The sequence below is a fragment of the Hypomesus nipponensis genome, chromosome 27, assembly GCF_054491055.1.
Source record: "Hypomesus nipponensis isolate SF chromosome 27, ASM5449105v1, whole genome shotgun sequence".
Classification (NCBI taxonomy): Eukaryota; Metazoa; Chordata; class Actinopteri; order Osmeriformes; family Osmeridae; genus Hypomesus; species Hypomesus nipponensis.
The window spans coordinates 2,010,844-2,082,932 of NC_140387.1; the positions used below are offsets into that span (position 1 = coordinate 2,010,844).

Below are 72,089 nucleotides of genomic sequence, written 5' to 3' on the forward strand. Positions count from 1 at the left end.
CTCTCTCTCCTTCCATCCCCATCTCCCTCCCTCCCTCCCTCCCTCCCTCCCTCCCTCCCTCCCTCCCTCCCTCCCTCCCTCCCTCCCTCCCTCCCTCCCTCCCTCCCTCCCTCCCTCCCTCCCTCCCTCCCTCATCTTTTCCTCCCTCCCCCCCTCCCTCCCAGTATCTGGGGAGAGACTCGTTCCATGGAGCAGGACATAAATCCACAGTGCAGCCCCAGGCAAGGTCTTTATAAGAAGCTCATTCCTCATCACTTTACATAAACTCAGCAGCCCACAGTCTACCATACCTATATAATTACACTGAGCTTCAGCGAATATGGGTGTGGAGAAGCTACTTGTATGGGTGAGTACTGAAAAGGTATGTTGTGATGCGAACGTATGATTTTTCTTCAGAGTAAGAGCCACTGCTGGTGCTAAGTGCACCAGGATGTGGAGTCATAATACCATATTTCTCAGGACACCATGTCTCTCCACTCCAGTCGAAGGGCTTCCATCTTGAAGAGAGAGAACGAGAGGAGGGAGTAAAGAGGGCAAGAGAGACAGAGAGAGAGAAAGTTAACAAGAGGGAGATAAGGAGGGAGAGAGAGAGACAGTGAGGTAAGATTGAAAAAACATTTCTCGCTGGGATTTTCTGATGACTCTGCACTCACCCTCTGAGCGTAATTACTTCATTAATTATCCCGCCATGGAAAATTGGCGATATTTAACAAGCAGTCATTAGTTAATCTTCAGTTACAATGCACAGACACGAAGGTCAATACCATAAGTCATTTTAAATGAAATACACATTCAAGATACAATAGCCCGCAGAGGTAGTTGTAGACTGAATGAGACTCTGCGACCAGGAGCCATTTGTCACTTTCAAAATCGCCAAAGACAGACAGCACTGTACACGTCCAAGCAAACCGCACGGATAAGCTGCCCTGGATTCCACTGCCTCTCTATCATGCATCTCATCTGACCTTCATCGCTAAAGCCTGCGCTAAAAATAAAGTCAGAAAACAGAACGAAGTCTATCACCTTTCTAATCGAAGGTGCAAAAGTGTCACATTCTAGAGTGTAAGGCTGTGTGTGGGAGAGTATTTGCGAGGGCAACTGTGTGTGTGTTACTGTGTGTGTCTGTGTTTGTTCATGTGAATGTGCTTGAGTGAGTGTGTGTGCGTGTGAGTGTGTGTGTGCATGTATGTGAGTGACTGTGTGTGTGTTTGTGTGATTGTGTGTGTGTTACTGTGTGTGTCTGTGTTTGTTCATGTGAATGTGCTTGAGTGAGTGTGTGTGCGTGTGAGTGTGTGTGTGCATGTATGTGTGTGACTGTGTGTGTGTTTGTGTGACTGTGTGTGTGTTACTGTGTGTGTCTGTGTTTGTTCATGTGAATGTGCTTGAGTGAGTGTGTGTGCGTGTGAGTGTGTGTGTGCATGTATGTGTGTGACTGTGTGTGTGTTTGTGTGACTGTGTGTGTATCTGTGTGTGTGTGTGTGTGTTTTCCTTGCAGGGTCCAGGTAGCTTTGCCGGTGATTAATGTTCCATGTCTCCTCTCTGTGAGGGGTAGATAATACAGGAGGCTAAGGCCTTTGTGTTCCCTTTCTGTGTTAATGCCTGCGCCTATCAGGAGATTTAGGCAGCCCACGCTTCACAAAGTCATACCCGGGATAGCCTGACACCAAATGAGAAATATTTAGAATGAAAGGCACGCCGGTGATTTAGGTGCTGACTGTTATGACACCTGGTGATCAGTCCTCTCTCGCTCCTCAAGTCCAACCAAGTATCCTTTGACAGACATGTATGTGGTACGATGTTGCTTTGAGATGTCTGAACGAGAAACCATCACTCTAAACCATGGTTAAGAGTGTTTTCATAGGAAGTCAATGAGTTGTCTGAGGGAGGGTGGCTGATATTCAGAACCAGAGCTTGCCTAACCTCACCCCTAACTCTAACTCATGAGAACCGAAGGCCTAACCGTAACCGCGGACCTGTTATCACAATTAGAGAAACGGCGTCGTGTTGGAAACACATGTTGCATTGCTTCGCTTTCAGGCCTACAATCCACTTCATTGAGATGGGGAATTGTTCTATTTCCAAAGAGAAGCCAAAGATTGCACTCGATAGACAGAATGACAACGGTGTGACAGGTAGAAGCAGGTTTGCTATCCTGGGGGCTTGTCAAGGTGCCCGTGACAGTGTCTCCGTCTGGACTCCCAGGGAGAGAGAGGTCCTGGTGTCACCCTCTAATCAGCTTCCTGGACTTAAGAGACAGAAGTGGCCTGTCTTCATGGGATTGTTTTAATTCGTTATATTGTCGAGGAACCAAAGTGTTCAGTTCCCAAGAATCTGATGAGCAGGAACTGAAAGATACTGTAAAAGATTAATAATAGCAGAGCTTTGACGGTAGTTAGCTGTCACCCGGGACATCTCGGTGTACAGGAAATCTCCAAGTCAGGCTGAGCAATGTGTTGCCGTGGGAGCAGGAAGAAAATTGAAGTACACAAAGCAACACTTCACGATTGTTTTCACATGGAGAACTTTGAGGGGAGGAAGAGAGAGAGAAAGATGGAAGGAACAGCAGCGATAGATAATCATCCGCCGCCATGCTTCTCAGACGTGAATAACCCTGTGTCACGCACAGATGATTTAATCAAGATGACGAGGACTTGATTAGGTGTTCTCCAGGGATGAGGCTTAAGTTTGCAGCTTTACTCAGTTCACCAAACAACATCTGGCTCTGTGTTCTGCTTCTCCTGTTTTGACGGTCTCATAGACACACAACAGAGCTCTATCCATTTACCTACGTCGATTTGCTGCCACGCTTTTGCACGTTGCTTTGGACGAAGGAGCCGGCTAAATGGTTGGACGCAATGTAAATACGAAGGGTTTCCAGCACTGTTGCATCGGCTGAGGATTCCTCAACACTGGCTTCTCGCGTCACGCACTGAGGACCTTTGCCCAGCATGCAGGGCCAGAGAGAGGGTATAGATAGCCTCTCAGAGGAAATGGTGTGAGATCCTGACCCTGGGGTCCTCAATAAGCAGACAGACGGAGCACAGTTACAGAAGATTCTTCCAGAGATCCCCATAGAGCTGCAAGGATATCATAAAGAAATATAATCTGCGACCAAGGCCTCGAACACTTAAACCGAGGGATTTGACATTACCATGACAACCAACCCTTGCAGAGGCTGTTGAGAGCGGGCTTGATTGACAGCTACCTAAGCAACCTGGAGTGGAGGCAGGAGGACAAATACTGTTATAAATCCACAGAGGAGATCGGGAACCAGAAAGGGCATCGCTATTATGGTGGCAAAAGTTGCTGTCTGGTAAAAGGTCCTCAAGGCAGCCTCCATGGTAACTCAGAAAAGACCGGAAGGATTTTATAAAAACTCAAAAACTGAAAGTTAACAGTGACATCTCAACTTTCTGTCATTTTTTTTGTTTTGTTTTACTACTTTAGCTCCATGCACGGTGTCACTCCAGAAATCAAACAGTGGGGTAAATTGAGGCCTGACATTTAAAATTCCACTGGTTGGCACATTGGATTCGGAGCGGGTCAATAGCAGGAGAGGTTGGGGTCGATCTTCCAAACAGCCCTGTGCCGACTGGTACTCGGCTGGGTCAATGTGCTTTTAGACCTTCCAATCAGCCCCTTCCGACTCTGGTCTGATGCCTGGTGAAGCAGCATCTTGGCTCGTTGCCATCCCTTATCTGATATAAGCCTTTTTCGCTGGCCTGTTATCAGCACAGAACACTGACCACAAACCACCAAACCGCCTGTCACATCGACCGTCCGGTCTGCATCCGTCCATAACCCACCTCTGGAACGGCAGTCAGCAGAGACGGTCTCCTGCTCTCGACTGGAAGCTTCAAAGACCCAGCTAAACGGATCATTCTGGAACAGCGCTGGGAGGAGAGGGCTAAGAGGATGCTGTGTCAGGAGCGGGTGTACAGGGGGGGATTGTGTTCTTGTACGATTGTCTTGGTAAACAGCTGCTTCTCAGACTTCAAAGGGCCGCTTGGCAGCTCTGTGGTAAAACATGGAGTGAAGAAGGTTCGGCACAGGCCCTGTTTCTGTCCTGGTCTCCCCCTGCTGAGGGGAGGAGAGAGCACGCCAGCCCACCGGAGATTTATGGGGCGACATTCACCACTCTTTAAGGGGATGCACAGGGGGAGTGTGGTTAATGATTTATCCCTCGCTGCCACAGTGGAAATCAAAATGGATTTCTGAATCGGTCAGACTCTTAAATCCAGAGCTGGAGGACTATGATCTATGATGCTGACGTCAGGAGCTGGACGCCGTGCTGTGCGTGTTAGCGAGCGTGAGTGATGCGGCGCCCCGGCCTTGCGGCCTCCTCGTCGAGGCTGCGCACGGCGGTGTCAGGCTGCTTCCTGGTCTTGTGGATGACGTTTGACGCAGCATATCTGTCTACGAAGATGAATCGCTGTCTGGCCGTCCCTCGCAGAGAGGATTACAGAGAGCCGGATGACCGCGGCGGACTGTGTGAGCCAACATGGACCCAGGCACAGTGACTTGTTCGATTGTCTTTGGAGGAATATTCTGGGGTTTCAGAACTGGGAGAAGTTCTGACGATAGCTAGATGTCCTAAGTGGAACTGGACTGTATCTGTAATACTGTGACATCCTTTTTCTTTAGGGGAAGGTTTCACAAAAGAAACAGTGTGTAAGATTGAAAGATTGAAGAGAACAATCTCCGGGTTCGTGAACTGTAATAATTCGCCCCCCTTGTCTCTCTCAGAAAGAGCCAAGTCAACTTGTGGTTGAGAAAATGAAAAGCCAGTGAGATGAAGTACTCTGAGGCAAGTCATTCTCAGAGAGCAACAGTTCTGACGGAGATGACGATTCTCGGATGAAATGAGACATTCAATCCCTTTGTGAAGTTAAAGTGAATCACAGGAATACATGAGCTCACGGGCATAGGAGGACTGTGTATATCCATTAATGTCCATAAAGTATCAGACAACCCTGGTGGATCCATATTCAAAACAACATCTTTCATCAACCTCCTGGGAAAACCTTGGATGAAAATGTAGATCTGTCTGTTTGATGGTTGCGGCCCAAAATATGCAAAATGGGGAAGAAATTTGAATATTTTAAAAGTGGCTAATCAACTTTTTAAACTATGCGTGCTAGCCAATGAATAAGTGAGACAAAGAGAGAACTTGAAATGGAGAGGGAATATTTCAGGGGAGAGAGAGAGAGAGAGAGAGAGAGAGATAATTCAGATCTTCAAAAAGATTTAGTAACACTTTCACAGATTGAGAGGATCCATTTCTAATTCCCTCGAATGCTTAAATCACAGCTGTTGCAAAGTCATTCAAAGAACCACTTGTAAAAAACATTTAACTTGTTTTGCCACAAACTGAGTGTCGCAGAGGATTGCAACTGTTTCTCCAGTGGATTCAGGAACACGGTCCGCGCACTCATGTAGCGCTCTCTCGCAGAATGACAAAACAAGCTGATTAACGTTTTAATGCCAACATGTTACGTCCCGCTAACAACAGACTCCGGAAACAAGTGTATTTCCAAACACAGGGTGTCAGGTGGCAGAGCGGTTAGGGAATAGGGCTAGTAATCAGAAGGTTGCCGGTTCAATTCCCGGCTGTTCAAATGACGTTGTGTCCTTGGGCAAGGCACTTCAGCCTACTTGCCTCGGGGGGAATGTCCCTGTACTTACGGTAAGTCGCTCTGGATAAGAGCGTCTGCTAAATGACTTAATGTAAATGTAACTCAACAACCCGTCTCCATCCTGCCTCTCCCTCTCCTCCTCTTACATCCAGAGCACGCACCCTCACACACCGCACAGCCCACTTCCAACGCCTGCTCATTTATTACTGCCATTGATTCACAGAGCCTTGGAAACAATACCATCCATTACTTCAGAAAGCCACCTGCTCCCTGTGCCTTCCCTGGCTCGGCCCTGACCAAGCAGCCATCTTGGATTCAACAAGCCCTGACGCAGCACTAAGTCGAAACGTCACATGGTTCGCCATGTTGGGTTTGGAGCAGTGAAAGAGATTCTTAGGCGTGTCTCCATGGTGACAGACGCTTGGCTGACCAATGTTGTCACATGTCGGCGGATGTACGGGTGTAATGATGCATTCAAACCAATGGTTGGTCCGACCACAGCAGAAATCACATAGGCTTGGTTTGTCTTGTGTGTGTTTATCTCTGTGTGTGTGGGTGTATGTATGAGTCTGTATGCATGTGCTCTTGTGTATTTTTGTGTGTGTGTGTGTGTGTGTTTTGTGTGTATTCGTGGCAGCGGGCGGGCGAGTGTGAGTGTGTGTGAACAAATAAAAGGGTGAAACCAACATCTATTTTTCAGCTATTAGCAGCTGTTATCTGTCTGCAGAGAGCTTTAGATGGATGAGGAGAGAGTCAGGCTGTGTTGAGTCGACCTGCAGCAGAACACACATCGCAGAGACGGGTCAACGAGGGGGGGGGATGGAAGACACGCTCTCTCATCCATCGGCTTCCATTCTGCAAACACTCCAAGCACCGCAAAGTAGATGGAAACAAACATGGCGAGGACGTGGATTGCGGACGGAGCGTGAACTTTCATCCTGTTGCCTTGGCTCTCCCTGGGATCCTTTCGTCTTTGGCGTGTTGATGACACGATCCCCTGGCTGGCGTGTTGATGACACGATCCCCTGGCTGGCGTGTTGATGACACGATCCCCTGGCTGGCGTGTTGACAGAGGGACGTGGGGGGGTGGGGGGGTGGAGGGGGGCAGGTACAGGGGGGGGAGTGGAGGGGCAGGTACAGGGGGGGGAGTGGAGGGGGGCAGGTACAGGGGGGGGAGTGGAGGGGCAGGTACAGGGGGGGGAGTGGAGGGGGGCAGGTACAGGGGGGGGTGGAGGGGGGCAGGTACAGGGGGGGGAGTGGAGGGGCAGGTACAGGGGGGGGGTGGAGGGGCAGGTACAGGGGGGGGGTGGAGGGGGGCAGGTACAGGGGGGGGAGTGGAGGGGGGCAGGTACAGGGGGGGGAGTGGAGGGGGGCAGGTACAGGGGGGGGGGTGGAGGGGGGCAGGTACAGGGGGGGGGTGGAGGGGGGCAGGTACAGGGGGGGGGTGGAGGGGGGCAGGTACAGGGGGGGGAGTGGAGGGGGGCAGGTACAGGGGGGGGGTGGAGGGGGGCAGGTACAGGGGGGGGAGTGGAGGGGGCAGGTACAGGGGGGGGTGGAGGGGGGCGGGTACAGGGGGGGGGTGGAGGGGGGCAGGTACAGGGGGGGGAGTGGAGGGGGGCAGGTACAGGGGGGGGGTGGAGGGGGGCAGGTACAGGGGGGGGAGTGGAGGGGGCAGGTACAGGGGGGGGAGTGGAGGGGGGCAGGTACAGGGTGGGGAGTGGAGGGGGGCAGGTACAGGGGGGGGGTGGAGGGGGGCAGGTACAGGGGGGGGGTGGAGGGGGGCAGGTACAGGGGGGGGGTGGAGGGGGGCAGGTACAGGGGGGGGAGTGGAGGGGGGCAGGTACAGGGGGGGGGTGGAGGGGGGCAGGTACAGGGGGGGGAGTGGAGGGGGCAGGTACAGGGGGGGGGAGTGGAGGGGGGCAGGTACAGGGTGGGGAGTGGAGGGGGGCAGGTACAGGGGGGGGAGTGGAGGGGGGCAGGTACAGGGGGGGAGTGGAGGGGGGCAGGTACAGGGGGGGGTGGAGGGGGGCAGGTACAGGGTGGGGGCAGGTACAGGGGGGGTGGAGGGGGGCAGGTACAGGGTGGGGAGTGGAGGGGGGCAGGTACAGGGTGGGGAGTGGAGGGGGGCAGGTACAGGGTGGGGGGTGGAGGGGGTTGTACAGGGTGGGAAGCGCCTTCAGGGGCGATTCTTCCCAGAGCTCTCAGGTTGTCTGATCTCAGCTGGCGATGCCTTCTGAACAAGCGTCTCTCTGCAGGGGGTCTTCTGCCACCACGGGGGTGAGAGATAAGAGCCCCGACACCTTCGCCCGGCTCTGGAGGTTATGCAGATGAGACAGGAGAGCACTCCCCAGAGCACCACCTAACCCGCCTCCCCCCCCCGCAGTCTGTCTGACTGCAGACGAAGGCGTGGGGCTCTTCAGGTGAGGGGGATGGAGATGCGAGTGTTGCTGGTGGCGCTGATGAATCGTTGCGTTGCGAGAACTCACAAAGGAAGCAGTTTGGTTCAAACAGAGCCAGTCCCTCACGGAGACAGCTGTGGACCCTGTTGCCCACCTTAGATCGCTGCAGACAGATTAATCATCTGTTTTATTATATTTGAGTTCAAACAGCCATCCTATCATGGTTTATCATTCTGCACCTGTGTGCTGTGTTGTGTAATGCTTCATAATTGAAGAATAACATGGACATGAATCCAGTTGCTTCTGGTTGAATACCTTTATTTCCCACGGCTCATAGCCTTATTATAATAAAGGACAAACCATGATGTATTTTGAAGGCATCAGTGTTCCTCCTAAACCCAGCCGCACATGTTTACCTCAGTGTCGACCACAGTCCTTTCAATCTAACACATGTTGTGGGATTACTTTTTCTAACATCACACAACAATAGCTGACATTGCTGACAATTAAAGTGCCATGCTGTTGACAAGGAAGATCTCTTCTTTTACATTTAGACATTTAGCAGACGCTCTTATCCAGAGCGACTTACAGTAAGTACAGGGGACATTCCCCCTTACCCAAGGACACAACGTCATTTGGCACAGCCGGGAATTGAACTGGCAACCTTGAGATTACTAGCCCGATTCCCTTGCTGCTCTGCCACCTGACTCCTTCTGGTGTGAAAAATATCAACCAAGTGAAAGGACAGGAAATATCCGAGCCATGTTTTGATAGGGGGGCCAGACGACCAAAAGAAGAGGCTCCCTTTAATGTTGTACCTCGAGAAGGTAGTGAATGGTGATAGCTAGCGGGCATATGGCCTTAATTGGGTTGATGGGAGATGTGAAAACACAGGGCTGAGAGCCAGGTGCTTTATCTAGCGGCACACCTCCCAGGGCCAGTCTTTAGGATAGGCCTGGCTTCGGCTCGTCAGGCCCTCTGCGCGAGCCACGGCTTTAATCACCAACTTTACTGTCCTCCATTGAGTCCTCTTCCTCGAAAGCTCCTCTGAGATTGAGCCTTCAAATGTTTTCCTGGTACCAAAAGTGAATTTATATGTATGGATGTCTTCATTGGAGTGTGATTTTGACTGTTGACTGATTTATTTTGTTTTGGAAGGGAAACATATTCTATTTGACAGGTTACAATAACAAATGCAAATCTATCCATTACCACGCAGTGTGGAAGTTGGCGGAGATGCAGAGTAGAAATGAAGAAAGGTTACAGCTCAGCTGTGACTGTCCCAGACAAACAGGGAAATATCCACGTCTTTCAGGGACTTCATTTTGAGGAAATCCAAATGGATGGGCCCAAAGGTTGGAAACACACAAGAACACCAATGTTGGATTATCTTCCGCGAGCACAATGGTGTGAATGCAGAAACGCCAGGCTGCGGTGGCTGTCTTGGTGGTGTGAACACCCATTAGGAATACATTTACAGAGCGGCCTGTTCATCGTCTCCCCTTTACCGGCTCCTAAACGACCAACTCACGGCAGCTTGCCTCGACAGAAGGGCATCATCATCTGTATCACTAGGTGTTTATTGGGCTAAAGTAGAGGAGGATCCAACTGAATACAAACTACGAGGGGGTTTACCCTTGTTCTCTTAGATCGGTAACAGAGTCCAACAATAGCAACATCCCTTGACAGTGGTGGATCAAGAAAATGTAATCAAAAGTGGAAGTGACCATGAGATATGTACAGTGACATTAAGCAGACTTACAGTAAGTACAGAGATATTCTCCCCGAGGCAAGTAGGGTGAAATGCCCTGCCCAAGGACACAATGTCATCTGACACGGCCGGCAATCAAACCAAAAACCTTCTGATTAATAGTCAGACTACCTAACCGCTCCATCTGATCCCATGTACAATGTACAATGTACATGAATGTACATGAGGTAAAAAATACAATATTTCACTTTCTCTCATCCTAGTTCATTTCTCCTGCAGAAAAACAAAACAAACTTGTTTAGCACACTGTTTTATCCAAGGCAATGTACAGAAGGGCAGTGGGTAAGATTTGAACTTATAACCTCTTGATCAGCTGTCAAACTCCCTAACCACTGAGCTAAAAAAACCGAGTCCACTCCAGTATCATTGCGAGTCCTTGTCCGTGTTCATTTGTTTGTTGTTAATGCTGGTCTTCTGCTTGGGCCTGTGTTTCTCCAACAGCTGTTGCCCAGCCAGTCCCCGGCCAGCTCTCAAGCCTCCATCTGATGTCACTTTGTCTAGTGTCAGCAGACTAGGGCGTTTTTTGTTTTCCCATCAACACCCTCACCCTGGGCAGACTGCCGTCTGGCGCAGACCACAGCCCGGAGCCTGCTTCCTTAACGACACACAAACGAGGGTCATAGGCGAAGCATTAGATTTCATCTGTGTATCTGGTGAAGAAGGATAGAATGTTTCTTCCGTGTTATCAAGCGACAAGATGTCGCTGTGTCCTGGATTTATGAAATGAGAGTGATTTTGTTATTGTTCGTCCAACATTTCACCAAGTATTGAATATTCCCGAGCCTGAGTTCCTTATCCTCAAAGGGAAATCTAGCCGGTAGCGCCGAGCCCTGAGTCTGTCCCTGGATAAACAGCTCCCCAGATAGATGCCTGCAGGCCGCGATAATGCCACCGCCGATTAGAATCCTTGACACAAATCCCGGGCCCTGTTTGAAGCTGCAGGTCCTCTCCTCGCTCTCTCGTTTTCTCTGGGTTGCAGGTGTCTGCTGATGACACAGCCCCAGGAACAGGAACACAGATCAAATGGATTCTCATGAACTATTACTGCCAGTTTGATTGAACTGTCAGGTCAGCAGCCATCACTTTTTGTTTCGGACAAACATGACAACATTGCCTTTATCCTCGCCGTCGTGGCCACATTCACAGGGACACCAGCTCTTTTTGTCGTGGCCTTGGATGCTGTTACTCCTGTGCTGCATGTTTATGTGTAGTTTACAGTATTAAGGGAGAAATAAACGGTGATGTTTGGCGAGGTATCGCTCCGCGAAGGCCTTATACTCACACTTGAATGGGATGGGTCGCAGCTCACTTTCAAAGCTTGTAAATTCATTTCCGAGCTAAACAAAGTTTATTTTATTTGTGTTTGTTTTTTCTCAGTCACAGGGGGATATATCAGTGTAGCTTTGGCTGTTACAGAACATTAAGCAGCCAGTTCTCCATCTCTCACCGGAAGGCTTATACCTCAAGTTTTCTTCTCACATCAGGACACACAAAGGGATTCCCTGCCCCTCCCTCCCTCCCTCCCTCCCTCCCTCCCTCCCTCCCTCCCTCCCTCCCTCCCTCCCTCCCTCCCTCCCTCCCTCCCTCCCTCCCTCCCTCCCTCCCTCCCTCCCTCCCTCCTTCACCCCCCCCCACCCCCCTCCCTCCTTCACCCCCACCCCCACCCCCCTCCATCCATAAACATCAGAGAGTGCGTAGCCCCCTAGGAGAAGAGAAGCACTGATTTGCATGACCTCCCTCACACCCCCTGCTGAGAGTACAGCTCCGGCGTGGGCCGTAAAACGTTCCGCGGGCTGAACCATTAGTGATTTATTAAACATTAAATAAACCGTCTAACGAGCAGGGCTACGTCCGTGCAGCGGCACGCGGGGAGAGCAGTGTGTGCTGGGATGGGTTCACCTCGGAGATTCCCTCACACTCCATGGATGGCACGTAACCCTCCACTGGATTGCAGAAGGTGTAATGATGTGCTGTCTGTCCATTAGCCTGCCCGCTAGGGTGAATCTACCCGGAGGCAGGAGCCACAGGGAGAGGACTTCTGTTTCTATCTATGGAAAAGGCTGACTTATTTCGTGAGCCCAGGTTCTCAGTCTAAACCTTAGCAGCTTTCGCGTGCCATCGGAGCCTGCCTAATACGACCCTTGTCCAATAGGAACCAGGTCTTGACGGTCACAAAGCGGTAAGCACCATTCTCTGGGTTATTTATGTGACAGCCTTTAATGCCACACACACACACACACACACACACACACACACACACACACACACACACACACACACACACACACACACACACACACACACGTGCTGCATGGACATAGCTGGAAAGAGATAGCACATATAAATGGCTTCCTAAGGGAAGTAATTAAATCCTGTGAGGATTTGGTACCTAATCTCTCTCACACACCTACTGTATCTTCAGACATAGAGAAGCTGACACTTATGTTTAGGGTCTATTTCATTTTTTAATTAAGCCCTTGTCCTTTCCTTTTCCTGATGAGAGTCGCTACGGTGGACACCAATAATATGTAACAGACACGGACACGCCCAGTCTGAGGTATACACAGCCGATGTTCTCCCACATCAGGGATCGAACTCTGCTCCTCCGATTTGTCAAGCGCCACCACCACTAGTTACGCCAACGAAAACCTAGCTCGCTGTAAATGGCGATACCCCATTTTCCAGGTTTCTGTGGAACCTTCAAAATAAAACATGGTTGACAGAATCAGTGTTCTTTGTGCGCCAATCCTGGGAATCAGATGAAGCACTCCAATGTGTTCATGCTTCAGTTTTTGTGTTTCAGTAATACTGATGAGGGATTTAGCTATTATATATGATAGTTCTAAGTACCACCTTTCATTAGAGATAACAATTATGAAAAGGAATACCTTTTTATTCTAAGAATTTGACCTTGGTTACAAACGGTAATTCTGGAGTCTCCAAAAGGCCCTTTTAAAAAACGCCTGGATGTACTCTTATAAAAACATGTGTCAAATATGAATCTATTGTGGTATTATGTTTGACTTTTGACTCGAATTAGGTAAGGCGTCAAGCTGTGGTCCAATTCTGTCTTCCAGCTAATACCTACCACCTCTAGGCCTCTTCAGGCCTCTGTTTTCAACACAAAATCTAGGCGGAAATAGACATTTTCACTTTCCTTGTGTTCAAGCATGTGACAACAAGGAACATAACTTCAGAGTGTCAGCTTTCAAAAGAGACCATTTACATCCATGTACTCCAAATGGTTCAAGAACAGCTTTCAGTTTACTTTGGGTATGCTGTTTAGGCATTTTAGGCACATTTAACAGGATTCCTAAAAGGTTTAAATATAGTAATAAATCAAGACTATATTCATTGCTGAATGCAATTACATTCATCCATAAACGAGTCAAAACTGTGTGTAACTGACTAACTGTCTAATGTGTACTCGCTAAATTAATTTACTGATGCGCAAGATTCAGAGGAAAAAACTCACATCTGTTTGAAGGCTGGAGTAGCCATGAGACAAATCCGAACTGTTTGTCATTCTGGTATTCTTCAGCCTCCTCAGTTGAACTATGCGAGAATAATTGCAGGGTTGACTGTTCCTTTGGCTATGTATAATGAGCTGGAGAATATCAGAACAATGCACCAGGCAGGAGAATTGTGGGTTGGCTTTCCTTGTTCAAGGGGAGTTTTATCGGTCTTGTGCAGCTATATGTGTTGTAATTGCCTGTCCGACACACATGAAATAAAACAGCAACAAAAATCACAAAATGATATTCTCTTTTGTCACTATGACCCGAATAATCAAGACCCACAATACGTGCTGCAGTGACAAATGATTAAATAACAAGTAACGACTAAAAAACTATTCCCCGTTCGATAAGTGTCAGGCATTTTTGTGTGTGATAAAAACGCGAACGAGCGGAGGCTCGGCCCAATGGAATTACAGCCGGCGGTGTTTGAGTAAGTCATCTGTGAATGATAGCGGTCATGTCACGAGCCATGAGCCATGAAACCTTGTGTTGCCCTTGATGATGACTGCTGTGTTATAACCCTGACCCCATCATTAGCTCCAAAGCTGGTCTCTGGTCCCTGGGGACACACCGTAGGTAATTACAGAACATCATATTATTAATTACTTCCCGCAAGAGCAGGACAGGGTCGCTTCACAGATGAGTCGAAGCGAAGAGGCCTATTTGGGAAATCTGTGGTTTCATTCCTCACTGGGTAGAATAGCTGAACCGACCGAACCACTTAAGGTAATTCCTTAAAATCACTTTCAAATGTATTTATTCTGGAAAGTAAATAGATTTTTCCACGAGTTTAGTGGAGTTCAGATGCACAGCACACACACACACAAACACAGTGCAGAATCAGTGTCCGTATCGTACAGTGCGTGCCTTCTGCAGCTGAATATGAAGCAAACATCCTCATTGAAGGCGCCTGTGCCGAATCTCTGCATATCATTAACCCCACGGCACCATTCTGTCTCCACCCTTCAATCTGTCTATAAAAATACGGGCATGTTTTTCATCAAAGGGCACAAATGCACCAACTGTGTCATCGTCTGTTTTGTTTTTTCCTTTTTTCCCCCCTTTTTTGGGTAAATGACATTTAGCAAAGTGAAAAGGGGATCATTATCAGGACAACAAGCTCTGCAGGGTGGCAGAACAGCCGCAGGAGCTGTGTTCATGCATCACTTTGTCCCTTTAATCAAAGTTGTTTTATCAGTGAGGGTAGAGATAGAAACAACCATGTTCGTGTGACGGGATTGTCTGCTTGGTGTTGCGTAATTTGTACGTTGAAAAATATCTAGACTTTACCTTAATGAGATTTCCCTTTCATTGTCAGCATCAGTGCCTTGCCTGAGACAAGGGGTAAGTCTGCAGCCGGGAGATAGAGCCAAGCGCCATCGTCTACTATGGGGGCTCGCTCATGCAGGGCGACACAAAGAACGACAGGAAAGTGGAAAAGAAACTGCAATAAATGATTGGAATAATTTGTTGTACGGCAAGGAACCGTGCGAGACTGACCACGACGTGCAGTTAAACATTATGCTGATAGGGAATCTCATGTGATGAATACCCCGAATACAGAAACGTTATTCAAAGTTTGTTTTGCGGTATTGACATTCCTTTTTTTAGTTCTTCTGACCCTTCCAGGCCGTTATAGATTCAACAGTGACCGATGTATTCTTCTTTTGTGTGGCCGAAGACGGTGAGAAGCAGTCTCTGTGAGAGCCAATTAAAGCTTATTTACTTTCCTCCTCCGCCTTATAAACATCACCGGCTCCTTTTAATGACCAGTGTGTGATTAAAATAAGCCTTCGGGGCGACCGCACGTGAAGCAGAAACACTACTTCTGCAGGAGTGCTTCGTCACATCACTAAAACAACGTAATACTCGTGATACAAAGCCAATCTAACAGATATTAAATCATAACAATAATTGGGTTTGTTTTGCGTAACAATGTAAAATAAATTATGTTCAAGTAGGCTACTTGTGCTAAAACAAGCTTAGAACTATCGTCTAATGCTGCATGTTTGTTAGATGTTTTATTTAGTTCACTGTAACCATGCATAACACACATTGTAGTCATACAGGCATATGATGTTTTACAAATACATATTTAATCTTAATGGAAACTAAATCGTAATAGAAGATTGGAGGCTGTTTTAGTAATATTTCATTATTATTATTTCATCAAAGCCAATCAAACAGATATTAAATCATAACAATAATTGGGTTTGTTTTGCGTAACAATGTAAAATAAATTATGTTCAAGTAGGTTACTTGTGCTAAAACAAGCTTAGAACTATCGTCTAATGCTGCATGTTTGTTAGATGTTTATTTAGTTCACTGTAACCATGCATGACACACATTGTAGTCATACAGGCATATATGACGTTTTACAAATACATATTTAATCTTAATGGAAACTAAATCGTAATAGAAGATTGGAGGCTGTTTTAGTCATATTTCATTATAAGACTGTGAATGCGAAAACGTCAACAAGCATGAATCTATATTGGTGCGGGTCTGGGCTGGAATGCAGCCTTCCTGCTCTAATTCAGAGTTCCCAAGAACTGTCATGGATGCAGTCAGCGATTTCGATATGAAACCTGTAGGTCAGAGTGAGTGAAATGAGAGAGAGAGTGAGGGAAATACTGAAAGAGAAGGGGAGAGAGAGAGGGAGGGAAATACTGAAAGAGAAGGGGAGAGAGAGAGGGAGAGAGCAAGTGAGAGAGACAGTGAAGGAAATACTGAAAGAGAAGGGGAGAGAGAGAGGGAGAGAGCAAGTGAGAGAGACAGTTAATGCGGGATCATGAGAGAGTGAGCAAGTGAAAGAGATATAGATAAGGAAAGCAAGAGAGAGAAAGGGAGAAATAGACAGAGAGAACAGGGGGGAGAGAGGGGGAGGGAAAGAGAAAGTTCTCAGAAGAAGTGGCATACACAGAAGAGATAAGCACACAGGAGAATATGGATCCTTTATCAAGTCCTGCTTCAACTCCTTAACTCTTTAGTTATCTGTCTTTTCTTCACTCGTTTGGATCTGAAGTTTAATTATTAATGACATTTTGGTAAACACCTTTGTGCATCTGACTTGAAAGACTAAAGGAACATTGGCAGGTTTTGTTCTTTAATTGGTTCTTTTTAACCTTTTCATCGAGAAGATCTTCGTTTGGTGATAAAATGCTGCCACATTTAAAAGCCTAAATCTGAGTCTGTCACAGGTGTCTCCCCTGAACGCATCAGCTGTATACATCACACAAAGATTAGCAAAGAGGCATCATCACAAATATGTATGAATGCTCTGCTTGTTATTTTATCCAGAAAATTCCTACACTTGCCATATGTTTATTGTCATTTTCATCTAAAAATAAAGTGTCTTTATTTTCTGATGTGGTTTTCTGGTCGAAGCATGAAAATTGTAATCTGGGCAGAGTGCGAGGGTTTAAAGTGTAGTTGAGACACTAGGGTTGGTTAACCCTACCCCACCCTATCGCGAATGGATGATTGACAACATCCAGACGCTGTCCATAGTGCCTACACCACTGTTGGGAAAATGAAATAGTTGAACTGATCTAATACCCACAAAAGCACACGCGCATACTTACACACATAGGTTCACATGATGTATATGGCCATAGCTAGGCACGTGTGCATCACACGTTTTTGAACGAAAGACATGGCACGATGTATACAGTAACGTTCTTTTTATGGGTAAACCAAATCTCGTTTGACAAGGCATGGTCGATTGAGTAGACTTCACCCACCCACACATGCACGCACGTGCTAATATTCAACGTTTTGTGAACAAGCGACAATGTTCAGTGTCCAGGTGTCAGTACTGAGGGGACTCGTGTGGATGTCAACATTAGCAGACATGGGGAACTGACACTAACGTGGATTTGTTTGCTTCCAAATTGGTAAATAAAGTTCTTGCAATAAAATCGATTGTTCCAGGTTTTTGGGATTGGGTAAGGGCAACAACACAGTGGAAAATCACACCAAGTGAAAAGTCACGCAGCATATTCACCAGGAATCATATTAGGGTTGCCGGCTGGAAAGACAGTCATTAGGTATGCACTCCTACACCCCACTCAACTCAACCGGCCGCGACAAACTTCCTGCAGCGACACAGTTGCTGTAGCGACACACTTCCTGCAGTGACACACTTCTTGCAGTGACACACTTCCTGCCATGACACACTTCCTGCAGCGACACACTTCCTGCAGCGACACACTTCCTGCAGCGACACACTTCCTGCAGCGACACACTTCCTGCAGCGACACACTTCCTGCAGTGACACACTTCCTGCAGCGACACACTTCCTGCAGCGACACACTTCCTGCAGCGACACACTTCCTGCAGCGACACACTTCCTGCAGCGACACACTTCCTGCCGTGACACCCTTCCTCATCAGCTAGAGTATGTTCTCCTCGAAGATGACAGATGAAGCCTTGAGGTGAGACTCTGGAATTTACTAACACAGTTGGGGTTTCCCGAGTCCTTATTGTACAGGATATAAACGTAATGAGATTGAGTTAAAAAAACGAAACAACAAAAAACACCAACGGCAACAGAGAGAAACAGAGAACGAAGAGGCAGACAACTAACAAGAAAGAAACCAAGAAATTGGAGGGGTTGCTATTAATCAACAGCAATTTCTCCAGTAATTTCAGGGTTTGCATAAATGGTTTGCGTCAGATATTGCAATCAGGAAACAAAAGGTTGTACACATGCTGAGGCCAATAATACATTCAGTACTTAATTTAACCTTTTCGAATATTCCCCCCCATCCCCCCTAGAAGATGACTGTGGGTACAGCTCCCCATGAATGAATAAAAAGCAGTGCAACAGCATCTAGTGGGACTAAAAGATTTAAAACCCCTTCACTTGCAATCATACATTTCTGGTGGAAATGACAAGCGAACTGCAGTTTACATGAAATACATGTCATGCCACGCGTCATTAATATCAAGAAAATGGTACGACCCTGCCCTGCGATCGTAATCGGCCCGTAAAGCTCTCGTCATACCTCACGCAACGTTTAGGAACAAAAACTGCTGCGTTCACAGACCCACACAAGTCGCAGGACCGGATGATTACTAATCAGGCTCATCCAGGACGACACCCAGGTGGTTTAAGAGGGGCTACTCAGCAATCCCACCCAGTCACAGCGACATGTCCTCCATGTCCTCCTGTCTCTGGCTGTGCTTCCAGGGTTCACCCAGGTACCGGGCGGACCTGCCCTGAGGTGAGGGCAGGGCAGGGGGGCACAGGCTCCCCAGGCTGGGCCCTGCTTCGTCGGCAGGAAGGACAATGAGCCAGAGTTGCTTATGGGGCATAAAATAATCATTGGATGCGAACGGGAAATAGATTCTTATATTTAAATGCAAATTGGGAAATTCTCACTCCAGTGCATGAAGTTGGGATATGTCTGTGTGTGTGTGTTTCTCTTAAGAGTCGGTGTGTGTTTGTATTTGAGTGAATGCGTTTTCCACATCCCTGCGGGCGATACATATGTGTGTTTTTGTGTTGAGTCTCCTTGGGCTGGCTGGAGACTGCTGATAAGGACTGCTGCGTGCTGTGCAGCTCATGGTTCAGGGTTGGTGAGCTGCAGTGGAGCTACAGCTCCTATCTGTTATCTGGAGGGTCCTGGTGGTCTCCTCAGGACCACGTCTCCAGGACCCAGTAACGAGGGCGACTAATTACCAATCGAGCACAAGAGGAAAAAATTGTCATACCCTGTTATAACATCACTCCTCCTCCTCCCTATCCTCCTCTTCTTCTTCCTCCTCTTCCTCTTCCTCCTCCTCTTCCTCCTCTTCTTCCTCCTCTTCCTCCTCCTCCTCCTCTTCCTCCTCCTCCTCCTCCTCTTCCTCCTCCTCCTCCTCTTCCTCCTCCTCCTCCTCTTCCTCCTCCTCTTCCTCCTCCTCCTCCTCCTCCTCCTCCTTCTCCTCCTACTTTTCTCTCTCTCCCTCCTGGCACAGGCCTGACACGGGTTTGCATCTTGCATCTCCATGGCGACGGCACTCACCGTCGGAACAGAACGCTCGCATGCGTCCATGAAGTAAACACAATTAGACTTGAGACAGGAGCTGAGAGGATGTATAAACAGCTGTAACGTTTTATTGGTATTATGGGCTGGGCTAGGATGCGGGCAGACATATTGCTTTACGCTCCCTTCTGGGAGAGGGTTCCTGCAGAAGGACATCAACACTTCAGTTTTCTAATGGGATTCTGGGAACTGGGCCCTGGGGAGATTCTGAAAGGAAAGTGACCGTCTTTCTTTCTCTCTCTCTCTCTCTCTCTCTCTCTCTCTCTCTCTCTCTCTCTCTCATTTTGACAACATCTGTTTAGAAGCTATCCAGGAACATTTCCCCAGAATAAAGGCCCTGAATAATTGAAAGGGAGGCCTCATCCGTCTTGACCTCGGACTCACATCTCTCTGTCCTCTAACCTCTCGACGAACGTCGAGGCTGGTCTGAAAAACAAACATCATGAGGAAGACAGAACACTTTGTCAGATCAGCTAATTGAGTCATTGGCCCAAACCAGGGGCCATTTATTACCCCCCACCCCTCCATCTCCCCCCCCCCCCCCCACAGGCCAGTCCTCCTGTCCTGCCCCCAGCCTCGTCTCTCTGTGCTGCTGTGACACAGGGCTGCCCCCCCCCCACATCTTCCATTTATCACTGCAGGATGATCTCTTGGTTTAAGTGGAGGTGATGAAGATGACTACAGGACCACTGTGGACACAGCAGGACCCTCCAGGCTAAGGCGTCCCGATCAATCACAGGCCTATCTGGGACAAACGGCACAGCGCGTATCTGGAGGGGAGACCATAATCGCGTAGACGGAGACACAAAACAAACGCATTAGACGAACACAGACTCCCGCTTCCTCGGAAGACACAGGGAAAGGTGTGGATCATGTTGCATGAAACGCAACAACACCGTAACAGCCTTGAGCTTCACAAGCACATCATCAGATAAAACATCCGTACGCGATATGTTCAAATGTCGGCACGTAAACTTGCAGGCGAGTGGGTTTACCAGCTCCCTGAAGAGAGGTTCAATCCAAACTGGAAAACGGGGAACAAACTTCAATATTACCCTTGAGACGGTTGACGGCGACAAGCCGGTAATTCCAAATGTAACCACGCTACCAAAGAGACAGGATCAGGAGTGAAGGACAAGGAACTCCTCCCAAACCACTCACGGACTACTGATAAGGTTGTAAATATTGCACGGGTTCAGTTGGAATTTTGTGTAACTGTCCTTTTTTTTTTTTACCAAATAATTGAAGGTACGGCGTACAATGGGGGAAAAAAGTGATTCAGCATAACATATTCATTATGCACACTGTTTATTGAAGAAAACAAACAGCCACTTAAATTCAGTGAGATGCATGGGTGGAAACCAAAGGCCTGTTGAGATCAGCTCCTGTTGAAGGGAAACGTTTTTTGGGGTAATTCAACACACAAACAATAATACAGACTTTTTTCACTAAGAAAAACCCTGAAAGATTCATGAAGTTTCCTCACAGTCCCACAACTCTTCAAACCATCAACTCATCTCTTAACTGCACAGGAACATCGCTCAAGCACTTAAGGAGCCCTTTCTGAAAATGAAAATATTAACTTTGCTTCATTCCAGTCTGCCATAGACGCGTCTCCAGAGAGGGCGTCCATGTTTTCTTATCGCATTAACCGTCATTTAGCAGAGAGCTGTGGGACTCGGACAACAACAGCAGCAGGGAGGGTCTGAGGAGAGAAGAAAGGTCCCTCTCACTGGGAGTCCCTGGGGACCTGCGCTCTAATGAAACGCTGTCAGGGTCCAGTGAACAGAGCTGTCAGAGGAGAGGAGAAGGAGAGATTGGAGGAGAGAGGAAGGGAGGGGAGAGGCGAAGGAGAGATCGGAGGAGAAAAAAGAGGAAGGGAGGGGAGAGAGGAGGAGGGCAGTGGGCAGGAGAGGAGAACATAAGTGTCCTCATACAAATTCAAAAGGTTTGCATATTTCAACAGAGACCATTTACTTTTTCTGGGACGCACATTCTGTATTACTTTTTAACTTTTATGTTTTTGTTGCCTGGCCCCAACAATACACAATTTATAAAGCATACAGCACGCAATCCAAAATTATATTAAATACGTCAACTGTATGCAATCTCCAAAGTAAACGGTAAACCTTTATTGTTCATAGTTGTGTTTCAATTATTGGGCTTGTAGCATTCATTCATATGGACGTCTGTTGACTTTGTGGTTTACTGTTGCTGTTGGTTCCTGTTTATAGACTAACTTGTCTTTCTTTCTCTCTGCAAACATGAGGAATAAATAAATAAAGTTTAGGCTGGCTAAAGTAAGTTTAAAAAAAGGAAAAATAAGCAGGAAAACAAAAAACAAAAAAAAGGAAATACAGGCTAATTCAAGCAAACCATTGGCTAGCGCTTGGTAACCACCCACCCTCTCCAGCCAGTTTCAGTCTCAATCAAATCACATCCGGTCATTTGCATTGTCCAGTATTGCCGAATGAGACGACATTAGCACCTCTTTGCCCTGAGACAATAAAACAGTTTGTTACACAGTTCCATTGAGGTACAGCTGCAAAACTTGATAAACTCCAACACAGATCAGAAAGCAAGCAAACATATTGTCAGCGTGGAGCATAAACCAAATGATTCTATGATGTATTACAAAATCACAATTTAAAGTAATTTTACGGACCCCCCCGTGCACATAAATGCCTAGGAGAATTTTGCTTTGTTGTGCGGCATCCCGTCATGATTCCACTTATGTTGAACCGTTTTCCTTTTCACATCACACCCCTGTAATGGTCCCAATTACAAGCCTTCAGGGGGAAATTACCAAGTCCTCCCATGTCCCGTGTCTCCTGGGTGTCTGCCGTGCAAGCGAGAGCTAGTGTTCTTCAGCGCTCTGATCTGCGGATTGAACTCTTTCCACACGGCTGGTCCTCTGATAGCCCCGTAGTGAGAGGTTTATGGAGTCATTAGTAAGGTTTCCATATGTCTCTGCCACTTGTAATTACCACCGAGTCCGTGTTCTCGTCCACTGCGGAAGTGGGTGGAGGAGACCGAGTGAGACGTAGGCTACGTTCGTGTCCATTTATTAAAACACGCTGAGACACTCCCGCCTGCTATCCAACTCACCGTGAGAGGGGGACGCTCGCTAGACTGCCGTTCAGGCGGAGGTCTGAGTTTGTGGTCTAATTGGTCTAACTGGCGCTAATACAGGAGGATACCGGCTAATCATTAGCATGTGGAGCTGAAGGTCTCCTCCTGATTTGAGCCGTGCGTTGTGTCTTAATGAACTGCACAACGACAAGTGTTTCAGTGTGTCTTTAGTAGTTTATCTGAAGCCGTCCCAGACATTTTGTGACGGCGCATAACATGGAAAGTGTTGCTTAGGAACAGAGGTACGTTTTTACATTGACAACGCATCTATTGTCCAACGGCTTCAAGGCTGTCTCTATGGTTGTGATTAGTCTGTTTTCTTGTCAGTCCTGTGGGCAAGCATTAAATACTGCAAATAAGATTGCAATTCAACAACCAGCTTACACAGCAACTCGCATGGGCCTTTGGCCATTGTTTTAATGTATGTACAGCTTATCTGTGCAGCTAAATGGAGTGAGAACACAGCACACCATTCTCAAAAACATTTTCAGCCAATTCTCAAGGCCATTTTCATCCAATTAGCCAAAAGCAGTTCTCAATGTGCAGCCCCGACAAGAAATAAACAATATGTAAATAAAATATCCCGCCAAAAAAAAAGAGAATGATGATCATTATTTACACCCTCGGTAATATGCTAAAATTGTCAGTATAGCATTTTCATTCTCATTAACAGGCGCTGTATACACAAGTATCCACGCTGATTGTTGTTTTTTTCATTTATTTTCCAGACAGTACGGAACATCAGGTGGTGGGATATTTTTCGCACCTTGCTTGTTTTTCCCGTCTGTCCTCAGTCTTTGTGAAGGTGTTGTTCAGATTCAGGCCCTGGCACATCAGAGAATAGCACACTATGAGGAGACTGCAGTGCAATCAGTCCCATGTTGGGTCTGACAAAACCCTGCATAGGAGCCAGACATGAAAGGTACTTCGTCCTCCTGCGGAGTGGCAATGGTAACAGAAGACTCTCCCTCGGAAAAACCAGCAACAATAGTGACAAAATATTAGTTTATTTATTTATCCTTTGACCTGTGTGCTGGATCTGGTGTGTGGGGAGTCAGGTAGCCTTCAACATGAACCAGGTGAGGTGTGAACAAACGTAAATACCGGATATGCATATTTCAAGCTCCAGTTCTTAATGCCAACCAACAGCAGTTGCAGCGCACCAGTGAAGGATGGAGTTGAAGAAGTGTGACCAGGCAGTCAAAGCAATGGATTCCACGTGTGTATGAGAGAGGGAGAGAGAGTGTGAGTGTTTGCTTGTGGTGTGTGGGTTGCTGTACGTATATGTGTGTGTCTGTGCGCGCCACGCGTGTTTGTGTGCAAGCCAGTGTGCCAGCCAAAGTCATTGGAATGCACGTTGCGAGATGTGGTAAATGCTAGAGCTGATGATCCTGGAAAGCTGCCCTTTACTGAGACGCAAACCCCGTTCCTCCACTCCCCGACGCTGTCATTCCCCTGGAGGTCTCCCCTGAGTGACAGGCCCGCTCTGGGGACGGGCGTCGGAGACACGCGTCCCCAGACAACACAGCCATGGGTGTCCACCTCCTGGTCTCTCCAGTCGTAGAGGAGGTGTCACAGGAACGCCGGCTGTCGTCTTTACATCGTATTTAACCACTTATTCTGAGTGTGCCGGGCTAGCAGACTGCAGCCTACCCAGATGGCGGGCCTGAAACACAACGCCTATCCCGGGGTGTCAATTCAGCACCAGAGGTGTTTACATTGGTCCATCTTGTGAGAGTGTAATGAACACAATGAAAAATACCGGTGTCAAATTTACACTTCAATTATTGGCCGAGCACTCAGTCTACGCGTGTGTGTGTCACTGACGGGGGGGAGGGGGGGGGGGGGAACCACAAAGCAAAAGCTCTGTATTTATTGCAAACGTCTTACGTACGGAGAACAAAGATGGATCTTGAACTGCAGGCGTCTCCCAGATCCCTTCCAAAACCCTTCCCGGGGCCACGGACACACCTGTCAGGGTGATTGATTGTCTCTCTTGATGTCTCCACATCACGTCTGTCTTCTGCGTCCCAGAGCGGTGGCTTAACCAAAGCTGTGCGAAACCTCAGAGAGATCAGTCACATGACCAGGAAGTCATCGAAAAGCCACAGAACTGTTCCCTCCGATTAGACTATTGTTCCTGGAGAGAAAAGTCTGTCTGATGTCGTCAGGCCTCCTGAGTTTGCCTCCCCGTTTCGTTTCAAAGGTTCTGTTTGTCCTCAGAGGATCCCTGTCCGTTTGCCTGAGACGGGCGCTCTTCAAACAAGACCCGAACAAGGTTGGATATCCAGGGCTTGCTTTATATCCGCTTCGTTTCGGAGCGTCGGTTTTCAACAAGCCCTGTATCGCCATTCAAAGCCCACTGGAACTCAGAAGGTCCAGGGACAGGATTCCTCCGCAAGCCCAGGTGTGATGGGGGAGTCCTGGGCAGCCGATCGTCTCTCACGCAGGAAGTCACCCCAGATCCGTCGGACACACACACTTTCCCCAGACACCACAGGAAGTGTCAACATGACATATAACCTCATGAGAACAGTGACAGACATCCACACAATCCCTTAGCAGGCTGTCCCCCATACGCAGACATAACAACGTGTCATTTATGTGCTGCATGTGCCGTGTCTCCGACCTGGACATTGTGACACGTGTTGTCGGAAATGTCGAAATCTAATTTCGGGTCTGGAGTGAGGCGTTTATGCAGAGGATTGTAATCAAAGCTGTCAAGGAGAGTGCCTGTTGTGTGCCACATCCCTGTCAAAAGTCCTCAGAAACTGTCGGAAGTTGAATAATAATAATTATAGTTAATATGATGATTTGGACAGATGGTGAAAAATATATTTGACAAGGGTAGCAAACACAATGCAAACTTGATATTGATTTCATTGCCGCCTGCAGTGTTCACTGGAACACTTCCTAGAACCTTCCAACCTCAAAGTAGGTGCAGTTGTATAACGATCAGATAGCTTCACTGGAATTTAGCGTGACACAGCATAATGTAACGTGACTCATCATGACCTCACAACCTGCAAAGAATGGTGAACCTTTCTGTGTTCTATGATTCTGCAGGAAATCTTGCTATTTTGTCGTAGATCTGAGGAATTGTATTTCCCAATATGTATTACTGATGCAGTGGCAAGCACACACACAAGGAAAGTTTATCAAGAACAATATCTAGGTTAGGTGCAGGAAGTAAACCTGAGTGGTTATGGTTCAGGATAGGGGTTAGAAAACAGAAAAACAGAGTAGCAAAAAAAATCCAGGTCACTGACTCCAAAGCACAGACAACACACAGCTGTCCCATCATCATTGTGTAGCTCCTGAGTGATCCAAGAGCACACATAAACACATTCACAATAACGTCTTCTCATGTCTTTCTCCAGCTGCTGGTACTCACCGTTGTAAGATTATTTACCGTTTGTTGCTGCAAAACTGCCATTCACCATTCACCAAGGTACACAGGCAAACGTTCCATTCTTCAACAAGCAGGTTGCACCGTCAGATTGGATGATTCTAACCCTCATTAAGAGAGTTGCACGAGTGTGTAAATCATGGCAGAGAGCCTTGTGTAACATGGATCTCAGTGTACCAGGAGGAGCAGACGGCCTGGGCACCCAGCTGCTCTACCCAGCTACCTTCTCTGCACTTTACGGTCCCTGAGGAAGAGGAGGACACCACTGTAAAACAACTTCATGTCTCTGTCAATACTGCATGGTGCGCCATCCATTTATGCCCTCCTGCATCCTTTCAACAGTGTGTGGTGGGCAAGTGTGTGCGTCTGAGAGAGATGGAGTGAGGGAGAGGGAGAGAGGCAAAGAAAGAGAGAGAGAGAGAGAGAGAGAGAGAGAAAGCTAGAGAGAGAGAGAGAAAGAGAGAGAGAGGGAAAGAGAGAGAGAAAAAGAGAGAGAAAAACAGAGGGAGTTAGAGAGAGAGAAAGGGAGCGTATTTAGTCAATCTCCCAGATCAGTGAAGTTCTCCCTTACAAGTCATAACTCGGCCATTCTTTGATTAAGAACATTCGGTACTAGTGCAGCTACCCAGAATGCACTGCTGTGGCCACAGAGAGAAGATATACAAACCTGCAAACCCCTTTCTGCTCTGAACTGTGTCTTCCTGGTGTTCACAGCATCCATCATTCTGAATGCCGGGTCGAGGCTGGGTCACGGCTCTCTCTCCCCACCTGCGTAAGGTCCTTTATTGCTCCGTCAATGCAGAACCGAAACTGAAGAAGATCACCCATCTGGTTAAGATCTGGACCTGGAAACATGAGGTCACATATTTTGATAACTGTCATCAGGTTAAAAAATATTTTCAAAAGGATTAAATGTCAGTCTCTTCTCTACCAAATATGGGCAGATGACTAGTTCTACATGTTCTGTTCTATGATGTGTGTACATGTGTGATGTACAGTAATTACCTGACGTGAGACTGCATGCTTCTAGGGCGTGTTGAGGTCCGGGGTTTCTGGAGAGCGGAGGCGTGTGGATGTCCGCTGGGCCGCGATGGCTGCCAGATCAAAGAGAAGCTCAGGCAGTTTCTGTGTCTCTGGCCTCTGCTCTCCTTTCATCTCTCCTCCACTTCTCCCTCAAAGTGCCTGGGCTCAACCACACCCTTCTTCCCCAGGTTCCCTCACTTTCCCATCTCCTCTCTCTCTCAGGTCGAGGCTACTCATTGATCCTGAATGTCACCGTCATGAACTCATTGTCAGAACGTGTGCTACAAGGTAAAATGATTGTGCGTGTGAGCACGAGCAAATACTATACTCATACATACATACATACACATTAACACACAGATACTGTACACATATATGCACGTACACAAAACAAACACTGTACACCTACATACCCATACATTGTACAAACAATGTGTACAAACATTGTAGACGTTGCGCAGACAAGTCCACAAACAAGCCACGGCCTTCAGTCGCTGATTTCTCATGTGAGTAAACATCATCCACTCCACCCTGATCATGATGCAGAAGGCCTCACGGAGAGACACAATGGCATGCGACTGCAAAGTCACGATGAGAAGAAAAATGGGGTCAAAGATAAGGAGATGATTTGGGGGGATGGAGGAGGAGGAAATATGTGGCTCAGAGTAGAAAGAGGCACTCCGGGGCCAATGGCACAAAACACCGTCGGTTTTCCCCTTCAGTATGACACTTGAGGTTTCATTTAGCCTTCGCTAAGGGATTTACTTAAGGAGAAAGCCTTGAATACTGAAAGTAACATTTAAGGAAACCTTTAGGGGAGAAGTCTTAAGGGTATTTCGTGCAACCGATTTTAGTTTAAGGAAACCTTAACTCGGACTAAGGAAGATCTTAACTAGAGATGTCTCTGGCTCTTCTGGAAGTGGACTCACACAGAACCTTACAGAATGAGAACCTTACAGAATGAGAACCTTACAGAATGAGAACCTTGAGGTTCTGACACTGAGCTCTGGTGGAAATGAGTTCGGCTTGCCCTTGGTCCAAATGGACGATGACTAAGTGATTAATCCCTGTCTGAATCTCCGTGCTTCATCAGCCTTGTTCACAGCTGAGATAAATCAGGCGGGCCAGTCTTTAACGAGGGGACTGATGCTAAAGTCCTCCCCCCCCCCACCTCATTAACCTGTCTGTGAGAACAGGACACACGATAGGAGACCATTGACTGTTGTCTTAATCTCTCCAGAATGTTTGCTGTCTGACTGAATGGGAAAGCTGTACCTTTTGTTCCGATGACATGTTTCAAACCAAAATTTCTGTCAGTAGCAGCACAATACCATACTTTTCAAATTCCAATCCTGCAGACACCATGATAAGCATTACTGCAAATGTATTAGAGGTACACTTAACACACACACACACAAACAAACACACAAACGCCGTAGCTCAATTGTAGCGTGAGTGGCTGTCGATAGCATGAAATTGGACACCCTAGTCTTCGTTGGAAGCCGTGGGGGGGGGGGGGGGGGGGGGGGACTATTGACTTACATCCCTGCCACAATCTCTCAACCACTCTGACCCGTTATTTATTGTTGCCCGTCTTGTGGACGATTTCTTTTTCAATTTTATAGATTACAGAGCCAGTGTGGATCTATGGAATGTTATTGGAAACTTTAATCTTACATGTTATGAGAGACCTTCTCGACTGAGGCCTCTGTCTGGTCTGGCTCATGCAGGAAGGAGGGGGATACAACAGGCAGATAAGGGGTTGCTTGGTGGGCGTGGCTGTGCAGAAGCCATCTATCGAGATGAAATACATTTTACTCCTCAAACAGTAGAACAATTGTCCAAAAATATGACCCAAATCACACAGTTCAACAGACTTTAGATGAAAATGGTTTGGAAAATGGAAGATTTTATAACATTCGGATTGGGAACGTGTCCTAATGAAATATTTGTTCAATCAGTCATTTTATACCAGGTAACTTGCTGATGTTATGGGTTTCTAAAAATGATCTTAGGGAAACAACTGCACACACACACACACACACACACACACACTATTAAACAAACACTAAAATCTTTGTTTTAAATCTTAATTTAGCTGCAGTTCCCCTTGAAGGGAATCTGAATCATTAACCAATTCAGAGTAATTACACAACATGTGGCCCCTCATATTCTCTTCAATTAGACGGTAGACACGCAGCAATTGTATGAGTGCTATTTACCGGATTTAAATATATGATTACTGTGTGAATCTGACCATGTCATCGCAAATAGCTCATTTACAGCAACACTCTGAAATATGAACCTATGTCTCGATTAAAAATATTCTAGGACAACCCCCTGGGGGGCTCTAAAACCTTGCTCACGGCGAACGAAAACTGTTTCTAAACGCAGCACTGAAAAGAAATATCAAACCTAGGTGTCTGAATTGCCTGCTGTCACCTATTCATTTATTGTGTAAGCAAGCCTTTAAAATATAACCCCCAAAGCTGACAGATATGACCCAATTACTAGACCTGGTTCCCTTTGAGGCATCTGAAATCCTCTAGAACAAGTGACTCATGAAACAAACCTTGAGATGTGTGTGGATGTGTCAGGATTGTAAATAAGTAAGTAGCAGAGAGAACGTCTACAAGCCTGTGGTTCTTGCCTGCCAAACAGCTTGCGCTGAACTCAGCCGTGTAAACGCAACTCCCTTCATATCCCATTCATTGAACATTCCTTCTTCCAGTTCTGCGCGTCAAGAGGTCAACTCCTCAGCTAAAAGTATTCAGCTGTAAAAAAAAAAAATACCGTCTAGACTTCTCAAGGATGTGGCCCGTTGTTGGGCATTCACCTAAAAGGATATCCAATTGAAAAAAAAGTTATTGTTAAAAGGCGGTGTGCTTGAATACTTCACGATGAAGTATTAGCATCACATTAGAATTCCTGCGTTCTCGGTTTTCTCCCGTAATTCACCATGCGGTCTGATGTTTTCCTATATAAACGACACAAGCTCCTTCCACCATCTAAACTTTCTGCTTAGAACTGCATTTCAGTGCTGGCATTCACGTCTCCCTAAACCAAGACCAGGCAACATTTGTAACCTGTTTTCCTTGCTAAATTAGTTGGTCCCTTGCAGTACATCATACAAACTTTGTCAGAGTTCTTGATGATGCCTGAGCAAATAGGTTCGCTCCCTTGTACGGTATATAATAGTGAATGTTAAAGTTTATTTAATCTGAAAAAAAATCCAATATCCCAGACCCCTGTGTTATGTGCCTTTGTAGCGTCTGTGGCGTATATAGTCTGAACTGGCCCACTTCCAGAGTATGCTATTTCATATCCATTAATCTGTCTTTAACCTAATCCGGGCCCTTAGGAAAGAGAAAGGCTTTGAAATGGCTCACCTAACCTCCATAAGCGGATTTATACACGGTATTAACACGAAAATAAGTTGGGAAGAAAGCACTGAGCCAATGCACAAGGCAGAACAAGGGGCCTCACTTGAACGGGCTAATATTCAATCATTTCCTGTCACTTTGATAAGTTTAGAAAAACAGTCCAGTAATGGCTTTTTCAACGTGTTCTTTTCACACAGTTTGGACAAGCAATCTCAAGAATTAATAGCATTATAGACCCAGCTGTTCTGTCTGTATGCTGTGTTTAGACCTTTCCATTAGAATCACCAACGGTTTTATTTAGTAGGACTAATAATTGCCTCTCTCTCTCTCTCTCTCTCTCTCTCCCTCTCTCTCCCTCTCTCTCTCTCTCTCTCTCTCTCTCTCTCTCTCTCATGTTGTGTGCTTTCAGAAAAATTGAGACATCAAATCCATGGCAGATTTGCTGGACGTGGGCCTTAGGGTGGAAATTCACTCCTGATCTCCATGGGAACTGCCAGGAAGTGACATTAGCTGGGGGTTGACCCTTCGTAATGAAAAAAAAAAGATTGGAAAAAAGAGGAAAAGAAAATCCAATTAATACTCGCTCACAGGTCTGTAGTCTGATATGGAAGAAGGGCATGAAGAACTGTTGAGAGAAATTAAATGGATTAATTTTTCTTCTGTACAAAACAGTTCACGCAATAGCTGGGATAGTTAACATTACAAATGCCACAAGTCTGACTGCATGTAGCAATGTCCAAAGTTACAATATATATACATACATATATATAAACTGTATGTATACATATACATATATATATATAAACTGTATGTATACATATACATACATATATACATGTATATATACATGTATACATGTATACATACATATATGTATGTATTTAAAACATTTAAAACAAAGATATACATATATATATATATGTTAATGTATATATATGTATATATGTATATATGTATATATGTATATATATGTATATATATATATATATATATATATATATATATATATATATATATATATATATATATATATATATATATATATATATATGTCAGCTTGGGCAGTGACTAAGACTGATATGTTATTCAAAAGTCTGCTGCCAGTAGTACATTATTAAAACCCTCAAAGATACAATAATCTACAGATAACAATTTAGCAATTTATTCCCTGATTAGAAGGTACATATTTGACATGTCAACATCAATTTACCTGGTAAACTTCCATGATCTCAACTGAACAATAATTGATCCTGTACAACATGATTATGATCAAAGGCATATAGCATACAGTGCCTGTGGGGATGAATAGGAGGACAGCAGTCTAATGAAAAACATGATCAACGGTCTTATGTCATTTCATGATATAAACTGTCTTTTTGAGTAATCTCACTAATTTCAGTCAAATTGTCATCAGGCGATTGTGTTCGTGAAATATTGAGTGTGCCAGTGGACCTTTAAAGTAGTCATAGCAACATGGCTGTAGGACAGTGTCAGTGACAAAAGTAGTTGTCACATCAGATCGAGCATTCAGCAGTCATTAATGGTCTTCATCTCCATAAAAGTATTTGGCTATCTTTGCAGAAATTTAGCTGTCTTAACAGGACTAGTGCAAGATCGCTTTTTCATTAGTGGGTAATCTCGCAATATTTTTACACTATACTTTTGAACCGCAAAATCAGTGATTGAAGTGATCCCAGTTTAATAGCCTTCATCTAATCTGCGATATGAGAATTTAGGACAGAAAGCTGAATAAAGTTCACTCGCAAAAAAAAAAAAAAAAACTTTCTTACTTAGTGATTATTTCTTTTTCCAATTAAGGTTGAAGAACTGGAGGTTGGAGTGGCTGGGTCCCTGGGGTCTTGCTGCAGGTCTGATTCAGGAGGATAAGCCTGTCAGTAATCACATTTACATTTTAGTCCTTTAGCAGACGCTCTTATCCAAAGCTACTTACAGTGAGTACATGGACATTCCCCCCGAGGCAAGTAGGGTGAAGTGCCTTTCCCAAGGCACGGAATCAAACCGGCAACCTTCTGATTACTAGCCCGACTCCCTCAGCGCTCAGCCATCTGACTACCATAATCACCCCTCAACATATGATCTGTCAGGCCCATCATCTTTTTCAAAAGGCTGTGATCCAATCAGACAACCGGCTCTGATATTGATAAACGAGTTAGCTACCCTGCCAGCGTCAGAAGAACAGAACGATGAGAGCACTGAAATCTGTTTCTCAAATGTGTGATTTTTGAGTGATGCTTTTCCACTTTTTTAGAAGCCTAGACTATTTAAAAATGATAATCATGTTATTGGTATCTCTGTTTATATTAGCTTTTGGTCACGGTTGCCATAAAGAACTCTCAGATTACTGTTGTTATGGAGACAGTTGAGGTAGGTTCTGTAACGTTTCTGCACCATGATCCCACAAGCTTTTGATGAAATTGTGGATTATTCAGTATACCAGTGCATATATATTATTTATATATATTTATATATCATATTTTGATTCTGAGCAACAGAAAGAGACAGGACTGTCAGATGTACTTGATTCTGTGAGTTACAGTACAATCACTCATGTGAGTCGAGTTGTGTTTTCAGAGAAAGATGTGAAAACGAGATTTGAGGTATGACATTTGCACTAACAGCATGTTTGTATAAACTAAAATGTTATCTGTCAAAACATATTACTATATACTGAAAACAAATCGAGTATTTGGGAATGCTAGAATATCTCATGAGATTAATTTACCCAATAGCAGCCATCACAAAACTATTAAGGAGTCACATTTCTGGTAGTTTGCCAGTCACCCACACAGATTCCAATGTGCAGTGGAAAAACAAATATGAGACAATAACGACAAATCAATTGTTGAAAATATGAGAAAAGAATATGAAAGCATGAGAAGTGAGGCTTTTTTCTTTGGACGAACTGCTGAAGAATTTATATTTTTGTCATGTTTATACAGCTGTAAACATTGTTTATTATTCCTGTCATATTCTTCTGAAGTTTTTCTATTACATTTTACACAAAACATAAAATTAGAAGATGCTTTTAAAATTTTACATTTGATACATTTAGCAGTTTTCTTTATCTTATGTGTACATTTCTGACAGTATTTCAGAACCAAGGAACCAGTCTGTACAAGTAAGTTTCTAGCAAAACATTTGATGAAACAAAATTAACAAAACAAAGAGTGGTGACTAGGTCTGACAGTCTTACAGTGCATGTCCTCACCAGAAGAGATAGGGTTAGCTAGCTATCTAACTTTCCACTCAGACACGCATCACACATGGACACAAATAAATACATCTCACATCTGATTTCAAAATGATGAACGTGTTGTTGCTGAAAGTGACTCTCGAGGGAGGCTGAATCCAAGAGTTTACTTTTTAACAAAAATTTTACATCAAGACTCGCCTGAATGGTTGATTTTAACTGTGACTTGCCCACAGCACTGTTTTAATTATGGATGCGCCTACAGATGAAAATTTACCATGGATAAACTAAGTTTTTCCTCCACCTTCATCAGGCATGGCTGTGTATATGCCACAGGGGATCAGTAACACTGGCAGGGCCAGACTAACTTGCTTCAGATAGGCCATTATCTGGGAGTCACTGAATAGGAGACAGACTTGGAGATTAAGCCAGGGATACGAGGAAGAGATTCCCCTGTCGCACCGAAGACTTCCAAGTACATCAGGCATCTTCAGCAGCAGCGTCCGAAGTGAATCACCTGTGGGAATATCTGGGAGTTTTCTCCATGTCTTCATTGAAGCTTTCAAGTTGGTGTCGGTCTATGGGCACACGAGAAAGTCCTCTGAGACATTGCTTGTGAAAAGGGCTACACAAAAGCACATTTGCTTTGATTTGGTTCGAACCAACCTGGAGCATAAGAGGGAAACTTAAACACCCACAGGATATGTAATAGGGGTCCGTGTTACCATATTTCTTCTGTTGAGAAGTACATTTAGGAGTAACAGTTATCATATCCACCAGCCTAATTGAAAAGATTATGGGGCAATTAGCTTCTCTGTTCAGTTAAATGAGTTGTAGAACCACCAGACTAGGACCCTATGGGCGCGTGCATTGTGCCACCACTGAGGAGAAAACCACAATAAAATATAAGGGAAATTCCTGGAACAGTAAAATTGTAATGATCCATTTTTAAGCCCCATAACATGAAGTGTCTGGTTGATTTGTTATCCCGCTCAACAGCAGCGAGCACGCTCCAGGATCTCTCCTGTGTTCGTCGTTGGGATACGAAGGTCCAGCAGAAAGGTTAAGTGAGGTTTTGCTGTAACCAAAAGAGAGAAAATTGGTCAGAGCACTTTAAGAAGCACATAGATGAGCGATAACAGACCTTTTTCATTTTGAGTCCTAAACCGCCATATGCTGACGGTGGGAACATACTCCCAACAACGTCTAACAAATTGTCCGACATTTTGACGTTCACAATAAGAAGAGTAAGCAGATCATAAACATACTGAGCAGGAGTTTATCATTCAAGCATGATATCAGCTGTGCTTGTGACAAACCCTTAATGGTCGTGTAATAACCTTGGCATTGGTTAATGCTGCTTGCCTACTGGGATGATTCCTAAGCTAAACCCCAACATTAAGTCGTGACCATGAATGGTGCTTCATGTTAAAATTGGTTGTCTGATCGAATATTGTTAGACGACACAACACAGCTGGTATTCTCAAGAAGACCGTCAAATACCCCGATGTCAAAATAAACAAAGGAGTAGGCGGCGGTTGTTGAGAGCGACTGGGGCTGTAAAGGTGATTTGAAGAGGCACTGTGGTTTTTCAATGTTCTGTTATACTATAAGACCTTCCATTGGGACCAGCACAAGTTATTTCCCAGCCATTTCTCCAGGCCTGATATCTCATCAGAGGTTGAGGATTAAACAGAGGTCTGGACTTGATTCCTCGGGCTTCGAGAGTGGGTCTACCAGGTCACACACCCCACATATTTATCTTTCAATTTCAGGCTGTGCTTTACGCTTTATTGCACTTTCTGTGTCCCTGTGAGAGAGGCACCAGCTTCATCAGGTCTCATCCCCTCTAGACAACTGGAAGGAATGGGTTCTGTCATGGAGGATGGCTCTTCTGAGAACCCTAAGAATGTACAGTACAGAACTGTCCACCCCTTCACAAACACATGGTGTTACGTAACAAGCTGCTGCAGTATCAAAAACAGTTAAAGTCAACTGTGCATGTTTAGTGGTACAGATGGTCAATGGTATTTCGGTATAAGGTGTGAATAAAAGTTATTCTTTTTATTGAAAATAATTCCTTCATTATGTATGATGTAGATCTACTCGCGGTGTGGGTGGTTCTAAATATTTCATGGGTAGGCAGAAGCTGGAGAACGAAGATTAGTAAAGTAAAACAATTGATTAAAAGTGATTTGATTAAGCACATTCTCCACTTTGTACCTTACTTTAATATACAAACAAATATTAAAATAAACAGATAAAGTTGAGTAGAACAGATAGAATAGAGATACATGATAGAGTGAGGTGACTAAATCAGTCTTATTCAATAAATGTGAAAATGATGTGGTTTTATATCCAGCCTGTAGTTTTGTAACCAGTGCAGTTGAGGATAGATTCATACAGTACACAACTTAAATACTGATTTGACAATAATATAAAGTTTAATATTTAAACAGCTTGCTCAGAACCAGATATGAATACAAATAATATTGTTTCGTTTTAGGTGCCTTTTAAGGCACTCAAGGAAGCCTCACAGTGTAAAAACACATGGAAAAAAAACACTAACAAAGACTAACAACACAAACATACAATACAATCAAACATACAGACCAAGGAATTAGATCAGTAAAAGCTATACTAAATGTTTTAAGAGCTACGTTTTAGTCATAGTTTTAAACTGGGATATACTGTATATTCCAACTGATGGAGATCTCACAAGAATCAACCTTGATCAATTCAGAATGTGTGGGCTTGAGCTGCCTAGCATGTACTCATTTCTATCATACACAACATACAGACTGAGATTTAGACGTGTAAGGTTGAGACTACGTTCATGTTAAAAGTGTGATATATTTTCGGGTCAGATGAAGGACTATTGTGTGGCATAGACCTGGAACCAATGCTTCTGAGAGGAAGATCATTGAGCATGTTTGAGAACAGAACAGCCTGAGCAAGCCTCACTTTACGTGCAGTAGAAATTATATGCGGCTTCTTTATTGAATGGTATCGAACTCTCAGAGGCCCCATTTGTTGGTGAAATCACAATGAAAACCTTGTCAAGTGCTAAATGTATATTTTTTGCGCGAGGTATTACTGTTAGAAATCATTGTTTATTTCTTTGTCTTTCTTTGTCTTTCTGTCTCTGTGTCTCACTCTGTATCTCACTCATGCTCTCTCTTTCTCTGCCTTTCTCACCCCCCCCCCCCTCTCTCTCTCTCTCTCTCTCTGTGTTATCAAATCAGCCTCCTCATTCAGCAATAACCATTCCAGGCACACCATCACAATGTAAATTATTCAGCTCAGTCTGCTGGATGCTGCGAGCAAATCATAAATTGAGGTGGTCCGGGGTGGTTTCCTACGGTGACCACGGTTAAACGGAGCCAAACATCAAAGTGGAGAACAACGTTTAGCTCGTCCAAAATAAGCATATTTTAAAAAGTAACATCACAAAACCAAACATTTACCCATCTGCATCGTTTCTCCCGTTCGTTTCTCAAACTTCTTGAGGAGTACTTCTTTCCCTAACTATTCGTTTGTCAAGATTACCTTTGGGTATCCAAGATCACCTTGAGGAGTTGTTGCACGTCAGGATAAAGTTCACGAGATGAAGGCTTGATGCCGAATCAGCAGGTGAGCACGTCTACCTGTCGTCAGAGCACGTCTACCTGTCGTCAGAGCACGTCTACCTGTCGTCAGAGCACGTCTACCTGTCGTCAGAGCACGTCTACCTGTCGTCAGAGCACGTCTACCTGTCGTCAGAGCACGTCTACCTGTCGTCAGAGCACGTCTACCTGCCGTCAGAGCACGTCTACCTGTCGTCAGAGCACGTCTACCTGTCGTCAGAGCACGTCTACCTGTCGTCAGAGCACGTCTACCTGTCGTCAGAGCACGTCTACCTGCCGTCCCAGCGTCTCTGTTCACACGTCCTGACTAAGGGCAAGAGCCGTGACCTTCAGGTACCGAAATACTGACACGTGTACTGTATAGGGCATCAACACACACACACACAGACACACACACAGACACAGAGACACACACACACACACAGACACACACACACACGCACACACAGACACACACACACACAGACACACACACACGGACACACACACACACACAGACACACACACACACACAGACACACACACACAGACACACACAGACACACAGACACACACACAGACACACACACAGACACACACACACACACACACAGACACACACACACAGACACACAGACACACAGACACACACAGACACACACACACACACGGACACACACACACACACAGACACAGACACACACACACAGACACACACACACACACACAGACACACACACACACACACAGACACACACACACACACACACAGACACACACACAGACACACACACAGACACACACACAGACACACACACACACAGACACACACAGACACACACACACACAGACACACACACAGACACACACACACAGACACACACAGACACACACACACACAGACACACACACACACACACACAGACACACACACAGACACACACACACACACACACACACACACACACACACAGACACACAGACACATAAAATACGTCGAAGAGTCAGGTAGAGAGGAATGTTCTTTCTGTAAATCATTTAAGATATTCTCCTCTCCTGCGTGCCATAGAGTACCTTGTGAATCCGGTGCATGCGCTATGATCAAAGAGAGGATGTGGGCTTATTTCCCCCCAAAGTCCTCCTGGTTTCATGTGTTGGATTAGTCACTGTGAGGACAAATGCTGTCACTTCATGCCATCCCTCACTACAGCGAGTGGCTTTTTCCCCTCATGTGGATTTGACCTAAACTGTCGTAAAAAAAAAGTAAAATTCCCTGAAGTTCCACCTCTTCACTGTAACCACAGAAACCAACTTCTTGGCTTTTTTTTTTAACCAATTTATCGTTTTGCCTCACGGCTCTCTGCAGTTTCTTCACCAACCGAGGCTTTCCTGCCCTCCTGTCACGTTGCCCCTTGATCTCACCCTCCTATCTGAAATAAACATCAGTGGGGACATCTTCAGCAATAATGCGACCAATTTGTGTCCTTTGTTTTGTGGCCTGGTTTGAACTTCCTGACTTTCGAAAAACATAACCGGAAACTTTTAACCGTTTGTGTCATCTGATCCCTCTTCTTGCTTGGAAAAATAAACAATGTCCCGTCTTTCTCTGTCCCTTGCCAGCGTCGGAATCTATTTCTCTCCTTCTTTCTTTCAGGGCTTTCCATGAAGGGGGGGGGGGGTGCTTGTGTTTAATGGCAGAAAGAAGTGGGTGGCGGCTCATGTACAGTAACACTGGACATCTCATCCCTTTGTGTGTGTTCATTATTCTCTGGAAAACACAAGAGAGACATCCCCCTGCTGGCGTGGTAAGGGTCCTGTTACATGCCGCTGCGTTTCAGAGGCATCCTCTCGGACACATATCTCTTTTGATACCGTTGGTTCAGACGACAGAGCCCCCCTCTCTTTAAATCCCAGGAACCTTTCTCTGGGGAAAAAAGTCTCGAACACAATTCCCCCCGTTTTCGAACCTTTCTTCCGTAGGAGTGTGAGGCCTTTCTTGGCCCCTTGTCAGAGGGAAAAGTCTCGGTGCACTTCTGTATCTTCTTTGTTTTCGAGTACAGTTCGATAATGCATTAAGCCTGCAATGGCATGAAGACAGAGTTCCGATGGGGAACCCCTCAGCTGTTGAGGAGAGGGGAGTTATCACCCTGAGACAGTGGCTCCTGAAGGCTAGACTTCTAGCAGCGCAACTGAAGATTTCATCCTGTCTTATCACATCAAGGATTCAGACAGGATTATCAGGGATAACACCCATAATAAAGACGCCATTTTCCTTTTTTCAAGAGCTCCTCTTCCGATCTTGATCGAAGCAATGGTTGTGTGTTCAAGCCCTTACCCCACACAAGGTTAATATCTAACCCTTTTTCTAAACTACCTTTCCAAAACCAATTTTAAAACGAAACCTGAACCTAAATCCGATGAATGTGACATGTTCTTGTTCACTCTTACTTCAATAATAACTATAACAGATTTTTGTAACTATATAACATATAGTATATATGTTTGTATACTATATAATATATGAATATATCATAACTATAGTGTATAACTCACTCATTGGTAGAGTGAGGCAGAGTGGTGGAGCGTCAAAACGATTGACTGTGTCTTAAAGATACCTGTCTGTTTACAACCCGCGTCCCTAACATGACATCTTCATCACGAACAGTAAATGGTGTACAAGGAACTGTTTGTTCTCTCACATCTCATCAAGTGACTACAGCTCTCCATGACGGAACCCATTCCTTCCAGTTGTCTAGAGGGGATGAGACCTGATGAAGCTGGTGCCTCTCTCACAGGGACACAGAAAGTGCAATAAAGCGTAAAGCACAGCCTGAAATTGAAAGATAAATATGTGGGGTGTGTGACCTGGTAGACCCACTCTCCAAGCCCGAGGAATCAAGTCCAGACCTCTGTTTAATCCTCAACCTCTGATGACATATCAGGCCTGAAGAAATGGCTGGGAAATAACTTGTGCCATGCAAGCAACCCTTGAAGATTCACTAATCTTAGTTTGAGAGTGGACACACATTAGGCTCTGTTTAATTATACAATACTAGTGCTTCCACATAAGGTAGCAGCAGGGTTTATATGCACACAAGCCCCCATGTTTACCTGTGCACAATCAAAACAATTGTATAGTCGTGTTCATCATTTAGCAGACAAGGTGATACGATCAAAATCAAAACATGTAGTTCAATCGGATATCCCCGAGTGTAGTTCTTGCAGTAGATTTGATCAGTTGACTGTGGGGAACTTGGTGGATTTCTGGGAACAATGAATGTAGCTGCAGACCGAGAGCTTTCAGCAGTGCCTCAGACGTCCCAGATTGAATCCGGTCCCTTTTTTCACCAGCTAGGAGCAGCTTTGTGAACGCTGAGAGGGCATATGTCTTTAAGAACCTCCATGTGCAACGTATAAAAGATCTTATTGTTCAATAATGCATTGGTTCATATCTAATTTAATGAGACATTTGAGAGGATGGGGGTGAAAACATGGTCTTGCATTTCTTTTTCCGCTGCTCTGTGCTGCATTCCTGTACATATGTTTTAGATGACAAATGTTCAAGGTTTCAGTTCCTATAGGACATGAGATCAGAAGTGTCTTGCATGAAAGCTTTTCATCTTACATCTGATGCTGTGTTCGACGGCGGCTAGGTTTGGACTATTTTATTCTGTCGTGATTGGTTTTCAGCAAATGTATGCCGTATACCATCTCATTATACAATAACCATTTTAACAGTAATGCACGGTTCAGCTTGATGATACTTCAGTCTGATGTGTACTGGAGGCAGCGACCAAAGATAAAAGGCGGTTGTTTTCCCCACAGGGATTTGCTTTTGACGTTAAGGTAAATCCCAAAGTACCATTAGATCTTCCACCATTGAGGTCAAACACCTTCATACTAAAACATCAAAGAAAAAGAAAAAAAACACAATTTCTGGAACCGGGTGGTCATGATTGACGCGGTCATATTTTTCTACTCCGAAATGACAAGGCTGGATTGAAAGTTTTAGAGGAAATATTCAAGAATGGAGAAGAAAAGTCTGTTTGATGAGGACTATTGTTATTCTAACAGTGATATTACATTATCAATATTCCACAGTCATTCTTTATTTGAGAGAGAGAACCTCTCTATTGTGATGTTCCCAGGAGTAGGCCTCTGGCAGTATTAATATTCCAAATCTAAAATGAAAGGATAGCCGCAGGTACCATGGAGACGTTAAATCCTATTTGAGTGGATAATCACCTCATGACAGAAGTCGTCAATTGCTCCCTTGCTTGCTGCAATTATACTGTTCATCAACCACGCACTGCATCAGTAATGAGCACAACCTTACACTTCCTTCTCGGTGACATATAGATGAATATTGCTGAGGGTAGTGGTGTTAGTGCAGCGCTGTGTGATCTATGGCATTTACCCCCCATGCATATTCATACAAACGCTAAATCTAGGCCTTGTTCATTAATAATTTAACACAGAATCTTTAAACATTCAGGGGCAAATATGCACTGTAGGATACTTGCGGTGGAGATCAATATAGGTTATGTTTGGGACAGCAAAAGGTAATTACAGGCAACCATAAACAGTGAAGACTCGCAAACACTGACCCTCAAATACTCAAAAAAACATTTTCACATTTCTCTCTTTTCTTAAGATGGAGGTGAAAGCTTCTCAAAAAAAAGATTCTTAGATTCTGGAGCATATCTGCCTCGCAGGTATCTCCTCCGTTTTCAATTTGTTCACTTTTCCCAGCTTTCTTTATTCACTCAAGGCTGGTTAACAGCTCTGTCTGGTAGCCCTCTTATGCCCTGCCTCCGGCCCGGGCTCATTCTGTGTCGTTTCTTTTCATCAGAGAAAAGACAGACTGACATGCCTCACACGCAGCATGCAGCGCACCACAGGACGAAGAATTGCTTGAAGCTTGAAAACATAAAACAGGTTAACACGGTTGGATATGTATTTTACGTTTATCTTTCTACTTTTATGTACGATATAAGGTGCCATTAGTCTTATAGGTAAAGGTTTAAGTCCTTGTTCAGTGGACAGTTTTTGTAGTGTTTTCTTTATAAAAGTGACATGAAGTAACCTTGTAAACATTTGATGTCCAAGATATCTTATAGTACAGATTAAGCTGCAAATATTAAAGTGTGTGTGAGTGTGTGTGTGTGTGTGTACATCAAGAGGATGTGTGTCAAGCGTCTCACCCACAGTCATGTAACACGCAGCTAAGCTACAGATGACGAAGCACTAAAGCTGTGCGTTAGTTGAGAGTGTTCGCTGGTCCTTATCCTCAGCGGACTCCATTTTATTTCCATTCTTGTTCTTAATTAATACAATAGATAATCCCCGAGTGGATATTTAAACACTTTGGTACCACATTTACTGGAGCACAGTGCAATTATGATATCGTTTGCATCTGCCTGGTAATTTAAAACGAGATGCTCTACTGATATGCTCTTCCTGAGTCAATGAGTACGCCGGTTCTGGACCACATATTGACTACATTGCTCATATTACACACAAAGTACTATACTTCAGGACCATAACTGTGTTTATGATTTCTAGAATGGCCTGTGCTGATATCAGGTATTACTGAATTCAATTAAACCAAGGAAGCCCTAATTAAGCCTAAGCCTATTATTCTACAGCCATCATCATGCTTTTTTCTCTGTGTCACAGGGAATTTGACTGGAGGGCCAGGTTAATTACGCTGCTGACCGGTTGGGTTGACTTAGCTGGATTGCAGCGGTGCATCCTCCACCTGCTGTAGGAAACAAACCTGGGGGTGGGTTTGATCCTGTTGTTTAGACTGCTTTGTTGGAGCCCCCGCGACCTTCCACGCTTGTGTTTCATCCAAGGAACTAATGAGTTCTCGCTATCTGGTCTAAGCAGTGAGCGGAGGACGGTGGGGAGGCACCAGATTGCCGATGGAGACATGAAGGGGGCAGTGATCAGACTATCAGTGGGACGTTGTCTGCACTGTGGTCGTCTGTGGCACGTGGCCTAAAAGTATATATTTTTTTTGTTTACTCTTCGACCACTTGTCTTTCATTTTCGCGTTTGGTATGCATTCCTACATCGAGGTTGTGGAATGTTAATGATTGGGATGGTGTAGATAGATGGAAGGACTGTCTAGTAAGATATTTATTTTGAAAGAAGAACTTTATGTATCCCAGAGTCGAAATTGCACATGATTAAGTCAAAAATGACCAAAGTGCATATCACATCATAGACATTGTCAGAATAAAATAAATATTGTTTTTTATAACTTTGGTACGATACCTACTAACGGGGTGCTCTACTTATGGTGATACTGTTATAATACTGTTTAGTGGGAAGGCAGGGATTTAAAACAGACTGGATTATGAGGCTTCCGTCAAGCAGCTCGTCTGCTTCACTTTTACAGCTCTTCCATTTGAAGAAGGCCGAGCGCATCGCACATGAGCAAAGTGAATCACATCATTAGATTAGCCTGTCAGGATAATTGACCTTTTCTCTTTCGTGGCTGTTGTCAGAGGTCATTGTCATCACTCTCCCCTCTCCTCTCTCCCCTGACCCTGTTAAAATGAATGACTAACAAGATGTACCAAGGCCTCGTTTGAAAGATGATCCCAGTGGCTGCCTTAGATGGGTGTCGTGATGTCATCACTGTATAATTGTATCACAGAGGGTCCGCTAAAGACGTGCTCTCTGACTTGATCAAACATCCAACTACCACTTTGTGTGAAGTGAATCTGTAAATTATTTGGATGACTTTTGTGTGCTTGAGTCTTTCAAAACATCAATTATCCAATCAAAATGTATTTCTGAGGCAAGGCAAGGCAAGTTTATTTGTATAGCACATTTCAACAACAAGGCAATTCAAAGTGCTTGTTTAGCCCTTTTTACAAGCAATGTCACCCAGGGTTTCACAAGCTCCCAGAAAAGTGCCCTTACACCAACCTAAACCCTCAAGATAGACACAGACAAACTCCCGGGAAAACTCACAGAGGAAAAATTGCATATCCAAGGCATTTGCCATATGAGCACAATCCTTAGTATAGATTCAACATGAGGTAAGGGAGATAAGTCGCTCCTCTGCTGATGAATACGCTCTGTCCAGGAATCCTTCAAGGAAGACTTCCCTTCCTCTGTCTTTACTGGGGATAAATCTCAGCATATTGTTCTCTAGAGAAGACTGTCAGGGTCTTGACAGGGTGGAAATCGGTTCCTCTCTGCCCTACAGTGAGTGAGATGACCACGAAACACAATGGTACTCCATGGCTTTCTTTCCCTTTTTCCTTCATATCTGCTCTCTCTAGTGATATCTGCTTTCCGTCCCCTTCAGCTCTTCTCCCTTGGCAGTTGGCCGTCTTTCCATTTGTCTCCTTCCCATCGGGGATCTTTTGTGAAAGTGATTCTATGAAGTCGGCGAGGCTCATGGTTCTCTTAGGCTTCAGGTTTCTGCGGACGTGCCTGACTCCACTGGTCATTATTTGTAGGCTGCTTCAGATAGGTCATCTGCTAAATTTATAACATTGTTTAATGTAAAAATCTAATCCTGTACGGTATTCAACCGTTTTAACCACACACTTATTCCTTTGCCCTTTGGTGCTTTACTTTGTATAAAAGCATTCTAGAGGGAAATATTTGGTGGATTTTTAGATAAAATCCAATTAGCAGAAGTAGTCTCTTTCCCTAAAATACACAGAAAGAGCCCTGCAGTAGCTAACTTTCATTGGCCGACTTCAGTCTGACTGATGATCTAAAAGAACATTTAGGACAACTCTCAAAATTGTATTTTTACAACGTGTGGTAACCATTGTGTTCACTCTATGCTAGTTTTCTGTCAGTGAAGTCTCCTTCCTGTCAGTTAAGTTTCCTTCCTAAGTCTCCTTCATATATGTTTGGTCTCCTTCTGGTCTTTTTAGTCCTTCCTTTCTATTTAGTCTGTATAGAGTCTACAAACCCGAAACAGGCTCCATCAGTAACACATTCAGCCTCCTCCCAAGATAGATGTTTTTCGCCCTTCTTGCAGTCTCACTATTAAGTTCTTCAAACCTTCCGGCTATCTCTAATTGGCCATGTCTGCAGACGCCCCTAACTGAACAATATGCTCTATAATCTGAGGACATTTTAGATGTTTGACGCAACATACTAACCGGGTCTCCATAGAGTAAATTAATATTGCTTGACTTCACAGACCCATGATAGAGAGGGACAAAGAAGAAAATGCTTTTTGGAATGAGAATATTTGAAAGTATTCTTATCTGATATTGCTAAGCAACTGATAATGGTGATGCATCTAGACTTTCTGTTGCAAAGGAGAACTCCACAAAGGGTTTATTGAATCTCTTTCTATGATCTCTCCAATTGTTTCCCATGCAAAAACTAATTTCAAAAGACAAACAAATTGCATCTTGTCATCGAGATGTTTTTCAATGTGTGTTGTTTTCAATTCAAAGGGATAAAACTGACTTAGAAGTCTCAGACATGGTAAAAAAACAAAAATCCACATTATTTTTTCATCCACCCAGACTGAAAGCTAGCTCAAAAAATTAACTTTTAATTCCTATTTGTCTGTGTTCAACTTCACCCCAATTATCCTTTAACCTGTCCCTTGACCACTGAAAATGAATAACCTTGAACCTCCAGTAAACAATAAATACAGAAAAGAAAGATGGATATCTCTGTCTTACAGAGGAGACGGATAGAACACAATTCCCCTCAATCATAGTTCAGAAACGGACTGGAACCAACAACGTCAGGGTCATTCTAATAATCATATCTGACAAAATATTGAGATGTATTGTGTGCCTTGGACTTTGATAACTCATAAGTTGATTATATTCCTGGACTTCTAAAGTCATTGATTGGTGTGTGCAGACCTTTTGGACTGGGGTGACCCAAGTGGGTCACTGACTTATGCAGGGGTGGCCTGCAACCTGGTACATGGATAAAAATATCTGACACACCAACCAATCCATGTCAGGTGATTTATCTGTCCTTGCCATGTATGTCTGTCCTGAAGAAGATCACCCATCTGGTGAAGATCTGGACCTGGAAACAGAGGTCACATTTGGATGAGAGGTTGAGCAAATATTTTTGAAAGAAAGTTGAGAAAAAAAATGTTTTGAAAGAAAATGTTGAGGAAAAAATGTTTCCACATTTTCAGAATAAAAGTTTTGAAACATTTTCGACTTAACTTTTTTCCACATCTGGACCTGATAACTGTCGTCAGAATATGTCTGCCAGGATCAGATATCTCCAGCCATATTTAAATCGTTTTTCCCAGTGACTCCAAAAAGGGGGAAAGTGTCAAGAATTCTAAGAATGTCACTGTTAATTTGCTATCAAATTATCTTATCAATAATACAATAATGTTTAATTTCCACATTTTGATACCTCATCTTAATGTTGTATAAACGTAATTATCAGGGTAAAATATGCCTGAGGTACATTTGGTCACATCTATGTTCTCAAATCAGGAATTACCATGTCAATCCAGGATTTGTTATGTAAACCTTCGGTTGCATCAAATTTGTGTAATTAGTTATGCTAGAAGTGTCTGTTAGACATTTTTCCCATTAATAGATTCAGATTTTTTCTTTGAGGCTTATTTTTAAGCAAGAGCTACTAATGCATGATTGTGGACCTTGAAGCCACAAGCCAATTAATTTGATTTTTTTCTTCATTTTGAATTAAGTAGGGGTCAAAACCCATGCCTGATCTTGACTGAATGTTTCAGTCAATGTTTTTTTTTTTTTTGCAAGTTAATATGATAGACAGAACCAGCTGTAGTTGAACTCTAGGAGCTGCAAATATTATGTGTAACAGAAAGATGGATAATTAAAATGATAATATCAATACATGTTGATGTGCATATGACTGTATCCATTCCTGCAATTGTACTGAACGTGTTAATTTGAGACCGGACAGAATTGAAAGGGACAGATGGAGGGTTAGTTGTGGAAGGGAGAGTTTGCACAATGTCTTGCCCCCCCTCCTCCCCTCCCCCCTCCCTTGTGCCCACCCATATTCTCCATGGTCTTGTATCAAAATGTTCATCACCAAACAAGAGTCACAACAAAACACAGCTGGCTTGACTTGAAGACAGATCCTTCTCTGAAGAGGTTGGGAGTTAGAAACCCGTCTATTACGCCTACTCCTCCAACACTTCACTTGTGTGAAGTGATGGAGGTATTTTTTAAAAGGCCCGCTGCCTTGATGTCACCATCTGTTCTTAGAACGGTCTCTACTACTGGTTAAAGTGGTCCGTTTTAAGAGTTCACCACTTGCTCAAAATTGAGATTTTATTGGATCAAAAGGGCTGAGACGGTATACCACTTACATTACACTTAAGATTTATTATATTTAAGAGTTATTATGTTTTTATGATTTTAAAGTGGACGAGTTCTCTTTGCTGTCAAAGGGATGTTTAAATCTACAGATCTATTGGAAGTACATTTCAATAACTTTCTCAACGTTTCTCAGACTTATTAGAGCATATTACTGTATTTTCAACTAGATTTTTGTTGGGTTTCCATGACAACGTTTTCCTGATTGTCTGTACACGTAATCCCTTCATCTTTGATGAATTTTAATTGAGTCAGACAACTAAAATAATATCACAAAGCCCAAATATGTTTTGTTGTTAAAGAATGTGATTTTTTGAAGCGATTAAAGATGATTCAATGCTTTTGTATCCTGACAACATAAAAATGTGTGTTTTCAGTTAAACACGATACAATTAACAGTTCTCCTTTTGTGTGTCCTGTTCTCACAGACAGGTTAATGAGGTGGGGGGGGGGGGAGGACTTTAGCATCAGTCCCCTCGTTAAAGACTGGCCCGCCTGATTTATCTCAGCTGTGAGCGAGGCTGATGAAGCGGGGAGATTCAGACAGGGATTAATCACTCAGTCATCGTCCATTTGGACCAAGGGCAACTCTCAGCACACACACACGGACATACACAAATACACACACCCCCAAACACACACCCCTCTAAGTAGCTCCGCCCCAAACCAATTAAGACTCCTTGTTCCAGCCAGCATGTTATGCAATATTCTCTACTTCACCATCGCTATGTCATTATACCCATGCAGTGCAGTTCAAGTGGTTTTCTTTCTGTGACGCAATAGAGATGGAGTTAAAATGGTAAAGATGTTAACAATGTCCCCATCCACATGTATAAATAACTAATGATCTCAATCACAATTCTGTTGTTGTTTGTGTGTGTTGTCATTTAGCAGATGCTCTTATCCAGAGCGACTTACAGTAAGTACAGCGACATTCCCCCCTGAGGCAAGTTGGGTGAAGTGCCTTGCCCAAGGACACAATGTAATTTGACGTGGCCGGGAATTGAACTGTTAATAGCCCGACTCCCTAACTGCTCAGCCACCTGACTCATAATGCGTATGTGTTTTAGTCTGGTTGCTCTGTGTGTGTTTCCGTACGCGTGCATGTTGTCTAATGTCTAAACTTACACACTCCACACATGGACCCCCCTATCTCTGACAGATCCAGTGTCCCAGCTGAGTACTGTACAGCTGCGACATTCACCATCAATGAGAAGCCTTGACCTGAGAGAGAGCGAGAGAGAGAGAGATAGATAGATAGGAGATGGGAAAGTGAGGGAACCTGGGGAAGAAGGGTGTGGTTGAGCCCAGGCACTTTGAGGGAGAAGTGGAGGAGAGATGAAAGGAGAGCAGAGGCCAGAGACACAGAAACTGCCTGAGCTTCTCTTTGATCTGGCAGCCATCGCGGCCCAGCGGACATCCACACGCCTCCGCTCTCCAGAAACCCCGGACCTCAACACGCCCTGGAAGCATGCAGTCTCATGTCAGGCAGCTGTGGTTATCAGGGTTGGAGATAGGATGTGTTATTTACTGTACTGAAGGTTCAGTTTCAGTGTTTCTTTGACCTTCAACAGACTCTCTCTGCTTGAGGGTTAGGATCCCTCTGAACCGCCAGTGTGTGTGCACTTTCACTCTTTCACACACACACACACACACACACACACACACACACACACACACACACACACACACACACACACACACACACACACACACTTTTGAAACCACACACTGTTGAAAGGATGTAGAAGGGCACAAATGGATGGCGCACCATGCAGTATTGACAGAGACATGAAGTTGTTTTACAGTGGTGTCCTCCTCTTCCTCAGGGACCGTAAAGTGCAGAGAAAGTAGCTGGGTAGAGCAGCTGGGTGCCCAGGCCTTCTGCTCCTCCTGGTACACTGAGATCCATGTTACACAAGGCTCTCTGCCATGATTTACACACTCGTGCTCCTCTCTTAATGAGGGTTAGAATCATCTAACGTTCTGGACCCATGAGAGGATGCCTTTGTTAAACACCAAAGTCCCTTGTGTGTTTGGGGTATGCGCTGTACTGTGCAAACTTCTCCTCCATCCTACGGGGTGATGACTGAAATACAGTCTTGATTAGAAGTCGTCCCGTCTACAAACACTCATGTCTTCCATGAATCTGAACAAGGATCCATCCTTTGTCTTTGAAATCCTGCAATGCTTTTGTAATTAATGATGCAGTCGTTTTGCAACAGTGTCTGTAGTTTCGAAAAAGTCTGTCACGCATCTCCAGATGAACTACAAAAGCTAGTCGTTTGAAGTTGTTTGACTTTGCACTCAGGAACAGATGTTCACAAACCATGATTACAGCTCTCGATCTGTCAAGGGTTATGCGCATGTTCTTTTGTGCCTGTGTGTGTTTTTGTACCTTTTGAGATTGTGTGTTTGTGTGCATGGTCACCGATTCTGACTTCACACACTGGAGACTTGTGTGAACTCCCTGCAGCGCTGTGTGTCTTCCTGCTGGCTGATTGTGTCGTCTCCCTCTTCAGCTGGGTCTACAAGGCTGGATGCAGATTGGATATTACGGTCTGTACAAAGTCCATCTTCAAAAAGGTCACTGGCTGTCAGAACACACCATGGGGGTGAGGTATAAACCACCATAATTAGCCAGAAATAGATTGGGTCTGTTATGGCCTGAATATCTGTCCTGTTTATGTGTTACACTGCTACGGTGGTGGCCAAACACACACACACACACACAGCATAAATGTACCCAAGAGTATTTTTTTTCCCTTCCCTCTCGCAAAACTATCTCTCCTATTAAAGAACTTCCTAACCTGACATGATGTCTGCATCATTATCATTACCACTCCACAGGGGGAAACAGCAGCTTTCTTGTCTGCCTCCTTTGTGTGGTTTTGTCAGACCCAACATGGAACTGATTGCACTGCAGTCTCCTCATAGAGTGCTATTCTCTGATGTGCCTGGGCCTGAATCCGAGCAACAGCAACTGAGGACAGCTGATATACTGCAGACAAGCCACGGACAGCAGAGAAAAAAACAGAGCTGATATTTCCTTTCCTGTCAGGCTGAACCACCACAGCTGCAGTAGGGCCTTTTGAGCTGTGTAAACCTCTCTCTAATGAGAATGAAAATCGTACCCCGACAACTCCAGCGTATTAAAAGGGGTATGTAAAAAAAAAACGAAGACGTCTTATCTTCTCCTCCTGACGGGTGTGATCGCTCTTCTGTGTCGAGTCCCTCTCCTGCTCGTCTGTCGCAGACTGAGTCCTGTTTAATTACCCGGAAAAGGCGTGTGGAGGAGGTGTCTCTAACAAGCTCTGTAGCTTGTGGTCTGTGGTATTAGTAGTTTTGTTTTGTGCTCATTGTAAATTGCTGGGGCCACTGGTTCCAATGGGGTACCAAGGAGTTCTTAAGGGTTCCAAGGGGTTCCAATGGGTTCTAAGGGGTGGTGGAGTAGGCGAGGACTCTATTTATAGATGTCTCCCACGCCTTTTAATTCAGAGTAAAAAGTACATGGACAAGCCTTGCCCCTGCTTTCCTCTGCTCTCTGAGAACCCCTCGCTGTCTCCACATACTATGAATAATGCCTTTTTTCTAAAGCCGCTTATTTTAACTCCTTGCATATTTCACCAGTGGATGACTTTGAAATGTGCTATGTGCTGTAGGAATTAATGATGACATGGGATTGCGGTTACAACCAGATTTGTGTTCGTAAAAACATTCAAAGTTGCTTTAAGTTATTTGCCTAAATGGTTCTCTGAAAGTTGTCAGAAGTGTGTGTGTGTGTGTGTTGTTCTTGGCTTCCAACACTGATGTTTGTAAAGGCGTCTTTTGCTATAAAGATCTCCTCTTTTACCCTCTCTCCTCCCCTCTCCTTCAATCTCTCCTTCGCCTCTCCCCTCCCTTCCTCTCTCCTCCAATCTCTCCTTCTCCTCTCCTCTGACAGCTCTGTTCACTGGACCCTGACAGCGTTTCATTAGAGCGCAGGTCCCCAGGGACTCCCAGTGAGAGGGACCTTTCTTCTCTCCTCAGACCCTCCCTGCTGCTGTTGTTGTCCGAGTCCCACAGCTCTCTGCTAAATGACGGTTAATGCGATAAGAAAACATGGACGCCCTCTCTGGAGATGGACACTGGAAGACTCCAAACTGAAGCTTCATCTCTCTTTTAAATTAATATTAAAAAAATTACGATAGAAATGGGTTGCCACGGAGAGCCCCCTAGGCAAGAGGTACTGTTAAGGCCATAGACCTAACACAGGAACCTGGGCTTGAATACGGCTGATGCCATTTCCTGTCCTATAAAGAAGATCTCCTGTCCTGTTCGGTAAAGAAAGGCCAAATGATAGTTTTTAAAAGAAAATAAACTACAATGGATATTTCAAGACCTCGCTGTCACATGCTGAGAAGGTGAGCAGGCGGTTGAAGGTTTTCCCTAACTATCTTTCTGCAGTGATTTCCAATATCAAGATAACAATTATAAAAAATGAGCAAAAGTCTTGGTTTCTGTTGAGAGAATATTGAGAGGAGTTCATCAGAGAACTCCTAGTATCCAATCAACCGTGAGCCAGAAAAACTCCCTCTCCTTTTAATAGCCTTCGTGTGAACAGCAGTTGGTTACACTCTCATGCAGTACAAACGTTTCAGAGAAAGAGACGTTATCCCAATCGGGGATGAATGCCTGCTAACATCACCAGTGCGCTTACAGCTGTTCAACTGCTGATTGGGAGGTGTTGCAGAGACCACTGGGACACCCACTTAACAGTTTGCCCACTTAAAAAAACGTCCTAAAACTCAAAATCTTTCTTAACCCCAGTAAAATTTGCAAGATGGTTCCTGTGAGGATTCTGTCCTGTGTTTTGAAACTGCTGTGTTAACGATTGATGTGTCAATATGAACACTCCACAAAAAGAATAGGCAGTTTCACAGTTTTTGTATGAAGGCAGTGAACAAAACCTAGGTCGAAGTAGTCCTCAAATGACTTCTCCAATTAGCTTACAGTGCAGACTTTTATTCAGTATACACTGAGCAAGAAATATTTCAGAAACCAAACACGTCTGAAATGTCAGGAAGACAGAAAAGAGATTGACAATATGTCTTTAGCAAGTATTTCATAGCCTTAGAACCAATTCGTACTTCAGCCAAATGACTCTGAATCTCTCTATGACAGAATAAGATTGTGAGGCCAGTGTTACAAAGGAAGGAAATGTAGAAAATGTTTCCATGAATGCTTCAGTGTCGATGCCTTGTGGTGCCGTAGCTTGGCATGTTTGTCACCTTTTCCATGTTTGTCACATGCTCCGAGTCTTATGAAAAGTATTGTTAGTGTTTATTTTGTGTGTCAGGTCCATGAGCCTGTCTCCCCTCCAGATACGCGTTTGTCCCAGATAGGCCTGTGATTGATCGGGACGCTTTAGCCTGGAGGGTCCTGCTGTGTCCACAGTGGTCCTGTAGTCATCTTCATCACCTCCACTTAAACCAAGAGATCATCCTGCAGTGATAAATGGAAGATGTGGGGGGGGGGCAGCCCTGTGTCACAGCAGCACAGAGAGACGAGGCTGGGGGCAGGACAGGAGGACTGGCCTGTGGGGGGGGGGGGGAGATGGAGGGGTGGGGGGTAATAAATGGCCCCTGGTTTGGGCCAATGACTCAATTAGCTGATCTGACAAAGTGTTCTGTCTTCCTGCTGATGTTTGTTTTTCAGACCAGCCTGGACGTTCGTCCTCCGATCACCCTGGCGACGGAGGAGGTTAGAGGACAGAGGGGTGTCTGGTGAGTCCGAGGTCAGAGGAAAGCAAAAAGCAAAACCTTCTCCGTTTTCATGACCACGCTAGCTCTCGCAATCACAGCTGTTTTAGGAAGCCTGTACTGCATGCAAAGATTTACTGGACTGTGCATCTCATTCTGTTTTTGCTTTGTCGGCAAACACAAATACAATGATTTACAGTAGTAATTATCTCCTGAGGGGAGGGCTGTGATTGGTAATTAGTCGCCCTCGTTACTGGGGCCTGGAGACGTGGTCCTGAGGAGACCACCAGGACCCTCCAGATAACAGATAGGAGCTGTAGCTCCACTGCAGCTCACCAACCCTGAACCATGAGCTGCACAGCACGCAGCAGTCCTTATCAGCAGTCTCCAGCCAGCCCAGGGAGACTCAACACAATCACACACACATATGTATCGCCCGCAGATTGGCGCACACACAAACATGATGCGTATCGCCGGCAGGTTGACACACACACACATACACACCACACCACAGACACAAACAAACACACACACTGTACGATCATCCGCACTCTCTGCCTCTCTCTTTTGATCTTTTGATCTCATTATTTTCTCAATGACTACAATAACAACATACATCTCCGCACCTCACTTTACCTCCCACAATCACGTATAGATTGGACCATCCGACCATTCCAAAACACAATCTTAAATTTAGAAAATCCCAGTTCTTCAACTCCCAACAAGGGAAAGCTAATCAGTTGTCAGATTATCGTTTGCCTTGGGTCTGCATGATATTGACATTTATAAATGTCAGTGCTTCAAAAAACATCACCCAATTATAGTTTAGACACTGAAAAAATGAGCAAGCAAGAAAGACTATGGAAGAAGAGAAAGTGAGAAAAGGATCAAAGAGACAATGGGAGTTCCTGGGGTCAACAATTTCCACCCAAAGTTGCATTTCGGAGTCTGGTGTATTATGCAGTGAGTAATGAGCGGTCTGGTAATGCCTCCTAGGTTCCACAGGACAATAAGGACAGTTCAAGGCTGGTTCAATCGGATCGGATTTGGAGGAACCCATTTTACTTTCTCGAAGAACTCCAAAGTAGGAGCTGAACGTTTTCTAGCAATAGCTGGATTTTGTCGCAGATGACAATTGTGTGTGTGTGTGTTTTGGGTTGTGAGTAAGCAGAAAGGGGTTTCCATTCATATTTGTATTGTTGTCGACCTCCAGTAGTGATGGGGGGGGGGGAAGCTGTCCCACACAAAGCCAAGCCTCAGCGCAATTGAGGTCTTGCGCATCACGTTCGGTCGCCTCGAGGGCTTGTGTTTTAATCACACTCTGTTTCCAGGTCATTAAAAGGAGCCGGTGACGTTAATTAGACGGAGGAGGAAAGTAAACAAGCTTTAATTGGCTCTCACAGAGACTGCTCATCTACGCTCTCGGCCACGCAGACGAAAACGCTACTGTGCGTTGGAGTTTGGAGTACTGCTACAGCACAAGCTGCCCTTCATGTTCTGGAGTCGTCCTTCTGGAAAGAATCGGGTAGAGGTCGTTTATGCAGGATACTTCGGGACCTTAGTGCTGTCAGTCACCGCCTTCACAGGACAGAGTCTTAACACTCCTAATTTACAGCCAGCAGCACCCCTACATGGCTCCAGTTCGACACTTACTATGAATAAGGTCTTCTGGTGTGAACCCTTTTCAAGAACATCATTATCTTCATGCTCCGCACCCCCATCATCATCACCATCATCCTCATCATCACCATCATCACCATCATCATCACCATCATCATCATCACCATCACCATCATCATCACCACCATCATCACCATCATCCTCATCATCACCATCATCACCATCATCACCATCATCACCATCACCATCACCATCACCACCATCACCATCATCATCACCATCATCACCATCATCATCACCATCATCATCATCATCATCATCATCACCATCATCATCATCATCATCACCACCACCATCACCATCACCATCATCACCATCACCATCACCACCATCACCATCATCATCACCATCATCATCATCATCATCATCATCATCATCATCATCATCATCATCACCATCATCATCATCATCATCATCATCATCACCACCACCATCACCATCATCATCATCATCATCACCACCATCACCATCACCATCATCATCACCATCACCATCACCATCATCATCATCATCACCATCATCATAACCATCATCACCATCATCATCATCATAACCATCATCACCATCATCATCATCATCACCATCACCACCATCATCACCATCATCATCATCATCATCCATGCCATTCCCACAATGCACCTCATCCTCTGTTTCAGACATCTGCTGTGTCGTCGTGCGCTGGGGCCAGCGGTCTTCTCCCTCCTTAAATCCCAGTGTGATGCATGGAGAGCATCGCCACAACTGACGTGCGACACAGTACATCAGATGAACTCCCTGCTGAGAACCAAAGGCTGGCGGTGTGTCTCGAGGCAGGGGGACGGCCATAACAGGAAAAGATGTATCTTATTGGTGCCCTGCATGGCTCAGCTGGAGATGAGGGATGTGCAAAGGAAATGATTTCTGGCCAGGTAAGTAACTAAATGCATCATAGCTGCCAAAGAGACCCTTGGGAACAATGGCTAGTGTTATTTCCTGCTCCCCACAGAACCCCTACTGCACAGGAGCCGGGGCGTCTTCAGTGTCTGTGTTGCTGCGGGTCAGGACAAGTTTGCCTGGATGCTGGGCGTAAGAGATTTGACTGGGTGACAAAGGGGAATTAGGATTTAATATGAGATCAGGAATCATTTTTATTTGTGACCTTGTTCAAACGTGTGACAGGAGCAAGTGAAATGAAGGGCATTTTTTGTCAAAATTAATATCAGTGTGATGAAAGGTTTTTAAGGGTAATTGGTGTCATGTTTGCTGTCGAGGGGGTGAGAGGGGTGGGGGTGGGGAAAGTGAAAAACAGAAACATTGTCCCACAGTCTCTTGAAAAAGGAGGAACAAATTAATTCAGTTTTAAATCTCCGAGTCTGTACTTCTGAATCACTACTATAATATAAACATCACCTGTGCTCAAATGCATTTATTTTCAGGCCCCATTCACCCATAACGTTTCAGTAAAAACCAGTTTGGTGCCTGTTGGAATCCTTAAAAGTGAAATAGAATGTCAGAGTGTGAGGGAATACAATGGCCCGAATACAATACAGAGCTGATGGCAACATCCATTTGGATGCTGTTTTACACCGTAAACTAACGCTGTTAAACAGGGGACATTTACACCAAGGCAAACGGAGATGAAAATCGACTATTGAAGGCTGCTATAATGGAGTCCAGAGCCCACAATACAGATTAATCACAAGTCCTGACGCAGGTGTTGCAGCGGAAAGTTCAGGAATAATTCAGGTTCGGTGTTATTCAGAAAACTGCGCTTTGGAGGGTAACTACTATGACAAAAGGACGATACTGCACAAGATGTACATTTTTTCTTCTTGGTAAGGCCTCATTAACCGATGTGGAGAAGGATTCCCTCCTCAGCAATGACAGAGGAAAGTGTCTCATTGAACTTCCGATGTCGTGTTTTCTCCCTCCAGTAAGTCATCTGTACAAAGTTCAATTCCAACTGGAGCGTGAGAGCAGAAGGTAATTAATAGCAGTGTGTTCTGTAATTACCTTCCCTGTGTCCTCGGGCCCTCAGGGGCCAGTTCAGTCACTAATGGGAGCCACACTTCAGGGCCAGCAAGATGGCCAGCAATCTCACACGAAACCATTTAAAAAGTAACTGTCTCGCAGAGACCTAGAAAGTTTACTCGACAACATAAGTCTGATGACTCGTCTGGCTGCTCTCTAAGCGTATTGCGAATGTAAAACAGAGGGAAGGATGAACAGCGTGTGTCTGAATGGGGCAATTACAGAATGTTTCAGTCGCTGGAAAACATAGATAAAGCTCTCTCTGGAAAAAGAAAATGCAAACCTCTGTTTTCTAATCCCAAACACATTTGTCTAACTCCCCCAAGTGCTGTAAGGTCATTGTTAAGTTACAGTACTGCAAGGACCTCCTCCTCATAAAGCAGCACTTGCTTTACTGTGCTTTATTAATCCTTCCAAAGTTTTGAATAATAGATTACTGGAGATGTGTTAATTTGTGTTGACAGTTAACGTAAACCAAGCAAGTGTCAAGACATCACATATATTTCTTACTATATACGAGACGCTGCGAGTTACACAGAGTTACAGAGTTACACAGTACTGCGTCTTGTGCTGCATGTCCTGGGGCAAAAAACAGGAACATCACCATCTCCACATATCAACAAATCACTTCATTGTCAGATGTGCTTGTTGTCTCCATAAATAAACTAGTTCGTTGCACCATTAAGATGAATTCTTTGATGTAAGAAAATAACCGTTTTTCTCAGGGCAATTACAAATTGCTCATCAAATCAACTTAACGATGTTGATGTTTATCAGCACTGGCTCTTGTATCACTTTGAAGTGTCTAAAGGTCCATTTCTTAATGTTACTTCCATAATTTTTCAGATTAATTAGCTGTTGGAGCCTTCCCGAACCATATTCATCATTCGTTCGCGAAAATACAACTTTTGAACTTCAGACAGTATCTGGGGAAGGAGGGAGAGAGGGGAAGGCCATGCCATCGCTGAGCTCTACTCGAATGCTGAAAAACCATTAAGATGAGCGGTTTTACTCGGTGTCACATGCAATTAACCCCGGGAGCTGTGCTTGATCCACTGTGGCCAAGAGGGATCTGGGCTGGATCGAGGGAGGTTCTGGACTGGGAACAATCTCTGAAAGGTTCTCTGATCAAAAACAATAAAAATAATTAAGGTGTATTTTGTGGGGGAAATTTTCAAGCTTTGTTGGACAGATTCCAAGTGAAGGATGACAGGAAGGGCAGAGATAGAGAGAGAGAGAGAGAGAGAGAGAGAGAGAGAGAGAGAGAGAGAGAGAGAGAGAGAGAGAGAGAGAGAGAGAGAGAGCTCACACTTATCCGGTGAGCTACCAATGCGCCCCTAAGATTCTTTTGTCTTTAAAACCCACAGGATGTGAGCCTGAGGGCTTTAGACCCACTACCCTGAGCCCACCACTGCTATCTTCCTCTTCCGTGTGTGTGTGTGTGTGTATGTGTAGGAGTGTGTTTGTGTGTGTGTGTGTGTGTGTGTGTGTGAATAAATGCCATGCATCAAACCACCTAGTAATGTAAGATTGAAAACCCTTCTATACAACAGAACGCCAGGACAAGCCCCTACATCTAGAATCTAATCAGATCTCCCCAACATATTGTAGTCACACACAGCTGTAAAAGATGCATTCATTCATCTCTTTGTGCTACAGTTGATGTATTGCTCCCAGCCCATTTCAGCCCCCCCCCTCACCCCCCATCCCCCCACCCCCCCTCACCCTCCATCCCCTCACCCTCCATCCCCCCACCCCCCTATCCCCAGCAGTGAAGTGCACAGCTCTGCATGTCATAACCAGAGGTGATGGTGATCTATCCACTTCAGCTAGCGTTGGGGTTCCACATTCAGCGGGATGTTTATGGGCGAAGGGATTTCGCACTCATCGCCCACCAGTGCTGGGAGGGGAGACCGGGAGGGTAGAGGGGGAAGGAGACTGATTGAGACTCCTGTTGCTGGGATAAAAGAGCAGTGGGAATCTGTGGATGGAGTTTCACAGATAGTGAGAGGTTTGCTTGGTTGGAGGGAACTACACGGATTAGGAAACATGCTTTCGCTTCAGAAACGTCTGATATCCTCTCCTCTTTCCGGAATCTCCGTAGGCTGAATTTATCCTGAGGAATTTTACTATTCTGAACCAAAGAAAAAAAACGATTTATACTTTCTGATGAACAAGTGGCGTTCCTTCAAACTGGAAAGTGTACTTTTATTCTTTTTCAAAAAAACGTCTGATATCGTAGTTCTTCCGATAATATCGTTGATCGTGATGAGTCACTTCCTGTTTTGAGAGGATGATAGGGCTGAGGGGCCTGAACTGAGAGGGTAGTGTGATGTTTGGCTCTCACGCACACATGCACGCCGCATCCATCAAAGACCGTTGAAAGGTTCCAGGAGGGTTTTATACATTTGATATGCTTCAACAGGCAAAGCCAGTGGATCTACTATTAGAGGGAAACCCCCGAAGAGCTTCTTTTTGATCTCTACGTCCATGCTTTTGATTACCATGTATTTAATGGATAATATTCAGAAAGCGTACGGCTTAACTTTTCAGAATAACTTTCCGGCGAGAATACAAGATGGGTTTTTTTTTCCCTGTGCAAAGTCACTGTAAGCTCACACCCTAACACAACGCTCCCCAACCTGTCTCCGAGAAATCAGGAAACACCGAACAAGAACGATCCTCTCTCCTTCTCCCATTCGTGCTTCTGCTGGTAAATTGAAGGAGATTGGACACACAGCGTTGTCATGTTTGTCCGAAATCAAAAGTGATGGCTGCTGACCTGACAGTTCAATCAAACTGGCAGTAATAGTTCATGAGAATCCATTTGATCTGTGTTCCTGTTCCTGGGGCTGTGTCATCAGCAGACACCTGCAACCCAGAGAAAACGAGAGAGCGAGGAGAGGACCTGCAGCTTCAAACAGGGCCCGGGATTTGTGTCAAGGATTCTAATCGGCGGTGGCATTATCGTGGCCTGCAGGCATCTATCTGGGGAGCTGTTTATCCAGGGACAGACCCAGGGCTCGGCGCCACCGGCTAGATTTCCCTTTGAGGATAAGGAACTCAGGCTCGGGAATATTCGGGGTTTGACATCCATCTGTGGAACTGCTAAAATAGGTTGACAAATATTTAATTTAAAATCATACAAACAAGGTTATGACCAGTGATACATGGTTTAATTGACTTGGAATGGCCTCCCAGATAATATCAGGCTATTTGAAGAGGAGATTAGAAGATAAATTGTGTTTCTTTTTTAACACGTTCATGTGAAAAGGTCCTTTACTCCTTAGAGATATTCCAATTAATGGTCGTCGCTCTGCCGTTCTAAAGGAAACTTGCTGTGATAATGAACAGAGGCTCAGAATGATTTATCATGTCTGAGGGAAATTAGAACGCGTGAGGCTGGGGGTCACATTTCATCAGAACTAGGATCTCCATGAGCCGTGAGCCCTATTTTCATGAGAGGCTCACTGAAGCAGAGAGCAAACTGGATGTCACGGTGGACCCTTACCCTGATTGAAATCAGAACCCATTTACAGTGACTGACCCCGCCCCCCCCCCCCCCCCCCACACACACACACACACACACACACATCTCCCTCCTGCTCTTCTGAAGCGTCTACTCACCTGCTTTAAGAACACAAGTGGCCTTGTGAGTACTAGGAGAGCACACCTCGTACGGTAATGGATGTTTACAGCTCGGGGAAATTACGCCTGTTTGACGGATGACATATTGTGAGCTAATTTCAATCAAGAGCATTTAAGTATCGGTTTATAGGTTGAAGCATTTCGATGATTCATGAAACCAATTGAAGCGCTCAATCTCGGCTCTCTTGACAAGAAAGCGTTCGTGTTACGAGATCCAGCGACAAGAGCTTGCTTGTGACAAAATACATCAACTTTTTCTAACCCCAACCCTAACCCTGACTGACTTTACCGACCCTGACCAATCAAGCAAGATGTCAAGCCTGACAGACACAGGTCAACACAGCTCGAACTTGAATTCCTCTCTTCTCTGGCTGCCTGATGATCCTGGCTCCCTGAACTAGAGGCTCATGAGTCTGTCTGAGCGCCACTTGTGTCCAGCCAGAGTCATTACGCTCCAGGCCTGAGACTGTCTCCCCTGTTCCAGACCCTCTCTCTCAGGCATGCGCCAAGGGCGTCGGGGAAGCGAGGAATCGTCTGTGACATGGAGAATGAGTTGACCTCCGTCTACAGTCTTCCAGACCACCCAAGCCCCACCCCCAGACCACCCAAGCCCCACCCCCAGACCACCCAAGCCCCACCCCCAGACCACCCAACCCCCACCCCCAGACCACCCAAGCCCCACCCCCAGACCACCCAAGCCCCACCCCCAGACCACCCAAGCCCCACCCGCTGCTGGCTCAGTGTCCATCGCATCATGAGAGGCAGGGAAACAGGGCTCCATGCAAACAGCCTGCATCTGTACGTCCACCCTTACGAACACACACTTTTCATTTGACTCCTCACTTCAAACGCCTCGGCGTTTCAGACATATTCTCCACTTGTTTGACTAGAGGCAAGGCAAGCTCTCAAAACGAATTACTGGAGATAGAGAAGTGGAGTGTGTGTGCGTGTGTGTGCGCGCGCGTGTGTGTGTGTGCGTTTAACAACCCCTCTTCCTTCCAATGCATAATTTGAAGTCTGTCAGAGCACTTAGCTTCAAAATGCATTCAAATAATAAACCCTTCTCTCATTTTCCTGGATTTGTTTTCCAGGTTTGTTTGAAACAGAAAAACACACGTGTGAGGCCATGCACCCACACGGCTGGTACGTGCGTGTGTGTGCGGGCGCATGCCCACTGGGGTGTCCTCACACACGCGTGTGCTCGTGTGTGAGGGTCGCATCTGCGGAACGTTGGGCGTCGTGACCGAGCCATTCCAACAGCTTCACCCTCCTCCCTCCACCCAGGGCCATGGTACCACCACCTTAGAGCACGAGCCCACCTAGCCTTCAATGTCAGACAGAAGATAGAAGGATGATGGGGGAAGGTCCTTTCGTTGGTCTGGAGAGAGCTGGAGGTTAGAACGTCGATCTGTGTGGTTTGATGAAGGTTGCCAGCTGAGGTCAGAGACCTTCGTGTCTGATGATCTACAGGACTCTCGAGGTGAGGCCATGATGTGTTGTGGCGTTCGTTGGTGAAGGAAATAGAAAGGTTTGTTCCATGGTGGCGTGATATTGAGGGGGTGACAAAGAGCTGTCGGAAGAAGGGTAAACTGGCTGGTGTGTTTGCTCTAACCACATTTGCTGGATTGTGACTTTACGTGTTCAATCCGAGCAAGAGGGGTCAAAGTAAAGTTAAATGAAGACAATGTTGGCATGCTGTTAATGAGATTGAGCAGATGCAGTGAAACTGTACGAGAAAGTATTCGTTCAAGAAAGCTTTCATGCTTCGCGGAAATCCTGTGACACCCAGCCTATAGAGATGCTCAAACAGAACCACATGCTTAGACTGTGTTGTTTGTATTCAGTTGGATCCTCCTCTACTTTAGCCCAATAAACACCTAGTGATACAGATGATGATGCCCTTCTGTCGAGACAAGCTGCCATGAGTGGGTCGTTTAGGAGCCGGTAAAGGGGAGACGATGAACAGGCGGCTCTGTAAATGTATTCCTGATGGGTGTTCACACCACCAAGACAGCCACCGCAGCTTGGCGTTTCACAGTTAGCACGCGGGGAAAATTATTGGATTCCTGAAATGTCTCTCGAAAACGTCCTTTGCAAATTTTTCGACACAGAGATAATAAACGATTGGCAGTTTCTTCTCCCCTAGTCTGCTACAAGACTTTTAGCACATTCTACACTCCTTTCTGACTTCTGCAGCAGGTCTAAACCAATTCATCACGATTGGGAAGATTAGTTTCAGTATAAAGAAAATCCTGGGAAAAAAAACTCTACACTGTGGGGGGTATCCAAGTCCCAACATGCGGAATGAATGCAAATAGATTTGTTTGGTCTCGCTGAAATGGGTTTTGTCCTCTCCGCCTCAAATCACTGAGCAAACACATTGTTTGAAAGTCTGTGGTCAGATTGGGACAGCTGTGTCCAGAGAGATCTGTATGCTTCTCCCCAAGTAGTTCTGACACACACACACACACGAGAGATGAGCAGCTGTTCCAATGTTGTGTTTCCTCTCTTTAGTTCTGATGGTGAATAAGTAATTGACAACAATCTCATAACCCCACGGTCCTTTTCCATTGTCCTGAGACCTGAAAGAAGAAGAAGAAAAAAGGAAATAGAGCGAAGAGGAAGATGCTGGATTTCTGAGTTGTGGGGGGTGCCCCCGGTTTGAACCACGCCAATGTGTGCCGTGTGCATCGGTGCACACCAGGGTCGGTGTGAGAGAACAAAATCGTTCCCTGACGTCGGTGAATTCCCTTTATATACCCCATGCCCCAGTTAAATGCCAAGACTGTCTAGATTGATTATAGCTACCTTTCATCCAGTCTCCACTCAGACCATCCCCTGTTCCTTCTCCACGATGTGGAGGAGAGGGATGAGGAGGAGAGGAGGAGGAGGAGAGAGATGAGGAGGAGAAGAGGAGAGGGACGAGGAGGAGAGGGATGAGGAGGAGAGGGATGAGGAGGAGAGGAGGAGAGGGATGAGGAGGAGAGGAGGAGGAGGAGAGAGATGAGGAGGAGAGGGATGAGGAGGAGAGGAGGAGAGGGATGAGGAGGAGAGGGACGAGGAGGAGAGGGATGAGGAGGAGAGGGATGAGGAGGAGAGGGATGAGGAGGAGAGAGATGAGGAGGAGAGGGATGAGGAGGAGAGGGACGAGGAGGAGAGGGATGAGGAGGAGAGGAGGAGAGGGATGAGGAGGAGAGGGATGAGGAGGAGAGGGATGAGGAGGAGAGGAGGAGAGGGATGAGGAGGAGAGGGATGAGGAGGAGAGGGATGTGGAGGAGAGGAGGAGAGGGATGAAGAGGAGAGGAGGAGAGGGAGAGGAATCAGGATAGGGAAGAGAAGGAGAGGGCTGTTATTTCTTGCCTGGTCCCCCTGTTTCAGTCTTTATTTACATACCCTCCCCTCAGAGCCTAGTGAGGGTTTGGGACATCTAGTCCCACCCCCTCCCACCCCCTCCCACCACCCATTCCCGGCCCCAGCTTTAACCCCCTCAGAGAGACACTTGTTCTGGAGAGCTCACCTGCTGAGATCAGGCAGGACGAGTGCTCTGGGAGGGATCTCCCCTGAAGCTAGCCCCCCCTCTCTCCACCCTCCACCCCCCCCCCCCAACCCCCCAACCTCCACCCCCCCCCAACCCCCCACCACGCAGCCGGCTCCCTGTGACGCCTCTGAACTTTTCCACCGGGGGCCTGATTGAACAGCTACCCAGCTTGTGGCAGTCGGAGAAGCTCACCCCCTACCTTCCCCCTTTAACACCACCCCCTCCCTCTCCCCTTTTCTCCTCCCTTCTCCCTCCAAACTGGGCCAACACCCTCCTTGGGGGTGGGGGGCTGTCTCGCCCTCCTAGCTGCTCAGCAGGTGAGGGCCAACAGGACAAACTGGGGAGTCTCTCAGCGTCCTCCCTCAGGTGTGTCGGTTGGAAGACAGATTTCCGCTGTGCTGAACACGTCCCTGTTAACTCTGCTGCGTACTGAATTAAATACAACGCCGTGTCTGTCAAGCACAGGCATGAGGTGGTTGAGGTGGCTGAGGTGTGGGTGGGCCCGGAGAAAAATGAGTGGGCATGTTTCTACGGAGGGGGCAATGCGTCTATCGCATTACTATAGGTCCAAAATGTGGGCAGCGTTAATTAGAGCAGTAATGGATTGCCACTTGATCACCTTTCAATCATGGCTGGTGAGGGAAATCGTCGATGGATCTGGAGCAAAAAACGTAGACAAGTGGATAAAACCAAACTAAACTGATACACGAACCATGACGCACTGATCCCTTTCATGAATGCGACTGTCGCCTGATTATAATTGTGTTGTTCTGTAGAGCTGGATAATTGTCATCGCTCCCCTGTTTTGCTTTTCCGCACCGTCTAATTCTCCTTCTAGTTTCTTCCATGGATGCCATGACACGGTTTCTGCTCTAAGCCCAGTGCCACAGCCTTGCCTCAGACAGCCTTGAACTAAAGACCTTCAGACAGCGGTTTGTGTAACATAGTGGTGTAGTCGATGCTGCGTCTTAAGTGGGATATATGTTCTTTAGAAGGTTTGAGGTGACATGTTGCAGACATGTACGTTTTAATCTCCCAAGAAACACAAACTCAAAATACTTCTCAAATTTGATCCTCCTGTTGAATCTGCTAGCGGATTTGCTCATGCCCGCCGATATTCGCTGACAAATAAATTGTGACTTGTGGCATCTGTCAGAGGGACAAACCAACTCAGGTCTTCATTCATCGCCGTGCAGATACAAAACGATCACCTGCTCATTTGAATGTCACAGCACAGCTCCTCCTCGTTCTCTCTCGCACGGCTGTTCCTGCGGCCTGCGTCTCATTTCACAAGTGCCAGGAGTCTTACTGGTTGGTGGCACAGTAATTTAGACATGATAGCCCCAGAGAAGTAGACTCTTATGGGGGCAGTTACTCTATGTTCAGATGCACACTGGGCAGCTAATTACAGACCTAAGGCTTGACAAAGACAGTGAGAGATAAATAGGCTCACACCAACACAGCATAACCTGTTATTGGGTATTCAAGGAACTATTTCCTTTGTCGGGATTGTACTTATTACACAAAACGGTATATGTGTGTAGATTGTGTGTTCAATTCAACAACAAAAAAACTGTAATGTTTCAATTTATTTTCTTCCTTTCCCTTGAGTGTCCTGTAATTCAGTTGTTTTGCTGATTTGATTCTCCTTGTTGCCTTTTCAGGAAGTCAATAATATATCTAGCGTTAGCTGTTAATTGATCAGTCATCTGCTTCATTTAGTTTCACATGCAATACAGTTTACATGCGATGCATGTTTTTCTAAATTAGTCTTCATTGTGCTGACTCAGGTCTTTCCAAGTCCTGAGAGAACCTTCCTCCCCCTCCTCCTCCCCCCTCCTCCCCCCCTTCTCCTCTTCCTCGATCACCTGACTGTGGTGATTCTGTCTGTCACAGCACTGTTCCAAAGTCCCTCATTCAATTCAGCCACCCCCCCCATCAAGCTGTATTGCACATAAGAGGTGTGTACCAGTTTGGAACACACTACAAACATCATCTTGCATACAAAGTTTACTGACATTTGACAAATCAGCACAATAACGTTTCAAACGGGCTGTCAGCATACTGCATATAAAAACTCCCCCGAGATTAAATGCATCAATTGAAACTGCGTTCTCAAGTCACTATTCCATTGCCCCCTTTCTCCTGTGTTACAACCGTGAAATATGGTTTCAATCGTCTCTCTCAAAGCCAAATGTGATGTGTTCCCTGCGTTTGGACATCGCGAGTTAAAAAGAGAGTTGCAATAAGTCTTGCTGTGTACGTGCAAGCCTGAGGTGCCTTCCTACCTTTCTCAGGTCCATCTCCTTTAAGCCTCAATGTGCAGGATGTCTCTATCTATTTAGATGTAGTCATTTAGCAGACGTTCTTATCCAGAGCGACTTACAGTAAGTCCAGGGACGTTTCCCGCGAGGCAAGTAGCTCAACATCATTGAGCATGGCCGGATTCGAACCGGCTACAACTTCTCAGGCTTTCAATGTCTGGCTCCTTTCTTGAAAAGTGGAAACTATCTCAGGAGCCCTTCTCCTCATTGCAATCCCATCCTCTCTTCATGATGATGTGCTTCAGTCTTTATCTCCTCATTAACCACATGACCCCCTCACCCACCCCCACACCACCGAACCCTCACCCCCTAACCCCAGCCTGGGGGGTCATGCCCCCGACCCCCACCCTCTACCCCACATCCTTTTCCCCTCACCCCACCTAGTCTGAGATGCATCCCATTTCACAGACTCTATTTCCCTCCCTCCCCCCCCCCCCTCCTCCCCCCTCCCTCCCTCCCTCCCTCCCTCCCTCCCTCCCTCCCTCCCTCCCTCCCTCCCTCCCTCCCTCCCTCCCTCCCTCCCTCCCTCCCTCCCTCCCTCCCTCCCTCCCTCCCTCCCTGCCTCCCTCCCTCCCTCCCTCCCCCCCTCCCCATGTGTGGCTGCAGGATGCTGATGCCTAATTAATCGCGACAAGCTGCAACATGGACACCACAGTCAGTCCTGTGAGGGGCCCAGCGTGCAGTGACCTACAGTCTAATAAGGTCCCCGGAGGTGAAGCAGCACAACAGTGGAAAACACAGAATCTGGGATCTCTTCATGTCCTACTGCTCCCGACGGACAGATTGAGATGTTTTCAGATTTAGACAACATTTTCCTTGTGCTCTGAGATGAATCCTGAATTTTCCGTTCTCTCTCTCTCAGCATTGCTTGTGTTGTGGATTTACGACAAATCTCGACACCTTTGTAAAGGGTTTGGATCTTAGTCATGCATCAAGTCAATGTTCAACCATGTTACCATGGTTCAGGCGGAAACATACCATGCTTTGAATAATGCATTCGTTGATTACCGTAATTAAAGAAGCGGTTAGTTTCAGTCAAGATATCTATGATTTTGCCTATGAGAAAGTGATTCTTGCAGTACGTCACCATGGTTACTAGAGCAAATAGGTGTCCAATAATGAACAGTTCACAGGAGACTGTTATGAACAGCACTGAAGTGGTCCAAAGTTCCGCTAAAAAAACAATCTTCTAGAATGGAAAATAAACTAAAGTTTAGTGGTTGGGGAACTAAACACCAATGTGCCAATCTTGTGACAGTTTCAAAACAGCAGTTTATTACCAGGGAAGAAAACCTTTAAGTGAACACCATTTGTTAAAGCGTTGACAGGAAGGTGAAAATGAGGTTAAAACAGATGTAACACAGAGGTACTGCAGCTTCCTTGAGCATCGTAAGCTGACTGAATGTTGGATGGCACAAAAGCGATGTCAAAGCGTTAGTGTGTTACATCTGTTTTAACCTCCTTTTCACCTTCCTGTCAACGCTTTAACAAATGGTGTTCACTTGACTTCACGTGACCATAACAAGCCTTTGTTATGCACCACTACTTTTTTTGTTATGGTCACAAAATAAGTGTCAAGCGTACATAACTTGGGGAACTTGCTACATTTGCTAAGTCAACAGATCCACTTTGCAAAGTGTTGACAGCACTCCACCACAGTCTGGACTTGGACCTGAGTTGTACTGACACATCAGGTGCCTGAGAGATTGTCAGGGTGAGAGACAGTTGAAACTTGCGTCCTGACGCCAGAGATCATAAATCACAACTCTCAAGTCCAGGTCTGCGTTTCGAGAGTCGAGGCGATTCACAAATCCATTTTGATTTCTCCAGCGGCAGCAGAAGATAAATCAATATGGCCACTCTCATACTTATCATGTAAAAGAGCAGGGGAGTATACCCCATAAATCTCCGGTGGGCTGGCGTGCTCTCTCCTCCCCTCAGCAGGGGGAGACCAGGACAGAAACAGGGCCTGTGCCGAACCTTCCTCACTCCATGTTTTACCACAGAGCTGCCAAGCGGCCCTTTGAAGTCTGAGAAGCAGCTGTTTACCAAGACAATCGTACAAGAACACAATCCCCCCCTGTACACCCGCTCCTGAAATGGCAGGCTTTGATTCATCTCTTCTGAGTTGTGTTCAGAATTATAACCAGCAAGGAAAAAAAAGTTTTTCAAAGCTTAGCAAAAGGAATATCTTTGAAGATTTAAAAAATTTCACAGCTTTTTCAGCATAGAACACGATATTACGATATATTTCGAGCTGATGGATGGACTGACGTTTCCTGAAATAATAAACCATGAGGTGTGAACAGAGAATACTGACACTGACTTTCTGCGAAACTAACGAAACAAAGTTTGTTAAGCAAGAAATATAACGTATTCAGGCCACTCAAGTCTCAGACATTTTCTTAAGAATATGAAAATGCATTATAATGAGGTTAGAGTATTTCACCGGCCAAAATAGAAGCGTTAATGAGGATCCTTGATTGGCTCTTCTGTTCTTGTCTAGCGAAAAGGTTACGCCTTACCAACACCATAGTTCACAGCTATTGTAAGCCCTACTCCCACCAACCCAAGCACCCTGCTGTGGAGGGGTAGCAATAGCAGTTTTAGAGGACAGTTTGAGGACACATTGTAAAATGATGGAAACCACAGGAAACAGGCTGAGATGGGATGTTTTGCACAAGGTGCTAGCGGCATTAGGAGGGACGGTACAAGGTGCTAGGGCACGGTGGAGGCAGAGAGAGAGGCAGAGAGAGAGGCAGAGAGTGAGGCAGAGAGTGAGATGGAGAGAGAGGCAAAAGCAGAGAGAGAGGCAGAGAGAGATTGAGAGGCAGAGAGAGGCAGAGGCAGAGAGAGAGAGGCAGATATAGGCAGAGAGAGAGAGAGGCAGAGAGAGAGAGAGGCAGAGAGAAAGAGGCAGAGAGAGAGGCAGAGAGAGACAGAGGCAGAGAGAAAGAGGCAGAGATAGGCAGAGAGAGAGAGGCCTTGAGCAGATGTAGACAGACGAACACAAGGGAGGATGGGGGCTGCAGATCTGTGTAAGAAGGTCCTCTAATCAAGGCCAAGTCATCTTGATTAGATCAGTTGTGCTTTGAAATGGGGTTATGCATATTGGGAACATGTGTGACAAGGGGGCTTATGAACCACACATCTCGACATCTTTAAAAGTGACTTTTTAATTTCCTTGCCCCCTTTTGTGTTTTCTCTCCTCCCTCCTTCCCTCTTGCTCGCTCCATCTGTCCCTCCCTCCCTCCCTCCCTCCTTCCTTCCCTCCCTCCTTCCCTCCCTCCCTCCCTCCCTCCCTCCCTCCCTCCCTCCCTCCCTCCCTCCCTCCCTCCCTCCCTCCCTCCCTCCCTCCCTCCCGCTCCATCCCTCTCTCTCTCCCTCTCTCTCTCCCTCTCTCCCTCTCCCTCCCTCTCTCTCTCTCTCTCTCTCTCTATTCCACCCCCATGGTAGTACTGTGAGGTAGGATCAATGTGGTGTTCTCATTTGCTCCCCAACGTTCCATTCTTCCATTCATTCTCTCTGGAAGATTCCATTAACATCTTTCCACGGCTGAGATATTCCTTTAGTATTCTCCAACACTCTCTCTCTCTCTTTTGTCATCCCACACATTCCATCTTGCTTTGTTACTTTTCTTCTTTGCTGCTCTCCTCATTTTCACTCTATCTTTCTCCCACTCTTTCTTTCTCTTTCTCTGGTTGTTTCTCTGGCTGCACAGTATGTAGCGGGTAGACCTTGTACCGAGATAAAATTATCACAAAAAAAATTGCCCTCTGTTTCTTCAGAACTTATTGAAAATTCTCTTAAACCTTTGAACAAGAGGCCGCGTGAACAGATGGGGAATTCTTAAGTGTGACAAGAATGTTACCCTGACAAGATAATGGACGATCTACATGACAGGCTGTCTTTGAGAATCAGACAGAAAAAACACTTCTGTCTCTCGTTGAAAAGGCTACTGATTAAAGTGTGACACTGAGACCTCTCTGTGGCAAGCCCAGCCTCGGAATGATTGGGCATCGTCACGGTAACCTTGACAAACCCCCGGACAGAAAACCTTCCTATTTAAGGTCTTCGTGGTGATGTTTAAGATCTTTTTGATGTGATGTTTAAGATCTTTGATGTGATGGTTTAAGATCTTTGATGTGATGGTTTAAGATCTTTGATGTGATGTTTACGATTTTTGATGTGATGTTTGTACAGGGAGTAATCCCCAACCCACCCAAAATAAAAAATAAATAAAAAACTTGCGAGCAAACGTATGGCATCAGACCTAGGTAGGTGTGTGTGCCACCCCTCCACAACAGCTGCGTCCTCTCCTACAGTCGGGAAGCCAGGCTCCAGGGGTGATCAGTGTCAGACGGTCTATTAGCTGGTGTCTCTGAACACGGCATGTCATGATGAAGCCATGAATATGGAGTGCTGGAATGTTCCCCCAACCGATTCATATTCTTCCTCGTACACCTGGCCACTGGAGAGGTTGTCTGGCCAGACACACCTGCTGGAAGCCAGCGGAGAGGCACAAAATCAGGGCCACCGAGAGCAGGACTACACAGGCAACTTGCTGGCTTTCTGTCTCCACCTGTGAGTCTGTACCGGACGACTCTGCCTCCACACCCCCCCCCCCCCCTTTCCAATGACAGGGTTGGATTAAAGAATCATCCCAAACTGACCGCTCTTATTCAACGGGGTCAAAATATTGTGAGAATAATATAACCAGGTTGGTCAGGTTTTTTATTTTGTACTCCGAGTTCCTTCAGGCTTCCTTTCCTGCTAAAGATTTGATTATCTTCCATTGATTGGAGTCAGCCAATCCCAGGTCAGGCTGTGTGAAGCGTGGGCTGCCTAAATCTCCTGATAGGCGCAGGCATTAACACAAAAAGGGAACACAAAGGCCTTAGCCTCCTATATTATCTACCCCTCACAGAGAGGAGACATGGAACATTAATCACCGGCAAAGCTACCTGGACCCTGCAAGGAAAACACACACACACACACAGAGAAACACACACAGTCACACAAACACACACACAGTCACACTCACATACACAGAGATACACACCCACTGACAGAAACCCAGACAAACATAATACTAAACTGTGTTAAGTGGCAGTTGCTTTATTTGCCTTGGAATGGGTTTGATCCCACATGACTTACGCTCCTGACCTTCACTGTGTATAATGTAACTGAGGATTCATGGACAGAATGGATTAATAGATCAAATTAATGTTTTATTGGCTGTGTAATTAATGAGTCAATTCAGGTCAGAGGTGCTGAGTCAGAACCTGTTGTGAGTGGATTCTGCTGTTTTGCCTATTTTTCCAAATAAAAATTGTTGTCATGCATGGTCTTGGGCCTCAGAATAGGAATCATTAAATCCCTCATTTAATCACTGATAATGACATGCTCTAGAGTGAGATGTAGGGTAACTAGCCATGGGTACTAATTTGCAAATAATTAATGAAGTAGACACTACATTTGCACAAAGTGCAACTTACATATATTATGCATGCAGTTTGCATATTCAATGGTATTTTAACACACTGCACTGTGCCTCATTTTCTATGCAACAACATCAGCTCAGTGTCTTTTCAGACAGCTAAAAACCATGTTCTGCTTTTCAAATGCCCAAGAAATGCTAACCACAACACATTTAAAGTAACATTTAAGACAAACAATAAGCTGTCGCACA

The 72,089-nt window shown here is 45.4% G+C and overlaps 1 long non-coding RNA gene across 1 annotated transcript; it reads right to left on the reverse strand.

Moving 5' to 3' along the window:
- Positions 1 to 30,748: 30,748 nt before the first annotated feature.
- On the reverse strand, positions 30,749 to 32,622 carry LOC146220301 (uncharacterized). The gene is made up of 3 exons (XR_014750842.1): positions 32,255 to 32,622; positions 32,094 to 32,173; positions 30,749 to 30,826 (listed from the first exon to the last, which is right to left on the reverse strand). It is a non-coding gene; the product is annotated as an uncharacterized LOC146220301 (long non-coding RNA).
- Positions 32,623 to 72,089: the final 39,467 nt, after the last annotated feature.